Here is a 72089-nt window from a genome sequence, read left to right as displayed (position 1 = left end):
AATGAGTAGGCATTTACAGAGACGGAACCTCCTCCAGCTGAAAAATGGAGCAAAATTCAAGTCAAATAATGATGTGGAATCTAATCAGAGAAATACTCCATTCTCAATTCATTACTTTCGGCACTCTAATTGTTGTAGAGGTAATTCTGCTTGTTACTGCATTCTTTTTTCCCACTGTAAGACAGATGCCATAATAACTAATGTGGTCTTTGATTACTTAGCTCCCATGAGACTTTTCTTTCTTTACACTTTAATTCTCCGTACAATTGTTTACTTGAAGAAAGGACTAGCAAGGAGGCAAAACCCCAATAATTATTCTTATATGCTTTCCCACTTTCTCTATGCAAAGGATTTGTTAAAGATATTTATTATCTTCCCTAAATAACATTCTAAGCTAGCGTTTCAATCATTTCAGTAACTAATGTTTGTTTTTATAAGCAATAGTTTAATTTGGCACATTGCATAATGCATGTGCAATAAGGGTGCCATGTTTGATGGATAAATGCCTAGAAAAAATCATATTGCCTAATAAATAATGTTGAATTTGGATATCCTATTCATTTAAAGCATACTCTTCATGAATTATTAACTGTCCTAACTAGTGGCTTGTTTATATCAGTGCATTAATAATCTGAAGCATTTTTGAAATACACTCATTTGAAACTATGGAATATTACCCCTTTATTTTCACAGATTATTAATGTCTCCTCTGTGGTGGGCAAGTTTCAAGAGCAGCTTAAACCAGTACATATCTTCATGCATACAACCTTTGCCTTGTCTCTTGGGTTGAAAATTTTTATGCTAAGGTGTTTCTATATTGAAAGGGAATTAATAGAGTAGCATGTTTGTACTGATGTGAATCTGAATTAATGTAGACAGTACACTCTCTCTCAGTGTTGTCCAGGTAGCAACAACTTTGAACTTGCTTGTGTCTCTGAACTGCCTTGCCTCCCTCCCTCAGGTTGCAGAGCACTTGGCCACCAGCACACACAGCAGAAGATTACAATATCTGTTGTTACACACTGCTTCTGAGGCTAGCGATAATTAGGATTGTTATCATCAGGCTTAATTTATAGTTAACACCTTCCTTGCAGCTCCCTCGGAGACCTTGCTTTACTGAGTGTTATTTGGGCACTATACTATTTATTTAGACAAAGCACGTCTTTAACAGTATCTATCTGAAAAAGACTGTACATCAGGGATACCGGTAGTGAGCCACATATAGTCTTATTTTTTTCCCCACCTCTCAGAAGCTGTTAATATGTAGGTGGTACAATCTGCTCATAAAACTGTCTACCTATCCTTATTCCAGGTAGTGTATCTTTTAAAGTGTGGGTTTTCTCCCCCCACTCTGCCTCCCCTCTTTAATTTCTCAGCTGGCTTCAGGCTGAACTTAGCTGTAGGCTCTGCAATTACCCTTTAGTGTTGAGTTGGAAATTGCTCACCTAGATTCAATAGGACAATTCACTCTGATTTTTCAGTAGTGTCTTATAAAGGCTTACTACGCCATTCTTAGGACAATAGATCAGTAGTTCTAGGCTGTGACTTATCCTCATTGGTGAAAACATCTAGTCATTAACAGAGCTGTGTTTTTTAATTATGTCTTCGGTATCTAACTGTCTCAAATTGAATACATACAGAATCCAGCCAAAAGTTTTTAAACTCTTCGTTGTGGGAGTTTGCCACCTTTATTCTATTAAAATTATCATTTCCCTTTTTCAAATTCTTTCATTTGTTCTCTCTCATTTCACCTACATACAATTCCTCAGAAAAATGTTAGCTAGTTTATTTCAGATTTCTACCCCCTTCTACACCCTTTCTGATCTCCCTTCTAACTTTGAGTGTTCTTTCTTTTGTGTCCTGTTCCTCTCTGTAGCCTATTAACATCACTACTTGTTCAGGTATACTATTCAGGCATTATTCATGCTACCTCCTCTACCACTTCCTTCCTGTCCTTGGTTTTCAACATCCATTGCTATGCACAGGGCACAGGCCTTCACATAATCATGGTTATAGCAACATGTCTAGAATGGCATTTTATATAACCCTGCTCGGTGATCCTCTTTAACCCAATTGCTTTTTTTTACTATAACTTAGTTGGAATCTGTGGAGAATGGGAAAGGAAAGGGACAATGTATTTCAAAAAGCTCTGATTAAAAAAAGCACATAGGGCATGCCTGCCCTCTATCTGAAACCTTCTAAGTGGGGAAGATGTTAACTTCTTGGAAAAAGGAATTGCTGAGTTTTGGGACTCTACTAGAGTGGAAGGTGTAGTGGTTTACACCATGCAGGACTGCTGGGAAAATGTTTATCTCTCGGCCTCAGTTCTGCAATTTGGACTTTGGTTGCAAAAGTTCTGTCATTATCGTCCACTTACTGCCTCTAGTGCCTAAAATGCCCACTTCCCTGCAAAATACCCCCAAAATACACATCCTGGATTCACACAGGCAATATATATAAAATAAGTCAATATGTGTTCCTTTTTCACCTGGTCTGCAGCCTACGAGCAGAGAATGGTAGGTCTCACTTGTTTTATATTTATGCTGTTGCTCTAATAATTATTTCCCATGCTGCATAACTCCTTCAGATTATGTCTTTTTTCAGTATTGTTATGTTTTTAATAATGCATTTCATTACAGTTGGCAATTGATGCTTTGCATTACTGAACAAACCGTTAATTAACTGCTAATACTGTTTTAATTGTTGGCTTAGTTTGATTACCTTCTTTTAATTCTTTCCATCTGTGGAGGAAAAAGTCTTCAACTATAGTTGAGGAACTACACATTTTATATGTTGTTTTTTTTTTAATCAAGAGTTTTTAAGAAAATGTTTACTGATTTGCTTAGTAATTAGTTCCTTTTTTTTGCTCTTTTTTGCATGTATTTGTCCAAAATAGATCGTGGCTCACTGAAGACCTCAGTATAGAGCAATAGTGCTGTTAATACTATGTGGTCGTGAACACTCGGTTTCAAACATTATTTCTACCCATGCATAAATTTAACTTGTTGATACTGATTATGATGCAGAAGTGTTAATCCTTCTGATAAGGTAGAAGTGCATAGAAACCATGTTGTATTTTCCATAAAATATAATGTCTCTAGTATTTTATTTTGTTTTCTAATTATATGAAATATGCACAAATGCAGTATCTTTCCTGTAGCCCTGTCTTCCACACTTTTTACTGAGGGAAAACAGGAAAAAGAGAAGCTTATTTTAGTTCACTTTTCACAACTCTTTTGATGTCCAGACCTTCAAGATATGTGCTAGTCTTTTGCAGAGGATGCAATAACCTGCACTAGATGTAACACAAATAAGATAAATTCTAGCTTTGACCTTCTTTAACACTGAGGAACTGTAACATTCGGACATAGCTGAAGTTGTTGATTTAGTTTGGAAGCTGTTTCTATCCTATCATATGGCAACTCATATCTGTTCATGGGATTTGATTTTCCAGTGGTCTATGCCAATTTTATGTTACTGTATTTGTACTGATTTCTGGCAAGTTCCATATGTTTTATTCCTCTCTGTCAATCACATGGTGTGAAACAGAAATATCAAGAATAAAATGGTAACAAACACAGCAGAAAAAAAATAAAAGAGGAAAAGCAGTTTTTAGTTACTGTGAAGCAGGGGTTGATTTTTGTATTTGGGAGTAACTACCTTCTCTCTAGGTTTACGTACTGACACTTAATCCCAGTGGGGACTCCTGAGAGAATTTATTGACTCTGACCTGACAGAGAATAAGACTGAACCTCTGTTCTGCTTGGGAAACACAGAAAGTATTTCAACCCTCTGATTGTGTGTCAGAGAGCATCAAAGCAACACCGGAATTTTACAAAACATAGCTCCCTCTTGTGATGAGTATTAAAATAGGTACCAGGAGGTAATAGGATAACATAAGATTGTTACCCTACCCATTTCTATTTTAGAAGCAATTTGCTTAGAGCAATAAAGGCTCAAGTTGAAGTGCACAAAGTGGGATGTATTTTACGTAGAACTGCTTACAGTGCCTCTTAAAATCTCCAAAATCTAACAAAATTTGTTGACATTCAATCACAGCAGTGGCGGTTCTTCAAAATTAACATGTAGTTTAGAAACCTGATATCTCATCCACTGTTAAATTTTAGAAAATCAGCTGTCTCGATAATGAAATCTTATTTAGAATGCTTTTCCTCAATATTTTACAGTGAATATTGGAGAATATCTTTGATATATAAGTAATGTGACTATGCAATTGGTTTTTCTACAAAAGATAGACCAAAAATAGAAGATAAAATAATTAAGATACATTTTATTTGCTTCTATGGATGTTTAAGCTTCTACATTACAGCAACATTGAACTTTTGGAACAAATAATGCTAGGTTTGTTACACTCTGTTGAAATTTCATTGGTACCAGCTATGCAAAATGGTATAGTTACATTCTTGGCATAATAAAGAAAACCACATTATTAAATTCTGAAGGGTGAATATATAAAAATTAAATGATATGCAGCTATCCGTCAATATTTCCTTATTGAATTTGCAAGTAGTATCGCTGTTTTTCTAATTTTCACATCTAGAATGTTGAGGTTATGTCTAGCTGGGGCTTCATTCTCAAGTCAATCTGAAACTTTTAGAGGAAGTTACACAGAATGGATTATAGTATATGTAACTTTTTTGCCTCTTAATTTGTTTTCTGTATTAACAGAAAAGAATGTGAAAATTCAAGCGAATTTCATAGAATCATAGAATAGCTTGGATTAAAAGGGACCTAAAAGATCATCTATTTACAACCTTGTGAATAAAATAGATTGATTTTTAAAAGAGTGAAAAAAAAATTTTAAAGCCTTTTTGTCCTATTTAAGTAGTTTGTATGTCATGGTCTTTCAAATACAGAAAAACTGAATAAATAAAAAATAAGGATGAAGTACTTTAATGATGGAATTTACACTGATGAAGCAAGGAGTTGAAAGAGATATCCAAAGAATGGCAAGCTCCAAGTGAAAAAAAAAAAAGGGGGTAAGGCATTTCAGGAAAATAAAATTGGAGAATCTGGAGTACATGTTAAGAAAACAAAACAACCAATAGCAGTCTGGAATTCTTTCTTCATAGTTTTCAACACCAACCTTATCTTTATTACAAACATGATGCCAAGCTCTAGGGAAAGTAGGGAAGGTTTTGTGATCTCTTAGGAAACAGTTTTTCACAAACTGTTGCAAGGGAACTTGCTGCATTTTGTTTCCTGTTGAATGTTAAATAGGTATTTGTAAATCATTTAAAAAATTGAAGTTACTGAGTACTTATCAAATGATTCCCCATTCTTTCTGATTGCCTATGGCACTCAAGCATGTGATCACGTTATTTCAAGACTTGCATAGTCCTAAAATAGACAGATATGTCTGAAATGTGGCAAAGCCAAGAATTAAGGTCAGTTCTTATATTCACAGAATCATAGAATGATTTGCGTTGGAAGGGACCTTTAAGATCATCTAATTCCCGCCCACCTGCTATAGGCAGGGACACCTCCCTCTAGATCAGGCTGCTCACAGCCCCATCCAGCCTGGCTTTGAATGCTTCCTGGGAGAGCGCATCCACAACCTCTCTGGGCAACCTGTTCCAGTATCTCACCACCCTCACAGTAAAGAACTGATTCCTAATATCAAGTCTAAATCTACCCTCTTCCAGTTTAAAGCCATTTCCCCTCGTTTTGTTGCTACATGCCCTTATAAAAAGTCCCTCCCCAGCTTTCCTGTAGGCCCTTCAGTCAATTTCTTCAGTTAATTTATTAAAAGCATATTGTCTATTTTTTTCCTCTATGTGGAAGGTATTTTAGGTATTATAATGATTGTTTTGTTTGTTACCAGAGGCCAGATTTCTACAAAATTTGGATATAATGGTAGCTTGCCTAGATTTCAGTCTTGAAATTATTTTTTAGGAAATGCTCAATTGCAAAAGTTTTTCATTTGTCTAATTATCCATTCCAAATGTAATGGTTGTTGTTTTTTTATTATTATTTTTTGTCCTTGAATTTTTCTTTTTTCTTTTTTTTTTTCTTTTTTGCAAGATAATGATAGAACACGCATCATGTCAAATTAAACACACTTGGAAGTCTTTGGGAACAATGCGATCCACTTCATTGTCACTCTGGATAAGAGTTCTGATAATTACAATTATTTTGTGCATTTTGTGGCTATAAATCTACAAAAGGTACTAAGAACTATTGATCCTTGCTCCACATACGGTCAAAATGTTCATCAAGTGACAGAGGAGTAGAGAAATCAGCACAAAAGATCATTTGTAATTTTCCAACAAACAAAAGATCAAGTTTTCTGGGAGGTTGATGTAAATTTGCTTTCATCTCACAGCTGAAAACTCTAATGTATTACAGTGGTGAAAAAAACCTTAGAATTCCTCAAGTACTTTGGGAAGAAGAATAAGCAAGCATAATGGAGGAAGAACAAGTTATGCTATCCATATGCAAATTTATATGTATGTATACATCTTTCTTCTGTAGAATATTTTCTACATCATCTTGGAAGGCTTATGCCCTCTAATTTTATTTTCCCTTTGGAGGCTCTTTCTGCCTTCCGATGACTACCTGCTGACTAACAGGCTGCTAACAGAGGTCATGGGCAAGAGCTGAAATGTTTTGAGCACAGACTCCTCAGTGGGGTTGTGGTATTAAAGTTATAGTATATCTCCAAGAAGATCATTATCATTACAAAGTAATACACATCATTAAAGAGAAACTCCATGAAGACCATTATCGTTATGTGGTGACACACATCATTAGACAGTATCTTTAACTGCACAGCCCATTGAGGAAGTTACAGTCATAGCATGACAGCTCTCTAGAGTGACATAAGTCAATCTGCCCATTTATTTCAGCAGGGGTTAGCTTACTTTGGCCTTTGTGATTCCTCTTGGCACACTTTCTTATCTACCAGTTTTTAAATGGGAGGAGTTCCTCTAGGAAAGCCCCAGGGCTCTTTTCTGAAAAGGAAAATTCCCAATGGAGTTGTAGTGCTTTTTTCTGCAGTATTACTGGTTGGCTGCCAAGGGGTTAGACCTGTTGCCTCTGGGCCAGGGTGACCAGCTGGAAAGGGAAACAGCACCTCAGGTGCCTGCACATTGCATACGAGTTTCACATGGGATATGCACTAAAGGGCTGTGATTGAAGACAGATATGTACTGAACTTAGGAACATACAGCTACAAAACAAACCTGTTACTGAATGCAATAGATACAATTGACTGTTGTATTTACACCATCATGATAATAGCTCAGCTGTCCATACTTACCATGGGCTGGGCAGAAACCTAGACCTAAACCACCTGTACAAATTGTGCAGTCATCCTGAAATAGGACAGTGCAGAAAGGTCAAACTTATATTTCATGAATCAAATTTAGATGCTCCAAACATGTTTCTCTCTCAACTGTATAATTCTTACTGTAGGCATACTAAATCAAAGCTAAGTTTGATGCCTATCATCAATCTATACTCATGACTATAGTCATGAATACATTGTGCTATATATTATTTTACACCGATAAGCTGTCTTTACACTCCTCAAATGTGTTCTTTGTTTTTGTATCCTTTCAGAAAATACAATACATAAAACATTTATCTACCCTTTTACAAGAAATCATCCTTTTGTAAGTGAAGTCGTTAGTTTTCTACCTCCTCTCTGGATAAAAAAGTGAAAATCTTTGAGAATAAAAAGTGCATATTTTAATTATTCAAACTTAGTGTTACAATAATAAGAGACCAATTGGAGTATATTCTGTGCTCCTTTGACTCTTTATGCACCTAACATCTTAAATGGCTTCCAGTTTCAATGTGACCTGAATAATCAAGAATAATATTCATAAAGCCATTTCTTTAGTAGCTTTGCAATGTATTTGAATATATATAGATATAGACATATACACATGGAGGTTGATCTGAAATTAATGCCTCCTATTTATTTCCATGGAAACTACAACAGTTACAAAGAGCCCATTAACATTATTTGATAGAGCAAATTCTTGGCTACAAAACACTATTTATCAACCTAGTCACCACCATTCGCTGTGTGCTTTCACCAGCAATGAACAAGAGCCTGCATGCTGCACTCATAAAAATCTGCACCAGTGGAGGTGATGCACTGTTACTGAGGCTGTCCTTAGAGAAGCCCTTCTCATGTCCATTCACCAAGTGAATGGTCCTTGCTGCACTCAGCAAAGATGAGGCACATTTGCTCTGCTTGGGAGATCTTCTCACCTCTAAAGCTATAAATAGAAGTGTAGTATTAGCACCTAATGTGCATCTGCCTCACTGTATGTATAATATCTTTCTGTAATGGTTTCATTTTTTAGATGACATTTACTTAATTTCAGTTAGAGTAGCAAACATGCTTCTGAGGGCATTCTGAAAGTAACTTTAAGAAACAGTCTCTTCTAATATGTTTTCTTCTGAAGGTACACTTCTAACATATTTCTGAGCATGATATTTCTTCTTAATCACCTGAGAATTTTATAAGAATGGAATCTTTTGGTGTTACTATTTTTTTCAGCATAGAAATGTAAAGTTTAGGACTCCCAATGTCATTTAACACAATTTGTAATACAATTAATTCTCATGGGTAAATCCCAATGGCACTGTATTTTCTTACAAGATAGTTCTCTTAATCTCTGATTAAACTGATAATTTCTGATGAATGTCTAAAGATATAGCTTTTCTGTCAGATTCTGTGATGCTGATAAGAAGAGCCTTCATTTAAGGAACGAACAGGGAAATTCAGTAGTGGCTGCATAATCTCTTAATCTAGTTTAGGATACAAGAAGAGAAAGTGAGTATCCAGCAGATAAAAGAGAGTGCTAAAATTACTAGATCAGTTCTTGGATAAATAGAGAGTTGAAGAGCTCTGCCTACTTCCTCTTGAAAACTGGGTCAGAGAAACTTAGCAGAAATATGTTCTGATCAAAACCTGAAAAACAGAAGGCCAAACCTTGAACTTACGATGCAGGATTTTGGATGAGATCCAAAGGGAGAGGTCAACTTCGTGTCGAAGAGCTGTTGTGTCCATACACTGAGTGAAGTAGAGAGTAGGATGCACTGGGTGTGGGAAGCTGTCCAGTTAGTTTGTCTGTGCCCCTGTGGCTACAGTCCTTTTTTAGTCGGTTTCCAGTCTTCGGGAGGGAGACAGTAAAGGGGGCAGAGTAAAAGGCAAAATTCCTTAGGCAGTGAGGCTTCATTAATTCTGCTGCTCTCAGACTACCTTTGTTTTTTCTTTTTTTTCTTTTTCCTTTGAAAAACAGCCAAGGGTTGTTGTGCAGTTGAGTTGTCTTAGCAATTGGCCCAGGAACAGTTTTCAACACCAAAGAGCAGAAAAAGTCAGCTTTGCCACAGTCATGCTGTGTGGTGAGGCTATCTTTTGGGAAAGTAAAGATATGGTGTGTGATGTTCTGTTAAATAAAGAAATGTATTGGAATAAAAAATTATTACTGACTGAAGATTTGTAGGAAGGATGAATAAAACAGAATATCTTTAACATCAGGATTGCCTTGCGGAAGCATGGTGGGAGGAGAGTTTTTGGTATTTCTCCCAGGACAGATCTGTATACAGACATGAATCATCTGTAGTGTTATTAGTAGGATAAATATTAGCAACTGATTCATTCCAGTGTGTCAGTGAAATATCTTGACTTCCCAGAAATACATTGTATACAACTATTGAAAGTAATGATATTCATGCTTGTGGCAGCAAACAGATTTCTTCACAAAACTGTCAATTAGTTTTATAGATTTTTAAAATATTTTTAGTTACTATTGCCACTGTTGTATCTAACTGAGCATTCATTAATTCATTCAGCCAAAATTAAACAGAAAAAAATAGATACTTTCAGAGAGGCAAAATTTGAAAAATGAAGAAACTAACTTTCTGAGAGTGGATGAACTGCTCAGTAAGAGAGACATAAAACCAAACAGGCTTGCTGGTTGCATCTCAAAATAGGGAAGGTTCTGGAATGGATATAGACTTTTAAAAAATACTAAGCATTAAAGGGAAAATACAGTAAATGTTATATGGATGTACTATATGTAATGATTTTATAAATGAAGAAGTTCTGTTGCATGCTTGTATCCTTTATTTGGATTCACTAAAGCATTTGATAAAATGTAATTAGTGAAGCACAAAACGATTTAGTAGAGCAATTGTAAAGCAAAGCAAATATTAATGAATAAATTAGAAAGAAGAGTCATATATTCATTAGTGAGGTTCTTCAAGAATTAGGATAAATGTTATTTAATATTTTCATATTTTCAATATTAAACATGGAAGCATATTAGCAGAAGTTGCTATTGACAAAGTTATTACATAGTAAGACTTGCATGATCTGTGATGAAAAAGAAATAAGTGAGGGAGAGGAGTCTCTCTGGTTCCTCTGGGCTACACTGGGATATTTGAGCTACCAATGTGACATAGCCCTGGGAATGGGAAATGGACTCTAGAATGTCAGTAAGTATTGGACTGTTAGAGACAGATGTTTGTGTGTGACCATTGTACAGAGCACTGGTAGATTTGCGGAACACAGTGTACAGTGGTCTTCACCCAGTTTCAGAAAAAAAAAAAAAAAAAAGTGGAACAGACTATAGAAGTAAAGCTACTAGAGTGACTAGGGATAGCAAACATTTTATAACAGAAAAACGAAGGATATTGTCCTAGACAGAAAGGAAAAAACCTGAGGCTTTAGTATTGCTGCCTATAACTACTGCAGCAGGAAAAACAAAATGGAAAAAGAGCTAAGGGAAAATATCACCAGAGAAATAGTGAGGTATAAAATGTCTGCTAATAAACGTATGTTGAAAATGAAGAAGTGTTTAACTGACAGAGTCATGAGATGCTGGAAGATACAGTCTCCCATTGGGAGTCATGGGGGCAAAAAGTTAATTAGTTTTAAGATGGAGATTAATCCTATTTTTGAACAGATTCCACGATACGGCCACCTGAAATAACAGGGGATTGGACTTCATTCTGCAAGTTTCTTTCACAAGCCAGGTTCCAGTGGTTTTGTCATAAGTCTTTCAGAACCTGGTATTTTCCTGAAATCTCTAAGGGCTTGTAACAATGTAAAAATCTATTCTTTCAGTAACTACCTACATCTAATGATTACAGTGAACTTGAAAATGTGAGCTTCAAGGATGTAATACATATGAAGAAAATAAGGCCACATTTGCATATATTTTAATACTTGCAAGATTTATTGCACGAAAATCAAGGAATTGAAGACAGTGAACAGCTGAATGCTAAACTTTTGACTTTATTGACTATCAAATACAGCCAATGACATCTTCTTATTTCAGTTCCTATATATACTTCAGGACGGGTATTTCAGAGCTTGACCTTCATTAGCCCTCTCCTATGTTTTATGTAGACTCAGCTTATCCTTAATCTTAAATCTCTGTTGAAAGTGAAATGTATCCCTTTGCAAACTATTTACAACTTGATCTTGTTCTCACAAAAACTTACATGGGTCATGTCTAGTGTTACCCAATAAAAAATCCATCTATGAATAATCAATTATGTCAGTAGGATTGATGAAAATTAGCACGTAGATGTGTATACAGAGAATTTTGACCCAGATTTCAGAACACATGTGAACCGTAGGTGATGTGCAGGCTTGGGGAAGAACCCCTCACAAAGGATGGAATTGCTCCAAGGAGATGACTGTGAATCAGATCAATGATCCTATTTCTCCCAGCTGAAAACTGTAGCTGCATATGCAGTGAAATACTTTCTACAGTTTACAAGATATATTCTTGGCTTGCTAAATGGGAAATGCTGTGCTCTAGTGCATTTCAAGCCTCATAAGTGATGTGCAATGGTACCATATTGAAATGCTTTTTAAAAATCCAGTCAAAATAATTGATTTTTCATAGGCAGAGCTCAGTTTGTCATCGAGCTGCACTCCTCACAAACCCCTCAGAAATGTAGTGTGCCAATAAAATATGCAGAATGATTATACAACCTCTATCAGTTTTGATTGCATTGTTTGTTTTGGCATCCTTATGTTGAAATGTTTTATTTCCTTCCAAGATTTAAGTGCCAAAAAAGAATGTTATTTATTTTGTAGCTGCCCACTAAACCCCCAAAAATGCATGGATAGCATTCCAGACTTTATGAATACCCTTTTCTAACATTGACTCATCTGCAAACAATAATAGAAATGATTAAAACATCATTCTATGTAAATGTATTATTACAGAAAATGTAATACAAATTCAACCGTATAACAAAATTTATTAATAACATTTATGGTTTTTAACATAAACAGATTAAAGGTAAAGTGAGAACTGCACATTCCTACTGGCTTCAGTAGGATTTCTTTGCTTGAGGTTTGGTTTTTGAACCCGATTCAGTATTAAAAGATAAAAATGTAGATGAGTAACAAGTTTTGTACATAACTAGATAATGGATTTATAACAGATGAAAATCAGTGTAACTCCACTGAAACCAAGGGAGCTTTTCAAGCTCCAAAATTGCAGAGAAATTGGCCTATTGTTTTATGGCTATTTTAAATAGGTTTTTTTAGATGGCTCAGTTTTCCCTCTCTTTTTTCAATGGTATCCATCAATTCATAGATGATTGTCAAGCATGCTAAATTGTAAGCCAAGTTTATTTTTTATTTTAAAAATATATCTGTAATAATAGTATTCACTGTGATTTTACTACTGAATTCTTAAGTCTTACACCCTTAGTCTTACCAGCCAGTAGTGACCAACCCTGCATGTAACCTTGCTCAGAGCATTTCTGACTTTGGTAGTTCTCAAAGGAGATGCATGAAATTCTGTTGCATGGGCCCAGCTGGAAGATTAAGGCCAAATATTAAAGCACTTTGTAAAAACAGTTGATTAAAACACCTGCTTAATGTTTTCTGGATCACAACCATCCAAACTTGGTAGTGTAATATCAAAGTCACAGAATCATAGTGTTTGGAAGGGACTTCTGGGGATCAAATCCAACCACCTGCTAAAGCAGGGTCCCTAAAGTAGGTTACACAGGTAGGCGTCCAGGTGGGTCTTGATAATCTCCAGAAAAGGAGACTCCACAACTCTCTGGGAAGTGTGTTCCAGGGCCTTGTCACCCTCACAATGAAGTTCTTCCTCATATTTGTATGAAATTTCCTGTGTTCCAGTTTGTGCCCATTGCCCCTTTTCCTGTCAGTGGGCACCACTAAAATGAACCCGGCCCCATCCACTTAACTCCCTCCCATTAGATATTGATAAGTTCCCTTCTCAGTCTTCTATTCTAGAGGCTGAACAATCCTAGGTCTCAGACTTTCCTCATATGGGACATGCTCCAGACACTTAATCATCTTTCTAGCCTTCTACCAGACTCTCTACAGTAGTTCCCTGTCTTTCTTGAACCAGGAAGGCCAGAATGGGAAACGGGACTCCAGATGTGGCCTCACCAGGGCAGAGCAGAGGGAGAAGGTTACCTCCATCGGCCTGCTGGCCACACTCTTTTTAATGCTTCCCAGAAGGAAGGCCCATTGGCCTTCTTGGCCACAAGGGCACACTGCTGGCTCACGGCCAACCTGTTGTCTGCCAGGACACCTTGGGCCTTCTCTACATAGCTGATTTCAGATTTGATCATTCGTAAGAAATACGCACAGCTGTAGAGGATACTGGAAGAGTGAGCAAGGTGTCTGTATGCTTTATAGAGTGAATGGACTGGCACCAATTCAACATGATAAACATTTATATTACATGTGGATTTTTATAAAGTGAAATCAGAAAGATGAGAGTTCAATTCCATTACAGTGCATTATTCTTAGATTTAGCAGTTACTTGCCTGCTCTTTGGTTTAGGGGAAGGATTTTAGGATTTTTTATAATTGCTATGTTTGAATACTTGTTCTTTGTTCTCTTCAAATGGAGTGGGGAGGTGAAAAGATTATTAAATGATTTAAGAGAGTGAAGTGGATTAAATCAGCTGTGAAATGGATTGAAAAATACAGTGGTGTAAATAAATTCAAACCAGCAATAATTTTATAAAACTGTTTTAAAGTCAGGTGATATTAAAAAAAAAAAAAAAAAAAGCAGGTGCAGGTTTAACTGTGGATGAGGTGGGACCAGCGAAGCTGCAGGCATGAGTGTGCTTGTAAACTGCAAAATCTCTGAGCTGAGATGGAAGTTTCATCTGTTTATTCAGATAAATCAAAGTGATAGAGCTTTGATATATTTTTTTCATTCAAAATGCAAGATCTGTTTCTTTACATGAACAGGAAAAGAAATTAGTTTGGCACAGAGCAGAGGTTACCAGAAGATTTCCAAAAAGCAATTCAAAACACTTGAAGATGGAGCCACATCCTGAGTCCAGTGACATGGCCACTCCCTGAGAACACGTCTTGTGTTGAGCTGTTGAGCTGTGACCCATGTGGTTATCCCTCATCCTCCCTTTCACCTGTTTAAGAGAATGGTCCTCAACACACAGCTCAGCTTTCATTTTTTTTAGCTGCAACTGTTTTGGTTGCATTCTGAAATGCCCTGGAATCTGAAGAACAAAAGCAGAGTTTGAATCTAAGCATAACACAAGGGTATGGAAGATTTTAATCATCCATCTCACTAGAATGTGTTCGAGTGAAAGAACATACAAATGGCACTTACTGAATAATGTCTAGGATCAGCTGTCTTTTTCCAGCAGGAATTGTCTTAAAACACAGAAGGGCAAATCTGCAGCATAAAGTTTCCAGTCACACTGACAATGTAATTGGCATTTTATTTCATTCTTTTGTCTCTTATCCTTTTTTGGCTGATAAACACACAAAGGGGAGAAGGTGGAGAATTGACTGAAGAATTATAGCTAGAAAAAAAAACGTGAATCAAGCTACAAAAGGATTTTATATCCTATGAGGCAGTGCAGCTCTTGCCTGGTTGTATGAATTACTTCCTTCATAAGGAATGCCAAACAATGACTATAAAAACAAAATCAGTCCTTCTATTTTGATTGGGATATAGCAATCTTAGCAGAATGTTGTCGTACCTATCTTTTGTTTGTAAAAGCTGGCAGTTGTTCTAGACATTGCTAATACAGTACACAAACACATGCAGGAATTACTGTTAGATATTAACTGCATACATTGAATGCTTCATTGCATATGTTTAAGTGTCTCATGAGAAAAATCTGAGCGTATGCACAGAAATGGCATGTGTTGCCACCACAGCTGCTACAGTACTTTCACACTATAGTGTGCTGTTTCATGGCAATCAGACAACTATTATTTTGTATAAGAAGTAAAGAAAACTTGAAGTGATGGGTTTTGTTAGACACCTGCCTCCTTAAAAAAGCAAACCCCACACTATCATCCCCTCAGTCTACCTCCAAAAAAATCATCCAGCCATGAGTTCTCCACCGTCTGTCTCACAGCATATCTTTCCCTCTAACTTGACAAAAACACTGCCTTTGGCTTCTCATTGAAGCAGAATGTGAGATGTTGTGCTGGGGCCCAGACAGTATGGAAACAGATTTACCAGTGCAATGCCAAGCTATCACATTTAACATACATATGTTTTAACAAATAAACCTAAAGAAATATCCAAGCAAATGGTGATTTAACTCAATTTCTAAATTGCAACTGAACTATTCAACAGCACAAAGAAGGGCTGACATGATGTTTCTAACATTCTTTTACCTCCCTGTAGATGCATTGTAGCATATGTGTGCATACAGGTTTCAGAAGAATGGTCATCATAAATGCAGGTACCCAACAGTATCTTTATAGCATGCTTACAAAAAAGCTTTGTGTTGCTTTAGAATCTGGTAACAGGCTCATTTCAAAACCCCTAACTCAGATCCAGTAGTAAGAATAGAAACTGAGCAGATATACTGAGGAACAGAATCCTCTCCATAAAAGCAGATACAAAATTTCCCCTTGTTATTTATTTTCAATACAGCAGAATCACGGCTGTTAATCTGTACATGGCAGCTTCCCAGGTAGAAAGCTAAATGTGTCTGTGATTCCAGAGCTATTCCTAAAGCATTGCTGGGGATTTGTCACAGAGATTCTGATATGTGCACGTAGCAGCAGCCTTCTTGTCTCTTCTCTCCTCAATTAAAACCACTCTGGTGGAAAGCTGATTTTCCTTCAGCCTCCAAAAGCACCCAGAAAGGGTTTGGGATTTCCCTTGTTGTAAAGCTATGATTATTCTGTGAGAGTCTTTAAAACAGTCTGCCTAGTATTCTGCTGCACAAAGCACCAGGAAACCACACTTTGATTTGTGAAGTCTGCAACTGCTCACACGATTAGCAACAGTTTGATTGCTTACCCATGGTGGTGTTCTTAATGTGGACTAGAAAAAGACCATAAAAGTTGCCACGTAAGAGTTAAAAGGAAAGGGAAAACCATCACTGCCTCTGGGTAGATGGAAGACAAGTTAAAAACAACATGTTTTTACCCAGAAGAAAGTAGCAGATGTTCCTGGGACAGCACACAAAGTGACTGGAATGTCTGCAGAAATTGTAGCATGAGTTCCGCTGTTCTGACACCATCTTTGGTGTTCTATTGTAAGGAGTTAGAATCTTGGCACTGCTTTCATCCCTGAGAAAAGCATAAAGCTGCATTTTTAAGAAGCTCTCTTTAAACAGAAGGTTGTAAAGTTTTAAGTTTTCATCTTAGGATATATTTACAAAGGCTTCTCCAAAAGTAATGCTGTTTCATTATGTTGGTCCACAACATCACAGGTGGATGTTGTGGTATGGCAGTAGGGGTTGAACCTTCCCACCAATATTGTGTCACATTTTGTTGTTGTGTGACAGTCTAACAGAAAGCAGCAATCCAACATGGAAGTGCATGTGAAGAAAAGATGTGTCATGAATTCCTCCACATGGAAAAAACTGCATGCATTGTCACTCGTCAGTGTTTCCTGAATGTTTAATATCCACCAAACTGTGGACATTAAACAGTGGGTGGTGCATTTCAGCAGTGGCGACAGAGACAGTGGGTCACCTCCTCTGGTGGAGATTTTTACTAGTGCATCATGCAGGCTTTTGTTCATCTCTGGTGACAATGTGTAACTAATGCTGGTCACTATGTTAAGAAATAGTGTTTTGTAGCTGAGAATTTGCTCTATCCAACAGTGCTATTGTGTTCTTTGTATCTATTACATATTCCATGGAAATAAATAGGAGGCATTAATTTTGGAGTGACCTATGTAGACTAGGCTTGTTTTCCTGTCCAAACCCTCCCATCTGTATCAATAAGTGCATCCATTACCAAACTGCAAATACTAATGCCCAGAGGGTTTGTAGTTTTCAGAATTTGTATGGATATAATAGAATCACAGAACTGTAGGGATTAGAAGGGACCTCTGGAGATCATGAAGTCCCACCCTCCTGCTAAAGCAGTTTCCTACAGTAGATTACACAGGAAAATATATGTCCACAGTCAACTGAATGAATATTGGGTCCATTTTTTCTTTATTGTTTTAAGAAATAGAGCTCGTTTCTGTCATTGTTTCAATCCTATGTATTGTCACTGTTCTGAAATCAAAACGTTATTGTGTGGGTTATGTGAGCATGGATCACTCCTGCACACCTGAAGTGGGCAGCATTTTGGCCTCTGATGCTGCTCTGAGCTGCGGCTGCTTCCTTCAGTTCCCCATGCTGAACACAAAGAGGCACAGTGTGACTGAGCAGGAATGAAACCAGCAAGGGCAGTGCAGCCAGTGCTAGCACCACATCATGCCAGCCTGCGAGCAAAGGGATGCGTAGCCAATGGGTAAAACCCCAGCCTGGGGTGCTTCTGCTACACGCATTGCTTAGACTTGTAGAAAAGCAGAGCTACAAATGGCATTGTGATAGCACTGTGACTGTGAGTGAGAAAAAAAAATGGTAGAGAAGGAAAAATTGTGAATGATGGGGTGTTTATTCTGAGGGAAATACGGATCTTCAAGAGGCGTTTCTTCTAGAAACCCTGAGAAAACATAAATGCTAGACTTTTGCCAAGTAAATGTACACAACTCATGTTAACACAAACACTAAAGTACCTAAATTGTATTAAGGATTTCTTAAATAAATTTCCTACAGGTTTCTGTATTTTATTGATTTGCTCTATCCCTGTGAAGGCCTGTATTCTTTTAACTACTTTCAAAATGAATGTATTAACAGAAATCACTTTCCCTCATTTGGCAGCTCCTACACTAAGAAAGGAAAAAAAACCACAGCATAAGACTTTCTCCATTGTTTGTGCATCTGGACAGAGATCCAACAATATTTTGCTGCTTTTCATCCATTTCTGCTTATTCCAGGTGCTGATGAGAAGATGGAGATTTTGCATGATGTTTCAGTGTCCCTGTGAAACATAGTTTTGCCCCGTGTCTATTAAGATTCTTGCTAAAGGTGCAAAATCCTTTTCATAGCATATTCCTTAAAAGCTTTGAAGGAGCTTTAATACAGCACTGTAGGACTGGGGAACAGGAGAGGCTCAGATAGAGCAATATAGGTAAGATGCAATGGGGATGTATTGCAGTTTCTAACTTTTTTTTTTTTTTCATCTACTCAGTATAGCATTATTGCTATGATGGTATATGGTTAAATGAACAGAAACTTTAATTAAAGAATAACTAAATCACAGGTCAATTCACCTCATTACAGTGGTACTAGATTTAGTATAAGCATCTTATTAGTGCTGCTGCTACTTCTTTAAATTTTTCCTATAGAAAATTATTAGGAAAAAATTGTTTTCCATGTACCTCACTGTGTAACAGCTTTGCTTTAGTAAATTCACACCCATACCAACTATCTACTCACTTGGTAGTCGCTCTCATGCAGTCATATAAAATCAATCAACTGCTTTTAAGTTTTTTGTTATTTTTATTCCACTAGCTTGTAAGCGTGCAGTAAAATTGCTTTTGTGTTCAAGCAAAGGAATCACTGACGATTTATTGAAAAGTAGCTTATTATTAGTCTTGTCAAGATGACAACTTCATTAATTATCCAGTGATTGTGTTGATCATTTCATTTCTTTGTATGAATTATTTAAAACTTTGATACATGCAGTAATTTTCATGAAAGGCCCTTGTATTGGTCAGCATCGTCAGTTGCATGTTGAAGACTTAAATCCCAATTAAATATCTAGTGTCCTTTGCAGCTTCAGTGAAATTAATTTAAATACTGTTGCTTTCACAATTTCTAATCCTGCTATAATAGTCCAAAAGAAACAATTGAAATAGTGCCCTCTGATCATAAGCAAAATTGTAATCAGTTTTATGTTGTGTCGCATCACTTCTATATTTTGTGACACCAATAATGTTGCCATGTGCTGTTTCTCGTCTATTTCTTATCAAAAAGTAGGTTGAAGAATAAGGTACTTAGGGACAAGCAGTAAAAGGTGAAGTATTAACTCTTGGGAATAGATCTTTATTCCCTATTTTTAAAAAATAAGCAGGAACAAATCAAATTTCATTTTATTATCGTGTTTATGATATCTAATTGCTGAGGACCAATGCTAAATGAAGTACCAAACATGAGTTATAGTTTTGAGTTAACTGCCTTTAAACAGCATTGGTATGTATCTGTTGCTTTTATTTTCATGTACAGTGCTAATATTTTCCTCACTAGCACATTGCATGAAGATGAAGACAGTCAGTACACTTGAATACATCTCCATCTATCCAACACTTGCCTTTGAAGCATATTCTGTCATTTTTCTTTGTGAGGGATAATGCACCTTCTTTCCATCTTGCAGACACAGAACCGAGTAAAACAACTTCTTGCTAAATCTGCACAGTTGATGACTACCCATTCTTTTCAAAAGCTGATGAGTAGAAACACATTTTTTCTAATATGCCTCTTTGCCAAGTTAAGTACAGTAAATATTTAGCCTAGGATATAATGACATTCACTCAGACTGTCCATTCAGAATATCAATGAATATTCACGTTAAGCATACAAATTGAATGTTTTCACCAAATAGTTTCCTTAACAAACTGTAAATCTGATAGAATACCTGGAATAATTTGTCTGATTGATCAACTGCTTCATGTTAGACTCTTGCATTATGTGTAGGAGCAGGCAGCTGAGATCCACAGTGTGTATCTTTTAATTAGCAAGAGATAGATTTTCAAAGGTTACAGATGAGAAGCAAAAAATATCAGTGCGAAAATCAGTTTTCTTTAAAGAATTAAAATTTACATTTCCATGGAAATCAGTAAAAAATGTGGAAGTGGGATTAAATCATCTAGAAATGCAACCACCATTTGTGGTACAAAAAATTTGTCATTTATTGCTGTCACCCATGGCGTCACAGTGGGAGAAAGGCAAACTTGGCACTTTACTGAACTAAGGCTTTTGATTCAGGACTTGGTTGCCTTCCAGTGCAAGCACACAGTATTTTCTCTTGTGATGTATACCCAGATTTTCGCTCTTTTCAAGTCAGTAGATCATTTCTTAAATTTTCTAGATGATGAGTGGAGTAGTGTTGAAATAAAACAGGGAAGCTTTTGTCATTTCTAGTTACCAGTGTGGCCAATGTTCTTTTGATTCTAATCTCAACCAGACACCAAGGACCTCTGGATCTGTCTTTTTATATGTATTGTATAATGCAAAATTACCTCAGATTATTCAAACCTGATGTAGGACTCCAATCATATTCTCTCTCAAGAGAGAGGGAAGGGAAACCTTTCTTACCTACACCCAGCTAAGCTGATCTGCCATGGTGTTGGTGAAGATTGATAGTTCCAGCAGCCAAACCTACGAAAGTATACATTTCTGATTATGAGTAACAGATAATATTTATGTAATATTTATTAAAATAGCATTTTTCTTCCATACTGTTCATCCATACTATTAAGATGGATCTATTCAAAGGAGAGTTAGCCTCCGGTGAATGGAGCTGTGGGCCTAGATGAGCGTTAACATCACCCTTGATTTTATAGGAATCATGTCTAGGCCTTTGTGTGTTAGGTCCTTTTGTATGTCAGCAGGATCAGAACTTGGGCCAGGTTCAACTATCCTCCACAAGCAATTAAATCAAAGCTTTACTAGTTCAGTGTGCTCTATTCCGTAAATATTTCTAGTTTTGAGTGTGTTTATTGACTAGTGAAGCTTCTATTTCTTCCCTCAGAAGAACACTTCAGAATTTGAATTTTCTTTTTAATTTCCTGAAGGATCTGACAGCATTTTATCTTTTGTCCTTCTTTTTGTTCTTTTTCTTACAAATTTTATACTGCCAGAGTCATTTTGCCAGTTTACTCTTTCTGGTATATAACTTATGTATCTAGTACTGGAGGTGCACAGAAAATCATTCCTATGAGGCTTCCATTTTCAGGTGATGTATGGTTCAAAATGCTTTCATGTCTAGCCTAACAAATAAGCCTACTGCTTTTAGTAATGACACTCCATATTCAGTCAAGCACTCTGGTGACAGTTATTATCCTCACTTCCTCATCCACTAACACTTGGATTGCAGGGAAAGCACATGCTGTCCTTCTTAAATAATACTGTGAAATATTGTGAATACTATTGTTCTGGGATGGGAATTTCATCATCTGTTATCTATATGCTAATTAATTTAATTTTAAACATCAAAGTGCATATGCAGAAGAGTGTTAGGGTGTTTGTTGAGATGTTAAAGGAAACAGCTTCTACCATTTTGAAGTAGGTTATTGAAGCTTATCCAGTTACATACATGATATAATAAAACTCTAAGGATGTTAAAAATGTATTGTGTGATTTCATACAGTGTGCTCTATGTTATGACATTCAAAACATTTTTTTTGAAGCTGAGCAAATGCCGCAAACCCATATTTTATGGTTTTTTTTAGTTTAAGATTTTAATGAACTTTAACTTTTTGCTAATATGCACATGTATTGTTCATGAAATAGGAGAAGAATCAGAACTGTACTCATCTCAGTATACCGTGCACCCAGGATGTTTTGTTTAGATGTAAAAGCAGCTTTCCTACATCTTTCATTTTAATGACAAAGAGACCAAAACTTTCCAAATATAGATGTGAGATATAGTTGCAATAGCAAACTCACATACTACCTTTGTCTGTGGATAATTTTTTCTAATTAAACTATACATTTCCAACCAGATACCAGTAACCATGCAATTTAGCTGATCAAGATTAGGTAATTAATAATCAGAACAAACTGTTTGCAAACAGAAGAAAAATGGTGATTATGAAAAGTCAAAAAAGTATTTATTGCAATAAATTCGTAATCATTTCTTTATCATTTAAAACATTCTAAGAAATGAAAGAGAGTTCAGAAGAAAACTGGAAAAAAATATTGCCAAATTCAAAGTACACGAAAGGCTAAAACATAAATCTTAGGCCTAAACATTCTGAAAGTTTATTATTTTTTCAATGTTTAGGAAACAAAGTAAACCTGAAGTATTTTGATATTCCCAGTGTTAAAGTTTTAGTTGTAAACACAAAAAATCCAACAACCTAACAGTATTAAGGAAACAATTTTGTGTTTTTCCTCTTCTACTTGTGATCGATTAAAAATGAAAAAAAAAAATCATTGTATTAAATTATTTAATTTGGTCTTTTATACATTGTAAAAACAGCATTGTTTAGTTTTAAAGTGCCCGTAACAAGCTAGAAGAGAGTTATTCCATTTAGATATATTTCTGACACCCTTTTCAGTTCCTGGAATTTGAGATATGAATACAATGGGATAAAGTGATGATGCTGACTGGAAGTAGCATCACTGGAAGTACATTTCTGTGCACAAATAGGCCTGTGGTTAACTGCAGCCACTCTGCAAAATTAATATCCTTATCATGGGCAACAGTAACTCCTGTTGCAATAGTTCAAAATCTTCACAGTACTAAGCTCTCCAGTCAGACTATTTTTACACTGTGATACGATTTTGAGGTTTTGCAGGTATGCTTCTGTATCTACTGTTTGTGCCTTTTGTGCCTACCAAAGGAAGGTTCAGAAACATACCTACAAAACCTCAAAATGCAAATGTCATTATGGACAATTCAGGAGACAGGGAGGAAGGCTCAGTCTGGCTATACATAAGTGATTGAGAGCAATTGTGCTTTCAACAAGAAAATTCTGTTTCCAGAGTTTCCAGTTTTTAGAAGTGCATTGCTTCTAAGGATCATATTCAGAATTCATGCACTAAAGAGTAATGAATGCTATATTTTTCTCTTCTGGTATTGAGAAGTTGATTTTATGTGTGTATGTAGATAAGTATGTTTATATTTGTAGCAAGGATATCTCCTTCAGAAACTCCAGAGGAATGGAGATTCATTTATTTATTTATTTATTTATTTTACATAGATCCCCTCCAGTTCCTCAAACTCACTTTAAAAAAACAAAACAAAACAAAAAAAAAAACAAAAAAAACCACCACAATCATCATTCTGCAATCCCAGGAAACCTCTGCAAAAATGTAAAATAATGAAAGCATAATTGCAGAACTTCACAAGGGGAACAAGTGCTATCTAACAAGTGTGCTTACAAAAAAAATAAAAATAAAAATAAAAAGTGCAATAAAACCACTGTGAGAAACAGGCATTAAAGTGACAATGTTGTCGTAATTAAACAAAAAGTTAGCATCACACTAGGCACCTCTAAAGTGTTTGTTACATATGCTTGGCAGAAATAGCAGACTGGACATCTGTAAGAAAGTTGTCATTTTGTTAACATTTGTTTAAGGAACAAATTTCCTGAAAACACTACAGTGTGAACTGTCATTACACAAGTTCAAAGGTCCCCTGCAAACAGATCCGTCTAGCAGAACTGGGTCTAAATCTTAAGGCTAACATTTTGCCAAAATGAACTAGGATTGTCTTGCGTAACATGAAAGCATTATGCCCTTGAGTCCTGCCATATGGACTGAAGTCACAAAATGTCAGGTATTGTATCACAAATCAATAAGTATGAATACAAGACATACTAAAGTGTTGGGAGAGTTCAAATGATTGGGGAAGAAACTTTTTTTTTCATACACTCTTAATTCTTAATAAATTATGTGTACTACACAGCAGAAATCTGCTACTTGCCAATTCTTCACGTGTCTCATCCCCAGATTTCTTTCACTCACTTCTACGTTCTCCTTGTTCATGAAATCAGGACTTTGTACTTCTCTGCATGCTTTGGCGCATCCACTTTTCTCTTGCCATGTGCCTGGTATCTCACTTCTGCTCCACCTGGATGGCTTCTTCATTGTCTCTATTTTCTCACATCAAAATTGTTATGTGCCACAGGAGTGACTCCCCTGACCTTGTTTTTCCCTAAATAGCTCATGGTATAAGGAGCATTTTTTTGCTGTAAGTCATTACCATGATTCTTCCTTCAGGAGAACCTCCTTTGTTGCCTGTTATTGACCATAATGTTATGTCTAAACTTGAGCACTAATCCTGAAAACACTTAGCTGGCTGCCTGAGTACTCAGTTCAATGATCCCATTGACTTTAACAGCAGTTTTGTGTGATTAAGAATAGTGGAATTTGGTGTTTTATCTTTGTCTGTTAAGTACAAAAGATTGTCATTCTATTTGTACAGCATTTTCAGGAAGCTATCAGTGGAGAAGTGTCTAACAGCAATCATTTTTGATCTACCAGCTTTTAAAAAAATATATTAAATTTATTCCCATCCAGTCCTGATTAAACTTCAATTTGAACTTGTCTTGACCAGAAAATAAATGGCCTATGGAGTCTGGATTTTTGCCTTCCTGAAAAATCTTGTGTGTGTGTGAATGTATGTGTGTGTAGAAGTATGATTTATGAAAGTATTGATTTTTTTTTGTTAAATAATGAATTAGATGTCCTACCACAATATTATTTATCAAACTTTTTTGTCATATAATTAAATTGTCACATAATGGATTGCAGCCATATAGATTCATTAAATATTAAAACCTATATGTGACACAGTTCACTTTTCCTTTGGCTAACAACACATTTCCTCTGTTCTTTTCTATTAAGGTCAACAGTAGCTGGTTTTCAGTTTTATCATAGAAGTTGCAATGTCTGTTCTCTAAGGTTAGAAAATAGATGGCAAGCAAAGTTATGAAGTTTTTAAGTGTTCATATTTTCAGCTTGGAAGCTAATTCTCTTATGATTGTAAGTCTGCTCAGTAAACTTTAATTGTAATAGTTGATGAAGCCTTTTGCTATGATGACAATTATTTCATCAGGTGTCTCCAGGTGTGAAATGAGAGTCTGCTGCACTGCAGCAGAATGGTTAAGGAGAGATTTGAATTCTTATTTTGTAGAGAAATATTCTTTGAGGTCTGTGTGCAAATAAACTGGCAGGGTATAAGCAGGAAGCAAGAAAAGAACTTGAGAGATATTTTCTCTCATGGTACAATATTTAAATAATAATAAAATGATATGAAAAGATAAGTAATGTTTACCTCCATCTCAAATGGATTTCTTAATGAAATTTAAAATATATTAAAATTGAAATATTTTAATCTACGCTGGAAAAGAACAATGTAGATAAACCATCGGGTAACACTAACTAGAAATTGAGACTGAGACTGAGAAGAGGAAGCTGATCAGTTATCAGAAATAATTGCAAAATTGCTTCCACTAAGACTCCCTTTCAAGAATGGATTCTTACTCAAAAAAGTACTAAGGAAATTGTAACTGAAGAGAATGTTTTGATAAATATGCTCTTTGCAGAAATAAAGTATTAAATACATTACTGCACTTGAGTGCGTAATTACCTTCAACTAAAGGTAACCCTAGAGATATCCCATCTGGCAATGTTGTTGCTGACTCCTCAATGGCACTTCTGATTAATCGCTTATTAATAATAAAAAAAAAGACTAAAAAGGAAGAGAAAGAAAGAGAAGGAAATAGAAATAAAGAGAGAAAGAAAAGGAAGGAAGAAAACACAAAGAAGAAAACATATCAAGATATTTTTTTAATAAGCAACCGCATCATAGATATTATGTAATAACAAAGTAATTATCTGTTTGGAGAGAGTACAGAACTTCACTGTCCAGGTGTAGTCTTTATGTTGATGTCATATATCTGTGTGTTCCTAGTTCTGTGCTGCATGGTGGAACATGGGAGATTTAAAAAGCAGTTTTCTTCTCACCTCCTCCCCAGAAGTAGTTTGAGATGTTTCAGTTTTATGGCCCCTGACATCACCCTGTTATTTATTCTGCATGTTATAAATTCTGTAAGCAGTCTGATTATTGCATTTCCAATATTGCTTAATTTTCTTCTGTCTTCAAAGTTCATTATCATTTATGAGATTGTAACATGAACTTTAATTACTTGTAATTGGAGTCTCACTAGGGATTTAAAACAAACTAATTTTGCTCTCTACCTTTAGGGAAAGGAGTATGGCCAAACTTTTACATACACTGTGGAGTAGAAAATGTGTATAATAGTGCTGGCTATATCTAAAGGTCTCGAATGGGACTCCTCTACCTCGTTTTAAAAGTCTGCAATCTGTGTGTCTATTTCTGAGCTAGTTACTTTCCTTCCTGGTCAGCAGGGATTAAAGAGGTCAGTGCTTCTAGACACACAAGATCAGTTTACCCCATTTTAAATGCCTTCATTGACTTTAAAGGAAGTCTAGACTACTGTGTACACATCTCAAATATTTTGCAATAATAGATAACCCTTCCTTTAAATCATGGGTGTCCAATCTTTTGGCTTGCCTAGAGTGAAGAGGAATTGTCTTGGGACGCATACAAAATATAGAATATAGTTAATGTATATAGGTAACAAAACTTATTTTGTAGGGTTTTTAATATATTTTTTATTAAAACATAAAAAAGAGGGCAACAAAAACTTAAAACTAGTGGTGTGGACATGTACACTCTATATCATCTGCTGTGGGAGGCCATGCACTGCACTGGCCCAGTGAAGCAATTCTCTGTACATTATATCTGTACATTACTTGTTAAATGCAAATGTGGAACATACACAAATACATTCTTTACAAACATAACAAACTACCTACACAGAGAAGAGCCTCTCAAAAATGGTAATTACATGCAAAAATGGTAAATACATGCAAATATGAGCATATGACCATTCATGTACATATAAACATGTACTGATACACCCAATGGTAAATGTAATCATAGTGGTACTGTCTGAGACCAAACACATGTACTCTATGATTTTATCATAAGTCTGACATCTTAGCCAAAATAAAACCAGTTTTAGAATATTAGCAGACATAAGCAGACATGACAACGTAGGCACAGATATAGTCTGTCTCATCACTCTGTAGTGAAAAAGTCTGTTTGATAAATGACAGTTTTATCCCAAAGAAGGAAAATACTAGACTATGTAAACATAGTTTTTTGTTTTTCTTTTTGTTATTCATGAAAACACAAGATAGATTTTCTTGATTTGTACTGTTCTCCCAAAAGCGTTTGAGAAATTGTTCTTCTTAGAACAGAAACTCTCTTCAGACAATCCTTCACTTGCAAAACCACTTTGTCCTCTTTCTCCTCTCCTTTTTTGTAGGAGTGTGAGTTTTGAATGTCTGTGGCTTAGGTCAGTGGAAAGGACAGCAGTCTGTGGTTGGTGAGAGAGTTCACAAGGATTTTGTTAGCTGCAATGGGGAGATCTGCAATCTTGGTCTGGTTTGTTGAGTGTATATTACTAGGTTTTTTTAATGGGTTTTCTTTTTTGACTGTTGTATGTGAACCAGTTACAAAGGATAAAACTCATGATTGTGTGATGTACAGGAACAGAATTTAATAAACTAAAGATTCTGATATTACAAATCTGTACTTCACTCAAGTATTCCTCAGCAAATAACTGCTTCAAGTGGCCTGACTGAGGACATCTGTTTTCCAGTTTCCTTTGTCTCTCTTTTTTCTGCTTGTATTCTACGTGACCTGCTCTCTATAAGTTTCTGGAAACTCTTGAATCAAGGCTGACAGCTTTCCAGTAAATGACTATTTGGGTGAGATATAGTCCATCTCAAATATAAAGAGCTAACATTTTTTAGAAAGATTTCATAGTTTTCATTCTTTTCAATCAGCAATTCAGAAGATATTGCTGCTGCTCCTTCTGGTGTGACTACAGAAGCCTTACGTGTACTTTATTCTTTTTTTTTTTTTTTTTTTTGTCAGTTAATGTTCACAACAGATTCTCATAGGTGAAAGCCAATGCCATTTTTTTTCAGCTGCTAGATATGAAACTTTTCACTTAGTAGTAGCTGGCTCTTCCCTTGGGAAATAGCTGGGTAGAAATGGACAAACCACTGGAAAAGATAGAAATTGTCCTGAATTATCATTCTTGCTTTAAATGATCTGTTTGGATTTTTTCCCAGCTATTTCCATTTATAGTCTTCAAACATCATGATTCCTCCTCACCTCAATTCCTTCTAACTTCTGACCTAGACTAAACCTTAAAACACCGCCAGGTATTTCTTTCCAGTTTTGCAATGCTTCCCAATTCTCAACAAGAGGATTATTAATTCCTCCTACAGAATGTACAGTCATGGAGAATATGAAGCACATGCCGCTTTATAAGCTGACATATATATATATGTCAGCATAGGTAAAATCTGAAATTGCTGGGATCAGCGCCCGAGAGAATGAACTCATCACAGGAGATGCTGCACAACCAGAAGCTTAATTAGGGCAGTATGGGAAAGGCCACAGGAGGAGTTTAAAACATACTAAAGGTTCACAGAAATAAAATGAATTCTGTATGTTTAACTAGATGGAAATCTCCTAACCTTTAAAACCTGCAAGTGCCTGGAATTGTACCTCCTCCCTTTCACTGCGGGACACAGATACAGCAGCTCTGCAGGCAAGGACTGAGACAGAATCAATAATGAGCCCTCCCAAAAGTCTTGCAGCTGAACTTTAAGGATCTCCACGGCAGGCTGTGAATATGCCGTGCAGGTATGGTTCCTAGCTAATCCATGGGGAGCTGCCGAAGGCAGGCTAGGGAATAACCAGATAGCTCTGCAGGATCCTTTCTTCCCTTCCTCCCCCTCACCTTGGGGCTGAGGCCTGATGAGAGCCATGCTGGGCCTGCTGCTGAAAGCAGAAGGAAAAAGCAGGAGATGGGGCCAAAAAAGGAGACCAAGGGTGTGTGCTGGGGCAGCACTGCAGCCTTTAAGCAGGCGTGTGGCCAAAGCACCAGTTTTCTCTAACCTCTGCAGGGTTGAAGCGTGTGCTTCAAACAGCTCGCTGACAGGTTTCCTTGTATGCCTGTGAAAACCAGAGCTTGTGGCCTCCTGGAAAATCAACAAGCTGTTGAACTGTGAGCTATAATTAGCAAATGCTCTTCCAGAAAACCAGGATGAGAAATGAGATTAAAGGAGCATTATAATCTGTTGTGAGGCCTCCTAAGAGTAAATGAATTTTTCTAATTAATATACAGGACACTGATGTATGGATAGTGTTCTTAACTTTTAATTTACCATTTAATTTCAATCTTGGTTTGTTTCTGTTCTCTTGAAATCAAATAGCCTGATTAAAAATAAAATGCATTGTGAGTGTATTATTTGTAATATTGTACTGCCAGCTGTTACGCTGCAAATAAATGTCAAGGTTGACTTTTTGATAAGTTTAGCACTGAAGTATTAAGCATCACACCTTACCTATCTGGCAAGTATGATATTATATAAATGTATGTAGATGACTTTATTTTCCATTGCCATCATACACTAAAGCCTGTCTGCATCTGTTATTTAAATGAAGTTGTTCTCTAAGTCCTTGCTACAGGAGGTGATAAGGTAGAAATTTTTATCCTTTTTTTCTGTTGGACTTCATCCTGTCACTTTCAATTCATGCTAGACAGTATGAAGTATGTAATTATTAATACATCAGAAGGAACCCAAAGTCTCAACTGTGCAGGGATCAAAATTATTAACTTTCTTAAATCTTTTACTACACTTCATACATTTTTTAATGCCATTGTTTGCTGTTGAATGTAGTTTCTGAGATTTTTTTGTATGCTGCATGTTATCCAGTGATGTTAAATGATGTGGAACAAAAACTTGTAATATATGCATGTAAGAATCACTCTAGAAGGTTTCCTAGATTATAAATATTTTTTGCCCTTGGCTAATTGTTTGAAGAATGATGGAGAAACATATGGACGTGTATCAGTATGTGCATGGATAATTCCAAGTGTTGTTCCATACTTGAAGTGTGAGTCAATCTATTATGCAAAAAAAAAAAAAAAATGACACTTTTGATGAGGCCAGGAATGCCAGTGGGAAAACAGTGACATTTTATTAGTTATTCTCTTTTGTAGTTATACCTGCAACAAGACATTGTAAGAGAACATGAAAAAAATCACCTATGAAAGCTGATTTCTTTCTTATACAGAAAATCCTGGGAGCATAAGGTTAGGATTCATTTATGATGTGCAATTTTAAAGCAGTTTCAATCGTAACGTAATAAACTCAAAAGCTTGAGTACATAAATGCCTTTTATCAGTATCAGTGTCATGCATATGTAATCCCCCCACACTTTCTTTAATTTAACTGGAACAACCTATACTACATTTAAGAATAGATAATTTGTTTATTCTCTATACATAAACAAGATAAGAGAGAAAGTTTTGAGTGTGGAAACTATTAGATGAAGTTATTTGAGCCACTCTTCTTCCAGGGTTGCTCTTCATTTTGGTGCTTCAGTTACTATATGCAAAGCTTTGGATACCACAAGCATGACTTCCAGAGATTATAATGAACATTAGAAACTTCAAATACAGTAGTACAGGACTAAATTCTGTAAGACTGTATACTACAGATTATTATATTATTTCGCTGTTTCCTTTTTTACTTTTTTAGTTTGATTTAGAGCAACTTAATTACAAACAGAGGTTATTGATTCCATAATGATTTCTGTTTTGATTATTAGCAGGATAAAGACCTTGCCAAAATCCCCCACGCTCCAGTGCAGGTAGGTAGAAGCTAGTCAGTCTATCACATTCTCAGTGAGAACATTCAGTTTTTAGTACAAACAAATCAGCATGTCATCTGGACTGTTGGACTCTTGGCTTCTGAGTAGGCTTCTATTTTCTCATTTCAAAGTTTAACAGTATAATAAGCTATTGATTATTATGTTCTGTGTTTTACTTTGAGTTCTGTGTGAGATGCAGTATATTCCTGCACCACCTTCATAGGAAAGATGTATGCCTCAGAGCTGCATTTTGTTTTTGTTTTTGCTTTTGTTTTTTCATCTGCCACATTTGTCCCATATGCTGTGATTTATCATGGTTAGCTCTTTAAGGTGGAAGATGTATCAATGTGTGGGTTTGTTTTTTTTTAGGAAAGATACCACGTCTTTATTTTCTTATTTTTGTTGAAAATTAAGAACATTTGCATCTCTAGATGTAAATAAGACTCATACAATTTATTTGTAGCAACAGTATGTTGACTTTGTGTTGAATTGCACAACACATAAAGAAATTTACCTAAGAACCAAAAAAGATTATGTGGAGTCTACTCAGGCATAAGTTTCTTCCTTCATTTCCTATCCTTTTTGCATGACTGTGAGCAGAATTTCATATGTACAGGATTATTTGCATTGCATCAGGCAGCTCCTAGATCTTTTGCAATTATTTTATCACTATTTTTATAAAGCATTACTCTAATCATTTTCATTTTTTATTCATCTTCCTTAACTTAGTTGATCTCACTCTCTTGTGTTTCACCCAGTTTTCATCCAGTTTCTCTTCCTGAACTTTGGACCTATGCACATAATTATTAAGTACTTTTTAAGAGTATAGTTTGTTTAGGTTACCAAAGACTGTGTGAAAAAACTGTGTTGAGTGGATTTAATTAAGGCAAGATTGATACCAATATATTGAAATTGGTGGAAAATTCCCAAAGTGGTGACTAAAGTCTACATCAGTGGAACAGTTTCAAGGGGATATTTCAGAAAATTGCAAGTTTTTCCACTGTTTAATTGGTCCAGATAATATTAAGAATCTCTACAGAAAATCCAGGAGAAGAAAAGAAGGTATTATTTTAAGTGAAATTTTTGTCAATTAAATATGTGAAAGAGAGAAGACTTCTCTAGTTAGGAGGATGAAAGGGGACCTTTGAAGATGTGGGAACAGTTTTGCAAAGCAAGAGTAGTTTGTGATAACTTAGTTTATCTAAGCCCACATCAAACTTTTCAAAAGTGACTTCAGTATAAATGACTAGCTCTTGCATTTTGAAGAGTTTGTACTGGAAGGAAGTTATGTAAAGTTGTATGGGTGGGAAATTTTAAAAGTCTTTATCTTTAGATTGTATAAAACATTGCTCTTAGTTTTAGTGTCAGTAATCATGGAAAAGGAATATTTCCTAATTACATGGTTAGCCCCATTACAAATCTATTACAGACAATAACTTTTGTATACCTCCAACTACCCTTTAGTGCATCTTAGTGCATAATACCCAGCAATTGAAGCTGCTGCAGAACTGAGCCTTGAATCTTACTTATACTTCTTAAATTGATTATTGAATGAAAAGCATTGAAGTTCTTTAGGAAGCTAAATTAGAATGACTTCATTATCTAAGTCATTTCTAGTAAATGAAATGTGGTTCCTGTTGGAAATGTTGTCCACTGTCCTTCAGTAGCTGAGGATTTGGAGAAGTTGGATTGTGAGACAATTGCCACTGCCTTTGATATGGTTTGGTTGCCACCTGTAACTTTTTGCATGACCCCTCTGCTACATTTTGAGAAAAAGTGAACCAGTTTCCTACTCCTTTTTCTGTCCATGTATACAGATTCTCTCTAGGTTTTGTTTTTAAAGAATTTTGTTATACTCATGCAACTACTGCAGGACTTGAGCTACTTTAAATCTTAAGTGTATATGTTAGTGACTTTTTCAGGGAATCATTACATTTGGATTTGTAAGCAGCATATTGATACATTTTTTGGTACATTTATAAATATAGAGTGCATATATACAGAGACTGTTCACTTACTCTTTGTTGATGTCTGGTTTTGGAATTATGAGGTTGAAAAAACTAACCAGAATTTTAAGAGCTCACTATCATAACTTGTTTTCTAACCTAATCAAATGAAGCAGTAGTACAAGTTAAAAAGTTACATGGTTGGTTTGGTGCTGTGACTGAAAATATTTCTTTAATATTCCAAGATACCTGCGGAATGACGCTTCTTCTAATCACTAGTGGCACAGAGGAAGAAATATAGACATCTGTATTTTTCTTCATGAATTGCATGGATTTCCAACGTGTCACACAGATGATCAGTGAAAATGCTGGTCTATAGTAATTATATTCAGCACTTCAAGGGTTTGCAGAGATATGTTAATAATGCCATTAATCTTCTTCCTTTATATGTAAATCTACAGCCCAGATGTTGCATCATTTGCGAATCTTGCAATTAAAACATTTTATAACTTGCAGTTAGGCAAAGGGGCAGTAGACTGGAAAATGGGTAAAATTGCTTGGCTAGGACATTACCATGGCAACACGCTGACCTTCATTCAATTAGTTACAATTGAAGATCCAGCTATTAATTATAATGGTCAGAAAAGGATATAATCTGAATCTCCTTTTACCTTTTTAATACGGACATTTCCCACTCGCTATAAATCTCTGACTTTAAGAGACAAAGCTCCAGACCTGAAGCATTAAAAGTGATAGTGCTTAAATACTGATGGAAAGTGGAGGAGAGTAAAGGAATTTCATTTATCAGCTATATTCAAGGTACTTCTTTAACTTTTTGTAGTCTAAGCAGTCTGTCAGGCAGGCTTCAAAGTGGATATTCGTTATTGCTCATTTTAGCTATTGAAGTCTACATTATGTGTGCCAGCAATTATCTCTCACTTTAGAAAGCTACTGTTAATTAGGGCCAGCCTAATCACCATGGGACTTGTGAAAACAGATAGATGTCTCTCTTCTTTTACATTTTGCTGTAGCAAAGTTATTATTTTCCTGGCACGTTATCAAATAAAAGTGATCTGGTAGTTACAGAAGACATTCCACTGTCTGACAGGGGAACAGTCCTGCTGTAGTCGTACAGTACCCGCTCTGGCTGGGCAGTGGACACTGGTGTCTGGACATTTCATGAGAGGATGTGCAAGGTATACTGCCCCAGTACATTCCTTTACCGTCTCTCCAACAAATACAAGTAGTGAGTTGTGACAAATACCTACATCCTGGGGATTTTAGTGTCTTTTTAAAATTCTGGTTATCTCCACTTTGAGATCATTAGCAAACAGGAGAAGACCGGGTACTCAGCGCAGTGAGTTAGTTGTTACTTTCTCTCTTTCCCCTTCAAGTGCAACATGGTCAATATTCATGTAAACAACACTGATATGTATACATATCAATTTTATACTTTCTAGATTATTATTAGGATGTGAGGTTTTTGTTGCTTTTGTTGCTGATTGGTGGGATTTTTATTTTTTTTCTCTTTTGTCCTCTTACTTTTTAGACTTTTTTTTTTTTTTTTTTTTTTGCCCTGACAATTGCTGATAAAAGGCAGGGATTGAACAGAATTGCCTGGCTGGGAATAGAGTCTCCAAATCAGCTGAATGGCCAAAATCTTAATTTTCAACTGAATATACGGGCCTGGCAAAGTATATGGTTACTCTGCAGCTGATTTATAGCAGTTCTGGATCAGACCCATAGAGATTAATGTGTGCATTTAAACTTGTATCTCTTATGCAATAATTACCAAGAAATCTCACCCCAGAAGGTGTTTGTGCATTTTGTATGATAGTCATACCCTGCACAGATGGCCTGTGTATAAATTGCATCCTGGTTTTTGCAGACCTGTGCAGACCTCTGGTATGAAACAAGAAACACAAAGCAGTTTGATACCAAATATTCACTGAGATTTTTTTGAGATAATCTCTATTCAAGATGCAGTTTTCACCAGTTAGACCAAAAATTGCCAGTGAAATGTTAGCAGTCATAATTACATTGCACCAATGATGGACAATTATAGCAAATTCAGAACTCCTTTTAGCATATTGATTACATAGCTTTAAGTATGCATTGTTGAGATTCTTTCCTTCTCTGAGACCCTTTCTTGCAAGCTGGCAAAGAATTTACCCATGTGCATAACCTCATTGCTTAGGTCTACTTTGCAATTATTTAATGAAACATATCAAACTTGTAGCTTGAAGACAGAGTTTGATAAATTACCTTGTTTATCATAAGGGTCCCCTTGTGTATGTAACAGCCTACAGTCATTGTATACTAACTGGTTCAAAAATGCAAATCCAGCATAATTCATTTCCAAACAGTTCTCAAATTATTTGTGGTCCAGACTTTAACACAGGCATTTTAATTTTCCATCTTTTTTTTTCAAGCAGAGTTTGCAATATATATGTATTTTTATTTGTAAGCTATCTTTAGATCCCTCTTCTATTTAAGGTATTTGAACAGAACTATGTATTTGAGCTTCTTACAGTTATTTTGATAACATGCTCTTTCTGATTTTTTTTTTTTTAAAAGGAAATACGAAGGAGGATTTCAGCTTTTAGGAAGAATTTGCACTTACTCTGAGCTAGACACACCTACTCCAAAATGGAAGTTAACCAGATATTTAATGTATTGACATAAAATAAAGAATATTCCAATGAAATAGATGAAAAAAAAAGATTGAGAACAGAAAGAATATAATTGTTAGAAGTCTTTTGTACCACAGAAGAGGTCACTTCAATACATTCCAACGAAATCCTTAGATTTTCTTTGCAGAAGTATGTCTGTAGAATTTTCTTCATACTGTCAAGGCCACCATTATTATTACTCTTTAGTTGCACATGCAGAACAATTTACACTCTGGATCACAGCACTAGATTTCAGAGTGTGGTGTCTGGCAGTAGCCATATTTACTATTATTAAATTATACTGAATCAGCAAATTTCAAAAATCTTGTAAGTTATTTCTACCTACTTCTATGTGAATTGAGTTTCATGTTTTCCACTCTTTCTATCAGAAATATTCTGATTTAATTTATTTTCTCCATATTCCCTGAAAAGTTCATCTGGGCTATCCAAAGACTTCAAAAGTATCTGTTTTATATTTAATCAATATCCTTTTCAGCATGTAAATGTTTTCATTATGTCTTTTTTTTAAGCATCTCTTCCAATTCTGTAAACCAATTTGCTGGTTTCTTTTTCTATGGGTCATTTTGTAAGTTTAGCCTTAGATAGGATAGTAGCTAAGTCATCTGTGGTTCAAAAGCACAGCAACAAAATAAGTTGGTATCCAAGAAAAAAAAAAGTCTAGAACCTATAGCTCTCTCATGTTACTGTTTCTTATTTATTTCCTTTGGCTCAGTTATGAGTACTCACTTGAGGAGCTGTTTCAAATATTGCATTCATAAGGAAGCCTACTGTCATACTGCTGAATCTTCATATTCTTCATATGCTCATTATGAGTGCTATATCAGATTCTGAAAGGTAGGCTTCACTGGCTGTATCTGTTACAGCAAATAGATGAAGAAGATCCTCACACCTTCCCCAGCAGATAAAAGGCATAGCATAGCTTTTTCCATGTGGTTAATTTCCCTCCTTCCCTCTCTTGCTTCCTTCTCCCCAGAACAGAGTGGCCTGGTCTCTTCTTCTGCTTGAGAGTGGTTCTTGATTCATGGGAGTTCCCAGTATTATCTCTGGGTATTTTCTGGCAAAAAATAGTTGGTATAGGGGAAAAATATCAAGAGAGTGCTGACAATATAGTAGTATTTACCATCATGTCCTAGCACTGACTTGTTTAGTTTGCTGTCAAAAGCAAACAGCATCAGCTCTAGTCACAAATGAAGCTGCCAGACACCACAAAGGATGTATGGTAATCCTGGTGCAGCCAAAATTGATGCATTCTGAATATCCAGAAGGCTTATTATTTCAAGCTCAGGATTGCACTTATGAGTTTCACAGAACTTCTGGTTTCAAATTGGATTATGTTCTATAAGCTGAGAAGGCATAGCTCTCCTGCATCTTCCTGGAGAATACCATCTGCTGCTATCTTTTCATTAGCAGATGTGGAAACATTAGTCATGTGTGATTTTACACAGAGTGAAATCCTCACCCCGGGTACTTGTTTCTTGATGCCTGTACAGGTGGGTGAGCCTCAGAAGCTGTGTTTCACTGATCAGTGGAAATAACTCTTTAACAGTATACTTTTATTTAGTCTTTACCACACATGTGTAGCAAAAATGATTACATGCACTGTGAATACATGCATATGCATATACATGCATACTATCAGACGTGTGTAAGTGATATGTAAACTACAGATAGTATCTATTTTAGAAGTCTAGACCATTTGCAGAAAACTTATTTGATACGGAGAGAGGCAAAATGGTTTTGCCCTGAAGAGTGAGTTTTGGAAGGAACAGAACTCCTTTTGTCATACAGTGGGTAGACTGCTTAATGTCTATGAGGATAATACAGATAGCCCCATGACCACCCATGTTGCATTATTCATTTGTGTGCAGCAGATATTCCATGTTGACCCATTTCCCAGAAACATGTCAGAATGATTTTTGCTTACTTTGTCAAGGCAGCACAAGGAAGAACAGTAGCCCTTGTTCCATCCGTAAGGAGAAGAGATCTTCTTGCAAGCCTGTATTATGCTGCAGTGGTGGGGTGGACTCTGTAAGTCTGCAGTTTCAAGTGGTTTCCATCCATAGCTGGACAATACTCTGAATGTACACAAACAGAATCAGGCATATGTAGGTAGGGGAAAAAGACTATTATTAAATTATACAGTATATAAAGCTATACTACATGGATGAGCATAATGTATTTGATTTTTTTTCCCCAAACAAATTGAGCTTCTGATCTAAAACTTATGTTATGACAAAGCTAAAATCAGATGAAAGAAGTCCAACTTTGTTAGGAAAGGTTGACTCACTGTGACCCAAATGTCTGACCTGATATTGCTCTCGTTGCTACTAGTCACCCTACAGGCATTATCAAAGCAATTTAAACTACTGTGCATTTAATTCACTGTGACACAATTAGAACATTAGTAAAGTTGGCTATCTAGTCATTGCAAGTCATTATATTGTGTACATGATGAAGCTGTAGCAGTATGAAGGCTCTGACACTTTAAGGAGTGCCAAACTAAAAGTTAATTGTTTAGAACATAACAGCATTCAAAAAACCTCTTTTCTTTTTTTAAACATCTACTGCAGACATCCCTATAGTATGATCCCATGTTTGCTGAAGCTTTGACATTGAGGCATTGTAAAGTGAACCAAAATGACAACACAGGGAACAGAGTTGTGTTTGGCATACAAAATAGCCCCCTTGCTAGATCAAACTGCCACACATCTTTCCCTGAACATCAGTAGACGTTGCTTAGTCACATCAATAGTTTACTGACCTGTGTTGTGATAACATTTCCATCTCCAGAGTGCGCAGTATGTGACATTTTGCAAGTACGTTTAATGGGGAGCGAGGGAAGGGGAGATGATGCTTATCCTGCTTGTCAGAGCGTGCTGGACAGGGCCAAGGATATCGATTGGGCAGAAAACTCTCTTCTGCTGGCTGATTGCCACCCCTCACATGCACAAGGTCTTTGAGCTTTGCAGGATCTGGATAAATAGTGCAGTTTCTAGTGGGATCAGTCAGGTCTCAGCAAAACAAACATCTGCCAAATTGAACAAAAAATATGTAAATAGTAGAAGAGGCCTTTGACATTGCATCATTGAACTTGATAGCCACAGACATGTTTAATTCTGTTGCAAGCTATTCAACTATGAATGTAGGTAACTGTTTGAGATGATTAAAATTTGAGATGTCGTTGCACTTACTTTCAGAACCACTGTCCTTCCTATTTTCTTCAGATCAGCACGAAAAGTGAAAGGTCAGAATAGCAATTAACATTGTCCCAATAAAATAAATGCTCAGTTTGGGAGTATTATGTATCTCAGTGTTCTGTAAATGTAGGATAGCTTTGATCTGCATTTACTTCAGGAACTGATACTAATCTTATCTGAATTATTAATTATTCATATAATTTTGAATTGAAGATTTTGGACCTTTATTTGTGTTTATTTTTGCCACTTCTTCACTTTGGACTAACAGGCAAACCAAAGTATGAGCTGTTAGCTCATTAAGTCAGTCTGTTTCTTCTTTCTTTCCCTTTTGTGGCTGAAAAATGATTGTCATTACTGTAAAGTAACATATTCTGAGAATAAACATCCTAACTTAAAATAAATTGCAATAAGTTCTCTAAAAGTTGGGAGGAAGACTAGAGCATTTTATCTTGCATGATGCTGCTAAGAATGTGCAGAAAAACAGCTTGGTCATAAGAAAGTAAAGAGTTTTTTCTGCCCCTCAGCTGGAAGTTTGTCAGAGGTTCCTAAAGGAATTTTGCATGCAATATCTAAAATTACATTTCTGAGGTTTTCTTTACTCTCCACATTTTCTTCCATGCTCTTTTCTCCCATATGGACATCCAAGGCTTGCTGAAGGTCCCTGTCTTAGATGATTAAACCAATCAGATTATTTAACTGTACTCTTAATTCCTGATCTTTGAGAGATTTTTTTTCCTTACTGACTAACTCTTCCAGAGGTAAGAAATGCATTAATGACTATTTATTTTTACACTAACGTAGAATTGACAGAAAAGACTTTTCCTGATTCTCTTCCATGGAACACATTTTGCTGCAAAGTCATGGCTTTTCTATGGAGAAACTACTTGGCTATTTTCTGCTACTCTACTCATCATGGCAGCCTTAAACTCACAGCTTCTTTCATCAAATGTTTCTATGCACAGATGCTGCTGCTCTTGTAGATAAACCAACAGATAAAGTACAGCTGAAGTTGATGGCCCTGGGCTGTACATTATTAGCTTCTTGGACGTAGTCGTTCAGCTAAGTGTAAAGTTTCAAATACAACATAGATATACTTACTACAGAGGAGGAAAGGATAAAAATTTCAGAATGTTGCTGTTCTTTCACTTTATCTGCTTTTAGCTTGCCTTCTGCCATATTCCAGGAGGCATAAGTATGAGGAGCATCTCCTGCCATGTACATAAGCTATTTTGCAATTTCTCTTCCAGAGAAAGACACAGACAAACTCTCTGCTTGGTTCCTTATGGGTTCCTTATGGCCTTACACTCTGTGAAGCTCATCAATGTTTTCTTATGGCAGACCTCTTTTTAGGCAACTTCTAAGGTACAAGCTGTTTCTTGGCCCTCCAAAGAGATAACTTAATTGTGTGACCCCTTTTGGGCCTTTAGCTGTTTTGATGAGAACAATAAAGGCTTGTGAGGAGGGACTCAAACTGGTGCTTCAGAAATGACTCTTCCACAAACACACTGTATCCAGATAAACATTTGAACTAAGATACTAAGGCTGACATGGCTGAACTGGAACAAGGAGTCCAAGGATTCGAGAGAGCTACAAGTTATGTGAAAGAGAATTTCATCACTTTAGTCTGTCTGCCATTTAAACAAGCTGTCTCTATTACTAAACTATTCCTACAAAGAAATGAAATTCTCCTGCCCTCTACTTAGAGAACCTTTGAACTACTTGAGACCTTTAACCTGATGTTTTAGAGTTTAGAATTTTATTAGAATATCAGATGAAGTTCCACATCATTTAACAGAAACATTCATGTTTAATTAAAATTCACAGATAGCTAGAACCTTGCAAGTATTAGCTACCCATAATGCTCAAAGTATTAGGGTGGATTTCATTCTATTTGAACCTTCTGCAGTCTTCTTTTTCTGCAAAATAAGTAATACTGTTTGTTGATTCTGTGAAAAGTATATTTGTACATCAAGTGTTAAATCACATTTTATCAAAACTAATTTTGTACCATCATACACTGATGTCGACAAAGTGGGTCTGTAAGGGCTTATATAATACAAAGGCTGCTCTGAATGTAATGCCTCCTATTGTATATTGTTGGCCAGTGAGGTCAGAAGTGGATGTTGGTGGTATGTCAGTAGAGGTTGAACCTTTCCACCAATATTCTGGTACATTTTGTTGCTGTGTGACAGATGGCAGCAAAGGGGCAATCTGACGAAATGGTGTCTGACGTGGAAGTGCATGTGAAGAAAAGGTGTGTCAATGAATTCCTCCCTGAAAACAAAATGGCACTCACTGACATTCATCAACACTTGATGAATGCTTCTGGAGACCCAAACAGTGGATGTGAGCACAGTGAGGCAGCAGGTGGTGCATTTCAGCAGTGGTGACAGTGACATGAAAGACCACATTCCAGACAGCCATGCACAGCTGTCACACCACAAAATGAAGAGTGTAATCCATGCAAATCAAAGGATTATGACCGGGGAACTGTGTACAGAGCTGAATACCATTTTCAATGCCTTGAAAATAATGGCTACAGCACTGGAACATCACAGAATTTCCACCAGGTGCGTCCCATAAATGCTCACACAGGAAGAGAAAGAACCTTATGCAAGTTTGTCAGGAGCTATTGAACCAATATGAGGCTGAGGGTGACAGTTTCCTGGATCGCACCATTATCAGTGATGAGACTTGGTGTCACTGCTATCAGCCAGAGTCAAAATGGCAATCAGTGGAGTGGTGACATGAATTCCCCATTGAAGAAAAAGTTCAAGACTCAGCTCTCATTGGGTAAAGTGATGTGCACTGTCTTTTGGGATAGGAAAGGGGTGATCTTGCTGGATTTCCTGGAACCCAGACAAACCATCAACTCTGACCATTGCTTCGTGACACTGTCTGAAGGCATGAACTTCCAGAGTCAGTCCAGAGAAGAAGACAATCTTTCTCCTGGAACAAAATAATGCCTTAGAGGACCAGTTTGAAGACCATGGAGCACATTGCCAATCTTGGCTGGCCTTTCCTACCACACCCACCGTGTAGTCCAGATTTGGCACCTCCTAACTTCATTCTTATTGGAGTGCTGAAAGATGGGCAACATTTTCTTAGCAATGACACCATCATAGTAGCTGTGAAATAGTGGGCCAACTCCACAGGTGAAGATTTTTACAAGTGCAGCATGCGGGCTCTTATTATTCTCTGGTGAAAATTCATAGCTACTGGTGGTGAGCAAGTTGAACAATAGCATTTTGTAGCTGAGAATTTTCTCTATCAAATAATGTTATTGTACTTTTTGTATCTGTTGTAGTTTCCATTGATATACATAGGAGGCATTGCTTTTGGAGCGACCTACATACAAACAGGTAGGAACAGACACATCCTATTTTTCTCATCAGTGAAACGTAACTTGTTCTTTGCCCTTTCAGTAGAATTGGTTTCTGTTATATTGCTTGTAATTTTCTTTCTGTTATTTTATTTTCTGTTTAAACTGTGACATTTATTAACAAAGGATTTGACTTCATCTCTCTACAGCTTGATTTCTAGGAAATTCACACTACTCTGTAAACTCTGTTTTCAAGAAGATTTAAAATATGAATATGTTCCCTGGCAAAGCAGTGTTCCACTGCAAAAACTATCTCAGTAACCAATGATGGATTAATTCCATGTACAAACCAAATCAGATAAAATGACAAGAACTCATTCAAATTTGTTAAATATAAAGCATTTTTTTTGAAATAATAATAAAGAAAGTCTTTATATGAAAATATAATGTGCCCTTAGGACATTATATTGGATATTGCTACATGAATTAAATTTTGGGATGACAGGATAATTAATATAATAACTCCTTCCTCATAAACAGCTCCAAAGGTGTGAAGGAATGCTTATAGGATAAATGTATTTCCATCAGTTTTAGTACTGTAGGGGAAAAGAAAGAGTAATATATTTAGAAATAATTTATTTTCTTTACTGCCACCAGAAATATAATACACTACTTACTAGCCTTTCCTTACTGTTTATAATGAGAACTACACATATTGACATAGTCAGATAGCATTCAAAAATAGACTTGAAGTTTGTATTACTGTTCTGGCTCAGTTATATTTAATTATTGTATGCCCTAGACCCATCCATGATGGCCACATACTGCTGTACTAAATGCCTTAAAATATCAACATCAGAACCTGTTTTCTGGCACCTTGTCTTAAGGAAGCATCCTCCATCTCTAAGGCAAATGTAGGCAATTAATTTAGTAAACAGGGAATATTTTCTGGTTTGGAAAAGCAAATCAGGCAAAAATGGCTTCCAGCTCTGGCTAAATGCATTCACTACTTTATGTAGTCAATAGGTGCAATAGGATACATAAAGGAAAACAAACAAACCAAGCAACAGTTAATTACATTCTTCCTTAGATTAAACTTTTCAAGATTTTTTGTTTCTCTGCTTGTTTCAAATTATGGTCTTGAAAATACTCACAATACAATGTCCACCCTCACAAAAATCTGTCCAGAAAAAAAGGTGCAAATACAGATAGGCTCGTCTCACTTGCCTTTAAAGTAAAATCTAAAAGTGCTGTAATGATAGGGTGTACTGCCTTGGTCTGGCCTTAGGAGTGACTGATGCCTCCCACGAAAGCAGAGCCTGCTGGATAGAACATTACAGTGCATTAGTTATTATCAGCTGCCAGCATGTTGGAGACTGACATAAGCTGGCAGCCCAGATATGAGCAAAAAGTAGATTTCTCTATGCCTTGATGAGAGAAAAGAGGATTTTCAAATTCCAGCTAGAGCTTCTGGGGTGGCTGGCTGCCTAGAAAAATGAACTAAATCAGTGCATATGTCATGTGCTTTGGCCTGGCATTCTCTCTAGATGCTGTTATAAGCTCTCTCAGGTCCAGAGTGGATGTGACAGATGGTTTAGATGTGGTACCCTACTCACGCCAGGGAAAACTTCCTTGCCAGGGGCTGCTAGACTTCTTTCTCCAGGTAGCTACTGTCTTTGCAAGCATGTAATAAATTCATAAATTAGGAAATTGAATATAATAACTGCAAAATTGTTGCACATTTTTTTCAGGGGTTTTTTGTGTTTTTTTTTTATTATTATTTAATTTATAGATTGTCAATAAGCATGAAATAAAATATTTCAGCTTATGCAAGACATAATTCAGCTCTTTTAAGATGTTGGTTCAAGAAAACTCAAATTGGATGCAGAAGCATCTGTTTTTCTGTTCTGCTTTCATCTAATTTTACAGCTGGATTGTCTGAGCCACAAGAAGGTCAAATGATTTGCCCTGACTCTCCCTATGAATTTATGGCATATGTTTGACAATCTGAGCCCATATGCTTGCCAGAAGTGTGTTACACATTTTAAAAGTATGGCTTAAAATAATGTCTTTTTTTATTAGGAAAGAGTATTGCTAATAAAATGATTTCTTGTGCTAATTTAGCAAGAATAAACTGAAAACTCTAATTTGCCACTAGACTTCTACCAGCAGTAAATATTTTACTGATTTTTTTTCTTTTTACTGTAATATTTAAGGGAAAAAAATATCTTCTAATAACTTATGACAAATTTTACTGCACAGCACACAAAAAAAATCAATTTACTTAAAATTTAACTGTTTGAATTTAAACAAGTATTTTTTTAGGATGAAGAAAACAACCATTTAATTTCATATTGTATAGCCTTGCTAATGGACATATTATTGCACAGACACATACACTGAAAAAGTTCATGATTATGTAAGCCTTAGTCAGGGAATAAGGGAAGAAAGTCTTGCTGCTTACCTAGGGTCACTGAGTTTGTTGCACAACATGGGACTCTCTGGCCAAGGGCCACATCCTTTGCTGGCAAGCTGAGGGGCAGCAGTGTGAGGACTCCCTCCAGCAGAAACCCAGAAGCTTACCTTGACCAGGGAGCTGCCAAGAGGGAATAACTGCAACCCAAAATCCTGTCATCCTGACCACCCACATGTGACTGGGTTGTTGAATTGACTGGATAGTTGAATTGTTCTGAATAGCAAGTCATCATTTCAAGAACTGCCTTGGGAGAACTGCTGGTGCTAAGGTCACAGATATTGACGGCTCATATTTTTATAGTTTATACTCACTTAAGTATACATAAGAATACACATGCTCATATATATATATACTTCAAATGACAAGAGAAATTTATTACGAAGTGTTTTTTCTTAAGAATCTTTTCACTCATCTTTTCCAGAAATATTAATCAGACCACACTGAACATTTTTTCATCTTTGGAACAACTCCCTTTTTTCTATGGCAATACAATATGACAAGTTCACCAGGGTTCAGTGGATGAAAGTTCTAGCTGTGCTCCCTGTTTTCCTCTGGCCTGAAGGATAATTTAAAGTGTTCTCAGTGTGTTTGGAACCACTGAGGGGTGCTCACTGCATCCAAACTCAGGTGTACTAGCTCGAATGAGGGGTGTGTATTGAACCAGATTCCACTTCACTTTACAAAACAAAATAACTCCTCCTGTATATATCATTGCATAATACAGAAATATCTCTTGTTCCCCAAAGCATTTCCACTGTTAGAATTCTAAAAGTTTTAATGTTATCAACTCTATGTTTTAAATTGTGTGATACTTTGTTGGCAATTAAAGTATGAGGTGTCGTCAGGCTGCTGTTTACAACTGTGCTGATATTACAGACATTATGTATCACAGTAATTACTCTGTATTTTTTTTTTTCTGGATGCAAATAGATGTGCAAGAGGATTTGATTCCAGGAAGATGAGTTTAGCTTGGTTATCTTTATGGAGGGGATTGGCACATTTCTTAATTTCAAATTTATCTTAACACCTAAAAGTACGTTCTGAAGTGCTCCCAGACACTGTGACGCTAGGGCTGTAAAGGACAGTACAGCAGCACTGTCCCTTACTCTGTGGTGAGCAGCTCCTCTTGATGGAGCTCTTTAGAAAGATCTTTACTGTAAATGGGCTTAGGGTGCCCAACAGAGACACTTAACACTGTTTATCTTCTGATTAGAAAAATAAAACTAAAGACAAGTGCTTTAGTTTGACTAAAGACAAGTGATTTTGTTTGGTTTTCTTTCACTGGGACACTCCCATAGAAAATTTTTGGAGGAACTGAGATTCAAATTTAACTTCATCCCTATTCTAGAAAAAAACAATTATTTATCTGAGTATATTCTTTTTCAACAGAACATTATTGTAAAATAATTTGAATGCAAGTTTATATATATTTTCTTATTTCTTCAGGCAAGCTGTGATTTGGTTTTCAATTCAGAGGCCCTCAAATTTCCTCAGTTTGATATTTCTGAATCATGCGCCACATTTGCTCTTTAATTAGTAAGAACAAAGTCACTCAAAATATTCAATATTTCATGTTATTATCATCTAGTTAGTTCACATTTCAGTGGTAATTTAAAAAATCTTATAGAAAATTAGTAAAGCTCATAAAACTTAACATTCCAAGAAATATCAACTCTATTGTTTCTAATGAAAGGTTTTTTTAGACAAAACAGGACAGTAAGATCCTGTTGTATGTTGGACTGGGAATATTCTGTTGAACTCTATTAAGTACAAATGCAACTGCAAATCTTTTGAAACTAAGTGCTGTATGTAGGCTGGTCTTTCAAAGGAAGCTGTTAAAGTTGCTGAGAGCATACTTTAAAAGCTCTCTGGGAAGTGAATCTTATGGTAATCCTACAGAAAAATTCTGTTTGAAGGTGATTTGGGGTCACTTAGGGATGCTTGAGCTATTTTCTGATGTTCGCTTTATAACCTGTTTAATGTGAAGACATGGGGCATAGAATTGCTTTGATATCAGGGCAGAAAAACTTTTCTGTAATACCTACTTATCTCTCACTCTTCCCCTCAGTTATATCTGTGTATTTAAAATACAGAGTTATTCAAACAGCAAGATTTATTTCTTAGTAAAATCTCACCTATGATTTATAAAAAAGTGATACCTCACCATAAGTCTAACTGTTTTTGATAAGGATGAACTTTTGAAATAATATACAAGTTGATACTGAAGTTGCAAGCAGTTTAGGAAAAAAAAAGTAATTTTCATTGGTGTTATATGTTTATTTTCAAATCACATTATAAAAGAAAGGACCGTGTTATTATTTTTAAATTACAATTTTAAGTATTATAAACTTAAGTATATTAAGCAAATTAAATGGTTTGGATTTTGATATGAGGGAAGAGCTTATCATGGGAGCTGCAGTTCTTTAATTTCTAAAGCCAGGGCAATTGAGAAATTGAGATACGGGCTCCATCTAATTAGAAATTTTGAGATGGATAAAATAAGAAGAATAGAAGGATTTCTTTTCCTTTTATCCATTTATAATAAATATATGTCTTGACAGCAGTAGCACTGGCTTAAATAGTTAATGTTACATGGAACTTCCATTTTATTTATGTGGGCTGTTCTCCCTACATTGAGAAGCCTCTGAACTATCATGTATATCAAGGGTCTATGCTGGATTAAACCAAGATGGAAATGGAAAATTTGATTTAATTCTCTCATGATAAAATCCATAAATGTTCTTCCCATGAGCTTTCCTTCAAACTTTTCTCCTGCAATTTGTCAAATGCCTTCTCTCAGTGACCCAAACTGCTAGTCTCAAACCAGAGACCTCCCATCTCTCTAATCCTGGCAGACCATGATGCCCTTCATTTTGCTGCTCTGCGTTACGTATAAATATCTGAACAATATAGAGGAGTTCTGTAGGAAAGCTAGGAAAGGTTTCAGATGTTGGAATTTTTGTTTTTCCTGGAAATGTAGTTTCTAGTTTGCTTTCTAAAATATATCCAGTTGATTTAGACTGTGACTAAGCATAGTCAAGATATCCCTCAGGACAGGATGATTTGATATCTGTGTAGGATAAAAGCATATAATGCACTTAATCCAGTAGATCATATGCCTTCATTATAATTTCATACACGACGCCAAGAAAACTCATATACCAACCAGCAGAAACTCCACAAGAACCTAGAACTCATTGAAGTGCTCCGCTGCCAGTAGAGAACAACTCTGCTAAATTCATCTCTTATCTCTGACTTCTGATCCCCAAGAGAAACCTAAAAATAACACGTATACACCTGCGTTGAGAATTCACAGCACAATTTATTTCCTTTGCTTTATCAGTCTTCTCCTTGACTGTTCTTTGCCAAATCCCTTCTCACTTCCACAGGACCACCCATCTTTTCCTTTCAAACATGACTAACACAGATAAACACTAGGCAGTTGCTATCAGAGGACAACCCTTTCTCCAAAGGATATTGCAACAAGGAAGGAAAAATCTGCTTCTGAGTGCTACCCTAGCTGTGAGGAGTAGCACATGCAGGATTTCACAGGTGGCAGAGATTTCTAAAAAAATCCACAGATTAGCACAAAGCATCTGATTTGAGAGGATAAAGTGACAAATATGAGCATTCCATCTCATTTTACTGCAGAAAGGATGAATAGTTTTATCTTTGCTCATGCTTATGAAGTACTAACAAATAGTCCCCTAGAGAAACTCTTAAACTGTTAACAAGTCGTTTTGGAGGAGATATCCTGAATGCATTGGAGGCTCATCTGTCTTGCTGCAGAAATCCACTGCATAAGTCCTTGTTACAAGTGAGTAACTTGAGTTACAAATACCCAAAACAAAATACATTCATGATGAGATGATGGCCCGTTCTTTTGGCTGCATAATTTTAGGCTCAGTGCATTTACACCCCAGCTACGTAGATTTCACTAATGCTACCACCCAACTTCTTCACGTAAAATAAAATGACGGGCCTGTTTTACCTATGAAAAGGTAAAAAAGCCATGTTCCAGGGCTCTTTAATGAGTCTCTGTGGCTTATTTTCAGAACATTTTAATACTTCTGCCTTGACAGTCTCTGAAAATGAGTGGTAATTAGCCTGCTGGGTTGTCAGGAAATTGCCATATTGATCATCTCTGGAAACATTGTGTATGGGAAGGAAGGGAAACGAAGAGAAATCCATAGGAAAAAAAATGTTTTCAGTGGGGTGCTGAGGTTTTGTGGGGTTTATTTGTTTTTTAGCTTGAAAAATTATTAATACTGGAACAAACACGGATGAGCAAAATATATTGCTACTGTTTTAGGCATTTATAAATTGCTTTTACTACCACTAATACAAAACCAATAAAATCTCCTGAAAGAAGCTAAGCCTGCTTTCAGTAAGACCACTTAAAGCTTGGTTGTAAAGGAAATATTGCTCTTTAAAAATGTAAAACAAATCCTCCTAACAGGACTTTTCAAGTTAAGCTATCTCTAAATAAAAAATGATGAGATATTTAAAGAGTTTCAGAGTTCTCATTAAATGCATAATTCAGGACTGAGTGTTGTAAAGGGAGTAAAAATATAAAAGGATTCAGCAATATGTCTTTACAATTCTATACAGTTTGGCTGGAAAGTTTAATTGACGCAGGAGACCTGAAATGTAACTAGGGAAATCGTTTGGATTATGCTGATTTTAAGGTCTTAAGCATTTGCTAACTCTTCAAACATGCTTTCAGTGTTTAACAAACCCTATTTCACTGTATGATACCTTGTGATATGTAAGAATGATTTGAGTAGTGTGAATGAAAGTAGCCGATGCTTTGAAATGGTCATTCATGGTTTTAATGCACATCTCCATGAACCTTAGTGATTAATGCACACCTCCATGAATCCTTAGCGAAGGATTTTAAAAATCAAATAACCCTGGAAGATATCCTGGTTGTCTTAAAGGCTTATGTTGAATATATACCATATTGGTCTCTGAAATGCAAACATATATTGAGGAACACTTTGTTAAAAACCACTGGAGCCTTGCTGTGTGATGAATGGTGGGTTTTATCTGGATGCTTCATATTAGAACTGAGCCCATCATTCCTAATATTTCGGATCTATATGAGCGTAACAGCTAGAATGATGTACAGTTTTAGCAGCTATCACTTGAATGCCGTGCTCATAGAATGAGGAAGATGTAAAATTTCATATCTTAAGAAAGAAGATAAAAGAATTTAAAAATAAAACTGAAATGAGTTTTTTTTATAATCTAAAGTTGCTTTTTTATGTATCTCAGTAATTATTTTCAAAGGGGGCATAGTGAGCCTTCAAACCATGTAAAGCATATAAACAAAGTTCATATTACACTCTCTTTCCTTGGCTGTGTAAAGTCTCAGAACCTCATAAATGACACAAGCCATTTGGACGGCAAATTCAGTGAATTTGGTTAAATATTATGCTTTGGTGGAAAAATACCATCTCTGTGGAAAAAATATATCACAACTGCAATTCTGCTCCAACTTTTATACTGAGTAGGCTATGTTTCTATTCTTCCTTCCTCCTGAAGGAAGGTGATTTCAAAGAAATACGTGAAGCCACCTCTAGACTGTCCTATTTTGTCTTTTCCTGCTTGTGTGAAACTATTCCTGTCACTGTACCTGCTCCTGTTCTGTAGTTTTTGTGTAGTTATCCGATCTAGTTTGGGCCAAACCAGACTAAATTCTCAACAATAGTATAGTAAGGCAATTTACAAGTTACTGGTGATTCATGTGTTAAGGCCCAGATACTCTGAGGCGTAACAACACTGGTACCCACCAGAATATTTAGCTGATACTTACATTTTTCTGTTGGAATAGCTGTTTGAATGTATAATTTTTAAACTATCATGATACTTTGTAGTGACATTAATATTTCAAATATCAGTGGACAGGGGTCATTAGGTAGAAGTGTAGAAGTGATTTTGGGTGCCTCTGCATTACAATATAAATGGCGCATAGGAGATAGATGTTTCTTCTGAGAAATCATGAAACTTTAATACAAATGCAGTGTAAAATCGATGTATTATAAAACTCACCCTAATACAGGAGGGAGATGGGAGGACATTATCTGTTATGAATGTGGTGAAAATTGCTTGATTATGGAAAATTAATGAGAGCCCTGTAGCCAAAGAATGAGGGTTTAGTCTGGTTTGAGCTTCCTTTCAGCTTCTATGAAGATAAATTTTTCTCTGGCTTGAGTAGTTCCAAATGAATGGTACTTTTGAGCACATGCTTTAGTCTTTCTGAGCTATTTTAAAACTTTATAATAGAAGAGTAGAAATGCAGCCAAGCATTCAGTAATTTGTACTGAAGAGGTGCCTTAAACTTTGTAAACTTGGAATGAAATTGTGGGTGGGATGGACATGAGATGGACTTCCTGTAAGAAGAATGGAAACATCCACCCGCGAGGGGAAGAAATCTGACTCACTTCATGAAGAGGGGATGATGTGGACTATGACTCTTTAAAAAGAGGGCATTAATGCTTAAGGTTCTTGATGCACTGATTGATGACAGTTTTTCTATACCTGGATCTTTCCCAGTCCTAGGCATCCTATAGTTAATTAATTTGTTTTCCTTCAGGTTTTGGAGCTTGAGTTTGCACTTGGTTTGTCTTCGTACTGTTGACCTGGGAAGTCTTCCCTAGTCCTATTAATTTCTTGCAATGAAACTGTATCTTATTGAGTGTCTAAATTAAATATTTCTAATATCTGTCCTTGTGAGAGACTGGAATTCAGTGTAAATTACATTTTGGAAAGCTTTCTGTTAGAAAACGAAACTGAAAACCAATGTTATGTTCTGAAACAAAGCTGTTGAAAAAAAGCAGCCGTAAACATGCTGCACAGATTGTTCAGAGAATGTAAAGTATTAAGAAATTGACATTTACGGTGCCTTTATGGATGTACATATTGTGCCATGTGTGGATTACTGATTTTTCCCCTTCCATCTTTAAGCTTTGCAGATTAAAACTGTGCTTCTGTAAAAGCACATTTCAAAGATTCATGTGAAAGTAAGCTTCCATGGAATTCAGTGTTAAAGGCTCAAACCTAAATTTGGAAAGAATTAGCTTTTGTTGCTATGGGAACATACACTTCATTTAGTCCTTAAAGAAAAAGAATATACAAAATTATGATAAAAAATAACACTATTAGTCCACTTGGTGGGGCAGGAGGCACTAGAAATAACTCTGTAATCTGGGCAAATAATATCTGTCTGTTGTGTACAGCATGATTACACTGAAAAAAATCTTGTCAGTTTACTGCTCCATTGCAATCTTCTATAAGTTCACATTTGTTTGCATTGTAAAATCACAAATTACACATAAATAAGTGGTTTAGTCATTATTTGCTTTTCTAAGGCATCACTGGGAATGTCTATTAATTCTCAGATGATTATCTTTATTTGTTTGCCTTTCATAAAGTTTTGCATGAAGCCTAGATCTCAGCATGTTTTTATTCAGCTACCAAAGAGTAAAGTAGAGAAACTTGATGTTGCAATTGAGTTTATTCCAAGATACTGTTAATATGAATATGAAAGTGAGTTCTGTTGCTGACTCCTGGGTTTGCTTCTTTGCTTGAGAAACAAGATTTGCTGACTGTGAAGTAGTTGTAAATGTCTCACAATTAGACTCTCTTTATTTGAGGAGCAGATCTGTGGAGAGATTTTTCTGCATTCTTTGCTGCTTTCTTCCTTTTTTTTTTTTTTTCTTTTTTTTTTTTGTAAACCTCTGTTATATTGTAGCTTTTCAACTTGAAAATTAATCTGTGGAGCATTATTCAGAAAAATGCCCTTTTTTTTCTTTAAGCCTGAAAGTTTCTAACATGAAATGAAGAGCACTTTTTGAATGAAATCTGTGATGAGATTTCTTTTTTTTAATATTATGACCACAATCCTGTCCTTTGTAGAGTAGTACAGAACTTGTAAGAAGTTGCTAGCAATGAAATAATGCAAATTCATGCTGCCTTTTGTGTGCAGCATTTGTACAGTTTCATGCCGATACTTATTCTCCCATTTCTCTAAAATTTGATTTCATTTTCATGTTCATCTGGACCTGCAAATGTAAAGTGAAATATAATAGAAATAGAAAATATCATGTGGTCTCCCAGTGAGATTCTGTAGTGATGCACTTTTAATAATATTTTCATGTTAAAAACTTCCTAACTTGGCTACCTCAGACATGTGATTAGTAATGCTGACAGTATCTGCATTTTAACAAGTCCTAAATTCCAGAAGATGCTTATAGAAAGAGCAAGCAGTAAAGAGTAAATAAGAATATTTATAAGAGTAATATCTTATAAGAGTCAATAAGAAATGGAAATAAAACTTAGCATAGAAGTAGGAAGACACAGAGGCCGAGTACTCTCTCACGTCATCTCTGTGATGGAGAGGCAATATGAGCAAAATGCTTTTCATCTTTTGATATTCCTAGCATGATCTGGCATGATTACAACCTCTTATATGAATTCTGCTTTTGCTGTAAGCAGTCAACATTGCTTGTGATGAAATGCTGCCATTATCATTTAATCAGCAACTATGTAAAGTGCTGTGCCCACTCAGCACAGAGATCATTCTTTGGCCTAAAGACAAACCACTGAAGCAGTGGTTATGTTTCATTCTTTCAAGTAAAATCCTTTTCCAAGAATTAAACTGGTGAAATGTTTCAGTTAAGACAAACTCATACAGCTTTTTACATTGCTGTGGATTGCATGAAAATAGCCTCAAAATGTCTAAACGTTTTCTAAGAGATACTAATGCATTCTGCTTCTGTCTCCTATCCAAAAGCTCACATACTGGACCACCATGCTCAGGTTGCTCTCAAGTCTTCATCAAAGAAAAGAGAAACAGTTTATTATATTACAGTGAGGTACTGAGTTTAAATTTCTTTTTGGAAGCATTATAGAGGCAACTAAATATACATGATTGAAATCAAAAGAACACGGCAATGGCTGTTGGAACAACATATAAAGTAACTCAATCATCACTGTGGAAGAGAGATGAGCATGTGCTATTTCTTATCCACACACAATCCAGTATACACTGCTGTGTGTCTACGGGAGCATTTTAGTTTCCATCAGAAGCTTCCTCTTGGAGAATAATAAAAAAAAAATCTCCCCGTGACCTCATTTATTGTCTTTCAGCTCCTTTTCTAAGCAGTCTTGAAGCACATGAACTTGGTCCCTTTTAGGAATCCCACAAGATCCACAGGACTAGAGTAGTGTTCATCTTACTAAAATGTCCAGAAATGCTTATGGTGCGTACTTTGGAACCTTAGCAATCACTTCACTGTTCCACAAATCCTTTCCTGCTAGCATTATGTCATCTGAGGTCTGTCCTCATCTTACTCTGTTTACCTGTTATACATAATTTACAGCTTTAAGACTTACCATATTTTTGTTAAGTTATTCTATGGATACCTGGTGATGTGTCTATGTGTGCATGTAGAGATACGTGAGCACAAGGACATGTGGATATTTTTATTAATGAGCAATCATACACAGCCATGGTCTTTTGCAGTTCATGGCTGTAACATTATTTCCATTGGCACTACCCAGAATCTTGATTCATATCTACAGTTCCTCAGAGCAGATCAGGGGAGGGGCTGCAGATACCTCTCTACTGGACTCATTTCTTCAAAGTGATTGGTCTCTGACAATTCCAGCCTGTCTGTATCAAAGAATAGATCTCTTTTACCATTTTACAATCCTGTTTGTATTTGTATTCCTTATTTATGTATCAGATAGATAGGCCTTGCCTCTGCAAAAACTGCAGAGTGCAGAATATGAGATATTGGCACTGAGAGAGACTAAAATAATAAATACCATTAGTTTCTTGTGTTTCTCTGTGAAAGAAAGTGTTGACAAAATCTCCAAAACCATTAACAGTGCCCTGGAAATACATAGCCATACTTAAAGGAAACTTTTGCTTCCATAAAAATTAAGGGCGGTTTTCTGTGCATAAATTTAAGTGGATTTTTCACTTCGATAATTTTTTTTCTGATTTTCAGCTGATTACTTTAGTAAGCCTTTCTTTATTCTTTTCCATGCAAAAATAAAATATCATTTTTATGTCAGAGCGGTTATGAAAATGTTTATAAGCATTTGCAGAATAAAGGTTATCATCTTGGAAAAGTACTTGTATAGTTTATTTATTTATTTTCTTTTGAGTGTCAGAGAAGGAGAACTTTACAATTAAGCAAGGGAAACTGCTTATCAGTTCTGTCCTGATTTAAATGTTGAAAAGACTGGTTCTTACAAAGTCAGTTTTGTTAGTGTATTTTCAAATGACTCTCTCACATCAAGGTATGTATTAAAAAAAAATCCATATTTGTGGTAAAAGTTGGTGTTTGTTCTTCCCAACTTTAAAATTTGCATGCAATATTCATGGGCCACTAGATGAACATTGTTCCTGGCCTTGATTTTGGGATATTCATAAAATATGAAGGAAGCTTCACATCACACCAGAGTACTGGTTTAGTAGAACTCATGCTTCACATCTTCTTCCAGTCACCTGCATGAGTCAGGAATAAATCTTTTCATCCTTAGTAAGTAAATTTGGGGGGGAAAAAAATGGTGTCCCTTTTCTTATATGTATACTTATACTACATAAAAATCAAGAATAAAACTTAATTTTCATCCTTGGAAAATCTGTTCTTGCATCAAATGGATAGGGCAGAATTACATTCCTAAAAACTTGTTTGCAGTATATATTTGATCTCTTTTCTGGAAATTTTTAAATGATTTCTTTTTAACATGTCTATTGCTAGTCAAAGCATTCATGATTGCAGTTATAAAGAACAGAAGATCACTGTGCTGTCCTTTGCAAAAGACTACTTTTTTGCAAAGCTGAAAAACAGTTGTTGCTGACAATTATAATTTTTTTTAATTTCTTCTCTTAATTTTTCCTTCTTTCCCTTCCCTTTGAATCCAGGCTACTATTTGGAGTCTAGACATCAGAGTCGATTCATGAGTTTCTGTTCTATCCCATAAACTTCTCATGAAGAATAAAAGAAAAAAAAAAAACCTTAATTTTCATAGCATTTTATAATACATCATAGAGATTAATAGAAACAAGATTCCTTTTCTAATAATAGAACTTTCTTTCTTATAATAGAACATTTGATAAGCAGCAGCAAAAATAAAACAATGAGTGTACAACTAAGTTATATAAATCAATCAGCTTTTTTCTTCAGAAATGATACAATCTGAGGGAGTTCTTTCACGTTCAAAATGTTCATCTTCATTTTTTTTAGTGTGCCCAAGAATAATATTTCCAGCCAAGCTTCTAAATATAAAATATCCTACATTTTACGTATGCTTTACTTGCAGTAACAAATAATCTCAGTACTGAGCCAGATCTTCAGATGGTTTAAATAAACACAGACTTCAATAAAACTGTGTTGATTTACTTTTTTACTGTTAGATATTTTTGTAGGGGGAGCCAAGAAGAATTACTGGCTTGCAGAAATTTAACATATTACTAAGTTAGCAATATGTTATTTCTTTGGAGAAGACCTTTCTGATTAGCAATAGGATCTAATTAACTTTGCAGTCTCATTTTGCGGTAAACGAGGTAAAAATGACCATTTGGTGTAACACTTCTTAAAACTATTTTATATGAGGAACATGTCTAAGGGAATTCATACAATGACAAGATATGTTCAAATCATGGTGTGTTTATAAATTAGGGATAAGCAGGAACAGCATAATATATCGTTTATTTATAGTTTGCCTTGATAATCTCACTCTCCTAAGACCATTTTATCTTGTGCTGCTCCTTCATGTCATACGTGGTCTGTTTTCATCAACAAATGAAGAACACCCTTATGAAAGGATGGCTTGGTTTCTCTGAGTAAAGGAAGGGAAAATCACCATCACAGAATCGCATTAGACAATATCAAAACAGGTGGGACCTCGAATATTTTTATCAATATGTTTAATAGGAAGAGAAATATAAACATTTGAATTCCTCCATTGAGTTCTTTGAACACAGATCACACATATGCTACAATGTGGCTGTGAAATTGTTTCTTGAATGATACTTTATTTCAAAGAATAAAAGATAAATGAATAAATGACAACAGCCACTGGACATATTACCAATAGTGACAGTGGGAAGTGAAGAAGACTGGTGTGCCAAAACTGTTAAAAAGGATAGCAGAAAATAAATAAAGAAATAAATAATGGCAACCTTATAAACCTAAGTAACTGACTAAAATATGAAATATGAAATATTTTATCCATTTCTTTAACAAATCCATTTTTTTTCTAGTTCTGAGCAGAGCAATAATCTCTTTCAAGAAAAGTGGACAAGATATGAGTTAAGGCTGACATTATTTATTCATTCATATGACTTTTGGGGTACTCCCGTTTCTTCAAATTTCTCTGCTGTATGTTACTTTCCCAGGTAGTTTCACAACCAGTGTTCAGAATTCCACATGCAAAAAATCCTCACCACAGAAATGCTCACCACTTCGTGTAGGAATGCTCAGACACTAAGCGAAGAGGTTATCTTTCCCCCCACACCATGCCACCACCCCAAAACAGTATGGTTTAGAGAAAATAAGGTCCTGCTGAGACCTGTAATTACAGAAGCTGGAATCTTTTCGGACACTCAGATTAACATGCCTAAACAACGTCAGTCATCATAAGTGGTCTTTAGTTTAGTTTTTCTTCTTATCTCAAAGTCAGAAACTCCTACAACACAGTGCCTCTGTTATCAAACTTTATGTTTAGTCTGAATTTTGTCCTATATCTTGTACTCGAAATAGAAATTTGTTTTATTAACCAGTTTTGAATTATTTATCTTAAATTGGTACTAATTACATACCTATTACCAATGTTTTATCATATTGTAGATGAAGTTTAGTGAGGTCTACAGAAAAGAATGCTAGCAACCTTTAGAAATTTCCTGTTTGAAAAGTTCCCTGTGCAAAAGAATTCATTCAGTTTTCATTCTTTCTTCCCAGAATAATATTAAACAGGCAATTAAACATTTTCAGAATTGAGTTCAAGATTGATTCAGAACAGTAATGACTGTAGATCTTGCTTATCTGGGTAGTGTCATCTTGTCGAAATCAAATGTTTTCTGCTAAAGAACCACAAGCTGACAAATGTGGTATTTTTCTGAAATGGAATTGGAAGGTTTTTTCTGCTCCCTTTCATTTTCATGATGTCTGGGATTGAGACTGAATTCATGTCAGTTCACTTTTTCTACTGCTGCAACTTTACCATCCCAAATGGGGAAGTTGGGAACTCTGGGTCTTTAACGTGCCCTTGTTTTGTGAAAGGATTGTAAATACACTGGACCACGCTGACCTTTTCAATATACCATCCGTTGATTGGGTAGCCAGTCCACCTCACCTCCACAGGTTAATGAAGTTGTAAATAGGAAAAACTGAAATGGCAAGCCAATCAAAAAGGTCAAAATAGTATAACACACCACTACAGCTGCCAAAATATATGAGGCATTAAAATTTGGATACCTCATTCTTAGTGACAAAGATCGTAATGAGAGCAGAAAAGAAAGCTCCGTGAATCCATTCGCATCATAGAGAATGTAGTGTGGACTGGAAATGATGCAAGCCTGCGATGACAATGGTTGTATTCCAAGATGAACATTTGATATATTTCAGGGACCACAGAAAAGCAAAGTTAGGTTGAAAACCGTGCTCCCAGATGTAGGAACACTCTCTTCAATGTTATTGCCTTTGTATGCACAAAATCTGCAAATATACAAATAATATTAATGGTGATATCATTTTTCAAGGGAGGGTGTAGTGTGTGAGGGCTGTGGAATTAAAAGGAATAGAAAGCTACCTAGGCTTTTTAAGAAAAAAATATATGAACCTGGGAATGTCAAAGTAGACTCAACTATATGAAATAACTCAGTAAGCTCCTTCTTACTCCATTGATGTGATGCTCATACTGATAACATTCATAACTATTTTAAATGAATACAAAAAACAAAATGAATACAATAAAACACACAGGGATACTGCACATAACTGCTGCTTAGCTAAAACATTTCCTATTGTTATATTTAAACCATTGTTTAAAAAATACTCTCAAATTTTATTGCTACAAGAAAACACATGACAATTAAGTCATCAAAGAGACTATGGTTGTAACTTTTATTTCTTTGAATAGAAGACAATTTTTTGAACATTATTGTTTATCCTTATCTGATGTAGAGACATTTCAAGATGGTGTATTACCAGAGTACTCTATTCTCTGTTTTGAAACACTTCCATTCATATTCGCTATCCACATCTCTAAGGAGCATACACTATTAAGATTATTTCCCAGGTAGTTTAAAACACGTCCATGTAAAATTCATATTCTGTGGTGTAAAGTAGAGGAAGCTGGTGAGAGTCATAATTAAAAGGACGTGAAGTGAAACTATGTCTGTGGATTGTTACACAGCTTTTGGTTTGTGAAACCCTCTTTTCTACAAGCAGTGAAAGAATATTTACCCATGAGGGAGTAACTTACAGTAGCATGATCTGGTCCTGTGACTTATTTATGTTAGATATATTGTACTGTGCTTGCTGTATAAGCACACAGTTAAATGTGGCTTTGATTAATTAAATAGTTTCTCTTGACTCTGAAGCAGCCCTCCAGTTCAAACCTCACTGAAAATTCCCCTGCACTGGAACTGCAGGCAGAAGGGGATGAGTTATAGGGATGAGTGCCAAGAGGTGCCTTCTGCTGCACTTTATCACTGACTGTAATCCAACTGTCTGAAACTGTGCCAAGCTAATTAGCTAGTTCAGTGCCTGTTATATCAAAAGCCCAAATAAACGAAGAGAGGTCACATTTTGAATGGAAGAGAAGCGTTTTCATTTGTCTCTCTGTTCGTGTGGGTTTGAGACAACTCCCATACAGGACAAATCCCAATTAATGCCTCCTATTTAAACTTGTATGGAAATATTGTGGAATGTTCAACAATTATCAGTAGCATTAAATTACAGGGTACTTGAGGTGACTGGGGACAGTCCTTGTTTTTGTGAAGAATATCTAATCTGAGCTTGTTTTGGCTAACCCAGGAAAACAATAGAAAAGATATACTGAAACTGGCTCGCAGTATTACCAAGCTGTGGGATTTGTTTTTGCCCAAACTCACTGAAAATGAGCAAAATCTCTTTCTTAAGGCATCCTCTGCTTTTTAATCCAAATGCGACCACTGAGGCTAAAATCAGGCAGAAGAGAAAAATGATATTATGATGATAAATACAAGGAAGGAGAGCAGTGAAAATAAATATTATTGTATGTGAATAGCTGCATTCTGATGCATGTAAGCTTAACCTAAAATGCAAGTTGGCTGGCTCATGCACATGAGACTGTAGACGATCAAATTACAGTGTCTGTCAGGATTTCCATAATGTCTGCTTAAGTGACTGCAAGAATGAAAACCATGACATGATATTCTTCGTGGTCTCATTTTATGAAGTTAGATCTTTTATTTACTGTGAAAGCCAAGTCCATTTCTTCAGTTGCTTCAAATTAGTTTTCCTCTGCCAGTATACTTTATGTAATTCAAATCTTTCATAAACTTAGGAAGGAATAGCTGTCTGACTAATCCTGCATCTTTGTCCTGTCCATGAAACTAAGCAACCTCCAAGAATAATGATATTCACAGATGTATGTATTACCAATGGCTTCATTTAAAGAGTTATATGCTTTCAGGAACATGATACTACAAAAAAAGTACAAAAGAAAATCAGGATTCATAGTGTAGTTTCTGTTTCTTTTGGGTATGCTCCCTTTAAACTCACACAGCTGTTTTTATCACAGCACCATAATATTAGCTGCCTCTTAGAATGACGGTATAAGTAGTCATTTTAACTTTGTGTATTGTCAGTGTAATGCCTATATAAAATATGTTTAACAATAAAGCACAATGATAGAACAAATCTTGGCAAGATATCCCAGAGGTGTGGTGCACAAAGCAATTCAGAATATTGACTGAAAGAATGCAAAACATAAACAAGTTTGAGATTCTTTTTCTCTTTTTCCATGAGAATTCTGTGGGTCAACAGGATTAACAACTTTAACAAAAAAAAAGTCACAGTAGCACCAGGCCCCATACCAGTTTGAAGACAGTGGAGCACATTGCCAGTCTTGGCTGGACTGTCCTAAAATGCCACCATATCATCTGGATTTGGCACCTTCTGATTTCCATCTGTTCAGGCCAATAAAAGCCGGACTGTGTGGGCAACAATTTCGTAGCAACAATGCTATCATATCATAGTAGCTGTGAAACAGTGGGTCACCTCCTATGCTGCTGATTTTTACAAGTGTGGCATGCAGGCTCTTGTTCATCATTGGTGAAAATACACAGCTAATGGTGGTGACTGTGCTGAAAAATGGTGTTTTGTAGCTGAGAATTTGCTCTATCAAATTGTGTGATTGCTCTCTTTGTATCTGTTGTAGTTTCCATGGAAATAAATAGGAAGCATTGCTTTCAGAGCAGCCTACAGAGATATCAGAATATACATGACACAGTTTCTTCCATCCTTTGAGAGCACTTACTGCTTCATTTAGTACTCATAGTATTATAGGAAGTTATAACAACTGCTAGTTAAACAAGACTGAGTTTTCAGTACAGAAAAAAAAGATAAAGACAAATCGTAGTACTGTGGGCAATGCTGAAACCATGTAAGCAATACAAACACAGTTTGGATCACAACCAGTGAAAAACTGTAATATTACAAACACGAGGCCAAGAAGTCAACTCGAAACTCTCTCATTAGAGAATGTGGCATGATGCAAAATACTGCAGACTTTACTGAAATTTGTTTGCAAGCTAGCTAAGGAAAATGAACATTTTCCCCAGGGCTCTAGCAGTGCTCCATGCAAACAATTGGAAACTGAAGTTATTTTCCCAGAGTAAAACTGTTTTGCCTGTGGGTGAGAACTATTATTTCTATTTCTGATACACCAGCAGAATAACCAATTACTGTTAAATTGGACAGGGGTTCTACAGCCTCCATATTATCTGTATCTGTTCATTTTCAATATTTTAAAGATTTTCTATTTTCAGAGTCCAAGTTATGTCTAGTGGAAATATTTTTATTTGTAACTGCCTATATGGAAATATGATTATCTTGCACATGGGGAGAGATCTGCTTTGTGAATATCACTGCCTCTACAGGCATCAGTACAGTCTGCAGCAATAAACGTTCATGCACTTAAAAGGTGCACTACTTTGGTACCACCAGTGGCCCTTCATTGCAGCCATTTCAAGAAATAGTCAAGGCGATAGAAAGGTTTAGCAACAAAATTAAAATTTGACTTCATACAACAGAAATTGCTTCACCCAACACTTTCATTATGAAATGTTTTTAAAAACAGTAATTTTAAACTGAATTTAAGGGACCAAAAGAACATGAAAACAGTTAAAATCTATCTGCTTGGAAGTCTAAATATTTGCAGAACATTACGTAGAAAAAGCTTTTTCTATTAAAAATAGGCACATTCAATTAAAAAGTAATACTAATAATACTAGCAAAGATCAGTTAATGATCATGATAAGCTCTTCTGAAGTTTTGCTGTAAGAGAATCACAAATGCCTACTGTTTTGGAAGAAGAGTGTCCATAGTTCTTCAGTCTCCAGTGGTTATTCAAATAATAATGCTGTGTTTTAGATAACTCACCAGGTATGTTTAATATGGCCTGCAGAAAGAAAGGTACTATTTTCTTGTTATCATAACTTTCTAGGAGGTTTATGGTCTGATCCGCTAGGTCAAATTATTTATGAAATATTTTTTTCCAAGGAATTGTTAGAACTCAAGGTGCAGAAAATGTTTTCCTAGCTAAGCATGATCTGTGTAACTTCTAGATGGATTTACTTTGTCCCTGTGAGACTGTGAAACCTCAGATGCTTGCTGTTTGGAAGCCAGTTAGAGCTTTCTCATATACTCAAAGATCCTCTGCTACCAATGGTGGTTTTTTTTAGCTCAGGCTTGGAGTTCTATCATGTCAAGTCTTTGGAGAAGATATTTGTGCTGTATTGGTATCAGTAACATTTACAAAAACTAAGAGAAAAAGAAAGATTTTCTTCTGTATAAACTGTGGGCAGAATGGAGAACTTTCTGGTTGAGGTTTATACACAGATCACCAGATTTGAGTACACTACTAAGGAATGACTTCCACCAGAAAGTATGCAAATGTTTAATGCTATATGAGTAGGAAGTGAGCCCTGAAAGCATGATAGTTGACAAGCTGGTATTCTATATCTAATTTAAAAATCAATAAATAAATCACTGTGTTTCCTGACAGCCTAAAAATCCAGATACCATATTCAATCAGATAACAGGCTTCTAGGCCAGCATCATATATTATTAGCTATACCCAGCAACCAGTAATTACAGAGGAGCAACAAACAAAAACCAAGCCACTGGCTGACAGGAAACAAGGTTATCATGCTGATGGCCAGGACTGAAGGTTAGTGCTAAAGGTACTCCAGATATGTTTTATAACTTTCCAGGTTTGTAGAAAAGCAATTGCAACAAGATTGCAATATAGACTGTGCATTCAGTTGGTTCACAATGAGAAAAGCTTATTATTCTCAGTGCTATTGCACATTACTTCCTATATCATATGGGCAGAAATAGCATTCAGAAAAAAAATTCAAACTTTAAGAAAGTCAATTTACTGATGAAGATCTGATGTGTTAAAATTCATTAGTGCGATGCCCATAAGCCTACAAAACAAGCAGTCCGAAACAAATAGTGGAAGTATATGACACCAAGATGGGAGGGAGTGTTGATCTGCCAGAGGGTAGAAAGGCTCTACAGAGGGACCTGGATAGACTGGATTGATGGGCCAAGGTAAACTGTTTAAGTTTCAATAGGGCCAAGTGTCGGGTCCTGCACTTTGGTCACAACAACCCCAGGCAACCCTACAGGCTTGGGGAGGAGTGGCTGGAAAGCTGCCTGTCGGAAAGGGACCTTGGTGTGCTGATGGACAGTCAGCTGAATATGAGCCAGCAGTGTGCCCAGGTGGCCAAGAAGGCCAGTGGCATCCTGGCTTGTATCAGGAATGGTGCGGTGAGCAGGACTAGGGAAGTAATCCTGCCCCTGTACTCGGCACTGGTGAGGCTCCACCTCAAGTACTGTGTTCAGTGTTGGGCACCTCAATACGGAAAGGACACTGAAGTGCTGGAGCAGATCCAAAGAAGGGCAACGAGGCTGGTGAAGGGCTTGGAGAATATGTCCTACGAAGAGAGACTAAAGGAACTGGGGCTGTTTAGTCTGGGGAAGAGGAGACTGAGGGGAGACCTTATTGCTCTCTTCAAATACCTGAAAGGTGATTGCAATGAGAGTGGGGTTGGTCTCTTCTCACTGGTGACAGGACAAGGGAAAATGGCCTCAAGTTTAGGTTGGATATCAGGAAAACTTCTTTACAGAAAGGGTTGTTAAGCACTGGAACAGGCTCCCCAGGGAGGTGGTTGAGTCACCATCCCTGAATGTGTTTAAAAACCATTTGGATGTGGTGCTCAGGGTCATGATTTAGTGGTGGGTTGTTAGACTTAGGATAGTATGGTTAGGTTGCAGTTGGACTTGATGATCTTTAAGGTCTTTTCCAGCCTGAGCAATTCTATGATTCTATGATTCTATAAAACAAAGGCAGTTAAGGTGTGTTAATCTTAAGTTTAAATATGGTTCACTTGTGAGTAGAAACAGCACCTGTAATTTTTTAAAAAGGAGAATTAAGATTCATATTGTCTTCTACAACCGTTACTTTGTACATGTTAAGATCCCTTTGTTATTTTATGGACTATTATAAAATACCTCTTGTATTGAAACCTTCTTATCAAGAAATTTCTTCTCATAAAGAAGACATTTTTTATGAAAGGTGGTGAGACACTGGAATAGGTTGCTCAAGGAAGTTGTGGGTGCCCCATCATTGAAGTATTCAAAGCAGGGTTTGATAGGGCTTCGAGCAGCCTGCTCTGGTGAAAGAGGTCCCTGTGCATGACAGGGGGCTTGCACCAGATCTTTAGAAGTCCCTTCCAACTCAAACATTCCTCGGTTCTGATATTCTGTGATCAAGGATAATGTGAACTTTGCTTCCATAGTATTCCTGGATCCACCTGTTACAAAAATGCTTGATTTGACCTTAGAATTATTTAATTGTCCTTAACCTTTAGTTTACCTTTATACTAATTATAAAGTACCTGGAGAGCACAAATCATTATTGTTTTACTGCTATGTTTTTATAACAGTGTAAATTTATTTATTCACTTATTTATTCATTTATTTAAAGACTGGGGTACTGTTGTCTACGACAACGTACTAAGGCTTCCCTTCCATCTGCACCTCCGCGTGTAGGGGCATACGGGACACATACACGGTATGTAGCGCCGAAATGCCAATTTAATGCTGCGCAACAAGGCTACTTATACCCGTACACGCGACCGCCCCATATACCCGTGACCCCCCCTGCTCCTCCCAGGTGCTCGCAGGCACCACCCGCCGTGACTCCCCGATTCCTTCCTTGGTGCTCGCAGGCACCACCCATCCCATTTAATCCCGCAGGGTACAATGTAGTATTGTTTCTGGATGACAGTTCTGGTGCTCATGTTCTGAAACAAACGTTTAGCAGAGACCCTCTTGCTGAGATCTTCTTTCTCAGTCTTTTGCCCTGAAACCTCCCTGTGCTGCAGCCACAGAGGATTTCTTTTATATAAAGAATACATTTGTCAAAGCCTGTATGTGTGAAAATAGCACTAGACAATGCTGTAAAGGGAACTATGTTATTTTAAACTTGTCTTTAAAAAAGAAACGGCAGACGGAAGAACTTGTAACTCCTGAGTAACTCCATTCGTCTGAGCTTCCCAATGGAGACCTTCAGGAGCATTCTGCATGCACAGTGTAAAAAACTGAGCAGCCACCCAGGGAGGCAGCAAAAAGCTACAAAAATAGACATGAGTATAATAAAAAAAAGGACCTGGAAAGCTACTGAAGGAGCTGTAAATGTATCACTCTGTCTTGAACTGTGGTGACATATGGCCACCTAACCTTAACCCCCTCACTATCTTGTCACCATTGTTTTCAGCCAGGTCAACAAGCTGAAATGACTTGCTGTGCATGAAGGAGATTACGAGGAAAGGTGATGTGGGGCATAGGACTTGGAGACAATTGAGTTTTATGTTGACTTAAGCTGACGCAGAAATGACCTCAACACTTTCTGTGGAAATTTTGTGTGAAATATCTCACAGGAAATCATTACTGTTCACTTCAGAGTGATGGATTTTGATGAGAAACATAGATTGAGCCTTGCTAAGCACAGTGTATGTGTGTATGTCTGCCTGTTGAGTAGATTATCTTTCCAGTTGAGGTGAAAAAAATGTTTGCTAGCCAACGACTCTATTGAGAGACATAAGTTGTATCTTACATACACTAATGACTACGAATGTAAGAGAAATTCAGCTCTTGAATTTTTAAGAATTCAAAGTGAAACATTTGTGTTTTGTGGTATCTCCTAGCTTCACGTGGATGGGGTTTTTTTCTTCTTTTTAGCAATGTTATTTAATTTTTATAGAAGCTTAATTCTGTGCGGAGCCAGAAGCACACTAATTTGGTTATTAGTATGTGCATGAAGTGATCCCACTCCACTCATTCAGAAAATAGGAATTAAGGTGATTTGACAGCCCTCCAATTTTGCTTTCAATGCTATTGATTCCTTTCATCAAGGCAGTGCTGTTCTGTGCTTGATCTTGCAAGAGGGACTGATGGTATACTTGCTCTAATCACATTTTGTTGTACATTCAGTGCATGTAATAATAAATTTGACTATCCAGATCAATTTTGGCCCAATTTCCTCTCACAGGATGCAATTCAATGATTGCTTTCTATTTTTCTTTAAGGACCATAATTTGATCCATATAGAGGTTTTTTTTTTTTTCTTTCTTTTTTTTTTTATTCCCCAAATATTGACTAAAATAAGTTTCAGTGGTATTCTATACTTTTATTTATAATCTATTATGGAGAAAGCCTATGTTTGATCTTCATAGATCTGAGGTTTCTACATGCTATATAATGAGAATGGTTTTCATAATGGCTTTCAAAGCACTTAGTGTGTTTGTAGAGCCTTCTTGTGTTTAGATACATTTATTTCCATACAGTGTACTGTTCAATATAACAGGCAAATGCAAAGACCGTATTGCATATTTTTCCAAGCAATGCTGCAATGTATCTCACTGTTTTCTGCAATGACCTTATAACAGGATCATTACTTGACAGAGAACTTTGTAGAAGAGGTTAATGTACTTTTTGTATTTTTTCCCATAGAAATTAGAAATGAAAAAGATCTGTTAGGTCAACTAGTTCATTCTCTGCTGGTTATTTTATTATACCTATTAATCAGTTCAAAAGGCCACTTTACTGTTTCAAATCTGTATTCGGGAAAAGGCAATAGTAGAATGGCCTTTTAGAAGGCTTTCTAGTGAATGCTTTCTAGTGAATACAATAAAACTTTTAACTGACTTCTGGTGTGCAAAAAAAACCAAAACATCTGAAGACCCTTGGAAGTGAGGAGGGAGATTAATCAAAGGCAAAGAACTGTTATTTCTCTAGTAATATCTCAAGTTGATCTGATAACTCTGTGGAGCTGGAAGAGTTGATATTGGATTAAAAACCTACATTTTACAACTAAGCTTCGTTTAGCTTATGAGGAAATAACAGTTACACGATCTGCAAATGTTTAGTAAGTCCATTCATACAGCTGTTAAATTAAATCCAATTAAGCATATGGATTGTACATACATGGGAAGAGAATCTCTTTGGGCAGCTGTTATTGGTGTATTGCATTACATCTGAAGACCCGTTAACTATGATTGAAAAATTATGATTGCGAATGTAAAAAGTGATGTGTGCTAAGATTCATATGAGTATGATCTGTAGTCTTGTTTTCCCACAAATATAAATTATCATGATAAAATCAGAGAGTAAATAACAGTGGAACCAGAAGACATGCTTCCTTAGTTCCAGTTAGGCCTGACTAAAGTTCATGCAAAATATGCTCATCCAGTATAATACCAAGTCTGCATAGAAACTATGTGACTTCTTGGAGGTGTTATATAGCTCTCCATAGAGAAAAAAAAAAACGTTCTAATTTAAGAGTAATACGCAATTGTTAAATGTCAAATATTACTTAACAAAGAAAAAAATATGGTAATATACAATTTAAAACTTCATCATGGATTTTGTTTCTATTTTTCTCCTTTCCTAAAAGCAAATATTTGTAGGAAATTCTTTTGGGTATTAACTTTCCTCATTTCAGTCAATGATTTTTTTTTCCAATGAAGCAATGAATTTGATTTGCTCTACTGGCTTGAACAAGAGTTATGTAACTAAATGAATGTATTTTAAGTGTATGTTTTAAATATGTAGGTAAAAAAAGAATTTGAAATTAAATTTTTAAGAAAATCTTATGTTCATTTTCAATTTTTCTTCTGAAATAAACTTAGACTTCATATTTTTTTTTCTAGAAATAAAACAGTTCTTGCATCAGATGCTTTTGAAATTAAAATTATAATCAGGAATATCTTCTAGAATGTGTGTACCTAGTCTTATGTATGAATTAGGATTTTGTAGAGTAACATCAGAACTATCAGAACTTAAAATATCCATAATTTTCTAGCCTGAAAAGATAAGAAAAAAATATGGTTTATAAATATCACACTTTAAGAAATAATCTCTTTTTTTTTCTTTATGTCTGGAGAGAAAGTGTACAAATTTTAAAAAGCTCCTTTGGTTTACAAAAAGTTGGACCTTTTCTCTTATGTTATAGTACCCGTATTTCATATGCGAAAAAAAAAAACCGGTAAACAAGTGCCAATATTAGCAGTGGCACCTTAGGTTTTGCAGTGCTACTTGTCTGGAAAAGTATGCTTATTTTGACAGAATACTTAACAGTATTCACTAAGCTACAATGAAAGCTATAAGCTATAATGAAACAAGCTTGGCAAGTTGTCTGAGGATGAGCTTCCTTCTCTGGGCTTAACTCTATTTCAGTGTTCCCATTTATCTCTCCAGTGAGTGCAGGCACCCTTCGTGGTCTGACAGATATTCTGTCCTTGCCAGGTAGCTGTTCCTTTTAGGCTTTAACTGCCAAAACAATTCAGAGATCAATGTGAAAACATCCATAAATTATAGTATAACCTCTCCGCTTTCACAGAAAATGTAAGATCTTTGGTATGTTTAAATGCTGTAAAATGTCTTAATTTGTTCAGACACTTGCACAGTTATTAATACAGACAGATGCAGAATACACAGACAACAAACATCTAAATCAGCTTTGAGGGGATTTAATACAAGAAGCTAGCAAAATATTCCCAGAGAATAAATTAGTGTGACATTTTATTATGATTTCAAAGAGAGATCACCAGATGCATATCTTAAACACTGGTCACAAAAAACCTGCAAAAGAGAGCTAATAACAAATGATGAAGCAAGGGAAAGCCAAATGGAAAACTACTCCTGTGAGGCTCGTAGACTTTGCAAGGTAAGACAACACTTGTCACCCTGAATAAGCCATTAAAGGCATCGTTTTTCCAAGTCTTTAATTACAGTTGGCATTCCCGAGTCTATTGCTGGAGGCGGCCATCCTGCTGAAGAACAAATAGCCTTTATGACACTGAAGAAAGAGAAATCCACAGCAGGAACCCTAGCCGAGTTTCCAAAGTACTTCTAAAACTCATCACTGGCAGAAAGAAACTTCTTACCATTGCATGATCTAAACATCTAGGACCAGCCACACGTGAATGTGATCACGCTCTTTGGTCTTGTAACACCTTTCTGGATTCAAAATGTTCACGGACTTCTGTCACTGGCACATAGTAGCTTTTCAAACCTCTGCAAAATGGACATAGTAGGGCTCAAATGGAAATTTCCTAATAATGTCATAACACAGATCCAAGCGAACAATAGTAACAGTTCCCCAAACAGTAACACCTGATTACTGCAATACACACTGTTGTTATACAAGCTCTTAATGTCCTTTCAGCCCCTTAAGGTGTGATTGAACCTAGGCTGATTTAATAGGTTGCTGCTACTAAAAAGAAAAGGGTTGGTTCCCTGATTACTGCTATCTCTCTAGCTCTTCCTTCAGCACATGCTTGAATCTTCCTTGGTTTATTCTTCTGCACCCACAACTCCTGTTAGCTTTGCTACTGGCTTTTGGAAGTTTGATGAGCTACTTTATCTCACTGAACAGCAGAAAACCAGGGTTCTGTAACACCCTTTTGACAGCACTGTACAGTGAAATATGCTAGATCTTATTTGAATTTTTGTGCTTAAGCCTCTTCTACAGTTGAAACTTGTCAGTTTCCTTCAAAGACTGAATTCGTTCATTCTCAAGCACATTAATACCCTAAGTGACTTGCTTACCACCTCATGTGCACTTGTACAACAGCTGCAGTCTTCAGTGCCAACAATGCAACTGTGTAACATCTGTAATTTGTATACGATTATGCAGAATCTCAGCGCTGTAACGTGAAAATGCCTCGTTGTGAGATGCCAGAGCCATTGCCTTTTCAAATGCCATCTGCACCAGAAGTGGCAAGCTGGACGTAGCCTGGCCAAGCCAAAGCATAGTGTCCAGCTGCTGTTTCTCTATGGGCACACAGCTATCCCCTCTTTTCCAAAAAAGCCAACTACTGGTGAGGTCAGAGGAGAGTTCATACTTCTTCTGTAAGGGAGATCAGTAAATAGGGTAACAATGGAGAAGAGGGATGTGAGAACCTTGGGGATTCCAGGAAGGAAGGGCATAAAAAAGCTGTCATAGGAACACTGGTAGAAAATCTCTGTGAATTCAACTTGAGGTTATGATTTGAGTCCCATATTAAGTGGGTTGAATAAGTGATATAGGTTAATGACTACAACAGAAAGATGAAAAAGGCAACCTTCTGGGTTTTTGGCTAAAGTTAAGCATAGTTTCCTTTCCTTTTTCATCTGTCTTGATATACACAAAAAGATATCGTAAATGTATTGTTTCTATTTTTCATTTTGTTTAGAGGAAAACAGTAAGACCTTGTTTTTGTTCTTGCCTTCAACCTAGTTTATGTTAAGCACAAGTGTTTTAGATTGACCAAGTTGTATCTGCATGTTGAGCCTTACAAAGCAATTTTGGGGAGCCTTTGAGCAATGCCCAATATCCCAATGCCTTTATTTGGAATATCAAAACAGATGGCATGCTTCTGTTAATTTGTACTGTCCAATTTGGAAAGTTAAAAGAAAGGCATGTATACAAAAGACATGCTCCGTATCAGTAAGTTTTCTGATTAATTCTTGTCAAGATGTTTCTGAGAATGTCTCATTCCTGCTAGCAGACTGCTGACCCAGGCTAACGTTGCTGTATAAAGTGATGGCGTGATTCTGCTTGCACTTGTCGCAGCCAAACTAAAATCTGGTACAGCTCACTGGTCTTTAGGGTCAGGCTCTCCTTCACACAGACTGAGTGTACAGCCCCTTCCCTCGCACCAGCAAACAGCATCTCTTTTCACAGTAATGGCTCTGAAATGCCATTTAGCCATGCATTGCTAAACTTCACAGTTAGTGAAATGCTGAGAAAAGCGAGTGGAGTTTTCCAAAACTTGAGTCTTTCAAGGCCAAAAGAGCAAAAGAAAGTGTATCTCATTACCTTGTTGAGTATTTTAGCATAATCTTTAGGAAAAATAGATTTTGAAGGCCAATTCATAAACAGCAGTCAGAGTTGTGAGGGTTCTAACATTCAGACTCCCACATATTGTTCATTTTAAATGAGAAATGTTTCACTGAAAATTGAAGGTTTATCAAATACTATTTTAGCAAAATTAATTGATACAATGCATTTTGGTATGATTCTTAATCTATAAGATTATCTATCTTTGTCTCTTGCTCTTTTTTTTTACAGCATACTTAATTTTAGATCCATGACCTATGAACTTTAATAGACTTTCTGACAATAATGATTAGGATAGTAGATATGCAGTATCAAATTATCAATAACCTCCTTCTCTGAAATTACACTAATGAATCATCATCCAATAGGGATATTCTGCTCAAAACATAGATCATTAACTGACTCACATTTTACACAGTAAAAAACTCAATTTTCCTTCCTGACATTCTCCCTGGAAAAAAATAAGTGTGTATACACACACACACACACACATATATATATACTGTATATATACTGTTGATATTTTTTTAATTTGTGGGGTTTGGGTTTGATTTGTTGTTTTTGTTTATTTTCTGAAAGCTACAAGTGAAAATTCTTTAGTTTGCACACACTTTTATTTCCACCATACACTATCTTGGAAATGAAATCTTCATATAAAGCATTTAAAATACAACTTAAATAAGCATAAATGAAACCTCTCATAATGACCTCTGCCTGGAAATGCATAAGATCTGTACAATTCTCATTATATTCTGGGAACAAATGGACCCTAATATTCCATTGATTAAAAAAGTGTGATTAAGATAGGCTCCTTAAGGATTATTGATGTTTAATTTAGCATTTGATATTAACTATCTATATCCACATCAGAAGAAACCAAGCAATGCTTCACTCTAAGTAGTTTTCAAAGAAAGAAGAGATTTCACCACTGAAATGTCTATT

Source organism: Numida meleagris, chromosome 1 (genome assembly GCF_002078875.1).
Source record: "Numida meleagris isolate 19003 breed g44 Domestic line chromosome 1, NumMel1.0, whole genome shotgun sequence".
Lineage (NCBI taxonomy): Eukaryota > Metazoa > Chordata > Aves > Galliformes > Numididae > Numida > Numida meleagris.
Note: the sequence above shows the minus strand (reverse complement) of the source record.